Source organism: Perna viridis, chromosome 8 (assembly GCF_037379345.1).
Source record: "Perna viridis isolate PV_CMFRI_1.1 ecotype Kerala chromosome 8, ASM3737934v1, whole genome shotgun sequence".
Taxonomy (NCBI): Eukaryota; Metazoa; Mollusca; class Bivalvia; order Mytilida; family Mytilidae; genus Perna; species Perna viridis.
In genome coordinates, this window is record NC_142452.1 from 1,747,200 (window position 1) to 1,808,147 (window position 60,948).

The window sequence follows — 60,948 nt, forward strand, 5'->3', positions numbered from 1 at the left end:
CTTGTCTGGAGCATTAAAATTTATTTTATCCTCTACCGTAAGTGGGTCTGTTTGACATTGATTTTTCAAATCATAACACACTTCAATATGATAACAGTGCTCTTGTATCAATGCCATGACTTTGCATTTTCAAAACGCTTTTTTATTTTTGATTTTTAGTCCATACTTAATTAAAAAAGTGTTCTTAAAATCTGTCCTAATTCACAGGTCGGGCTAAAATAAATATTAATATTTTCGATTAAACTAACTTAATGTATTATTTGTCAATGTCGTTCTATAAGGTTAGTGCGTTCAGAGAGAGATATATATTTTATTTCTTTAGAATTACTAATCATCAATAAATGTTTGGTCCTATCTTTCTTTTATCGCTTGATTTTTTGCTTTGTGGAATCAAGTTCAAAATTAAATTTATGTGACGTCTTGTTCCTCTTACATAGGACGAAATCCAATATAAGTTTTCATATGTTTTAAAACATATGAAAACATAATTATGTTTAGGACCAAAATTGAAATATATGGTTTGGTGCCTATTAAAACAAATAGAATTTAGAAATTTATCCAAAATTGAAAGAGTATTCAAGGGAACCAAGGTTATAACGGTAATCAAAAGAATGTAATCCAGGTATAAAGACCAGACATGGAAAAAAGACACACACAACAAAGAACATAAAGTAACTAAAATCATACATACAAAGTAACAAAAGTAAATGAGCAACTCGGACTCCACTAAAAACTGGGAGCATGGAACAGGTGCACCGGTAGGGTAAGCGTCTAGAAACACCCGCTGAGTTGCTCATAAAAAGTCAAGTCCGGGGTAGACAAACGAGGAAAGGTAAACTATGACCCGTTGAATAAATCAGTTTTCATGGTGCTGATGGATAGTTCATAACGATCCACGAGTTCATGATGACGACCATAAAACTTCTGTAGTGATGACTTCAATCTTGTAACAACATAACCCTGTTCCAGAAGCCTATTTGAAAACCACACTCTTTTAACAGATCGTATGTAGAAGATTTTGACGTGGTATATTTTAACTTCAAGTAAGTCCCGAGTAGAAATGTAATACAGGGTATGTTTTAACTTCAAGTGTATTCCGAGTAGAGATATGAGACAGAGTATCAAAATAGAAAAAAAAAAGATTCCCCTCCTAAATCCTCAGTTGAGACCATGAACCAGAAAATGACCACAATAGCAGACTACAGATGTAAGAAATCCAACACAGAGTCGTAAAATAGATTTTATTTCAATGAATTAACAGAAATAACCATCTTGTTGTGAAATAATACATATTGTAAACAAAACAAAATACAAAACGAAAAATAATGCAATACCACTTATATCAGTTAAACAGGTTAGATGAAGTATTATCTTTAAACAATCCTAGTTTCGGGGATTTGATACATCTCATCTATCCCAAAGAACTTTAGATAAGGGATATTACAGGCACTTATATCCTGACCTACACTTAGAGATTGATGGTAAAATATTGACCTAATTGTACGACAACTCTGATGACGTTTTATGCAGAATTGTCAACTTACCTTTCATTTGTGGCAACATCCCTTCAGCACCTGAGTATGGAGTGTTCATATCACAACTCATACGTTAGGCCAGAGTTTGTCGTTACTACGCAGATTCTTTGTATAGCGCTAGACTTCTTACAATTAGGCATCTAGAACAGGGTTATGTTGCTACAAGATTAAAGTCATCACTTCAGAAGTTTTATGGTCGTCATCGGGGATCGTTACGGTGTATCCATCTGCACCATGAAAACTGATTTGTTCAATGTGTCATAGTTTTCCTTTCCTCTTTCTTCTAACCCGGACTTGATTCTTTATGACAAGCAGAGGACGCTTACCCTACCGGTGCACCTGGTCTGTGCTCCCAGTTTTTAGTGGAGTCCGATTTGCTCATTCCGTTACTTTGTATATATTATTTTAGTTACTTTATGTTCTTTGTTGTGTTTGTTTTCCATGTCTGGTCTTTGTCCCTGGATCACCTTTTTTATTTTTTTATTGTATGAATCCTGTTTTAATGGCTATTTCAAATTATATTCTTTATAAACCAAAAGCTTACAGGATCAGACAGGTATAATTAAGCGGGTGTGAAAATAACACACGTATGTAAATATAATGTAAATATAAATACAATACTAGAATGATTAACTTCCAAGTAGTGAAAGTAGTCGAACAGTGTGGAAAAAAGGCACCACTGACAAATAGGTAAATTTCTATCAACAATGATAATTTAAATCAAGGCAGGAGTCCTCTACAGTATGGTATTGATAAACAAAGGTGATGTTGATGGCAACAATAGAAATCATTTATTTATAATATGACGTCTCCATATCGTCAACAGTATATGTCGGTACAACACCACCTTTAGCACCTGCGCACTGTCTCTTTTCTTTCGCCGTCTCTTCGAGACAAAACACCCATTAAAAACGCGATGATTTAACGGCTGAGATATTATCTAATACTATACCGATACTGATACTTATTCAGTAGATGGTTTACTTGGATATTTGGTTTATTTCTTAATTAATCGCCCCGTGCAGGTTCGGGTGTTAAAAGAATAGGCCTGCAGCAGCGCTAAGCGTGTCGTAAAAGGCGACTAAATAGTGCTCAGAACCTTAGCCGGGGGTTAGAGCGCTCTGCCCACAGAGCAACTGGGATGTGTGCCCCAGGTGGTTGAATGGGGCACCCCTGGCGTGTTACATGCTGGGGTTGTCAGGCTATAATACGGAAAACCTGACCGCAAACCATAGTGGTGCACCGTGTTGGGAAAGATGCCACGTTTCTCGCACGTTAAAGAACCCTACTGTGGTTTTCTCCCGCAGTAGGAACCATAGGGCTCCGCCACAGGAGGCTAAATTGCCCGACCCTACCCACCTCTCCCTATTTCCAGTGGCAATCAAAATTTGTCGACCCCATTGTCCTTGTGTCCCATCCCTTTTTCATTTCATCATTTCATGTTCATTTTATCATCCATTTCATGTTCATCGTCTGAATATAGCTGCTCGGACGTTAAACCCCAACAAACAAACAAACAAACATATTAATTAATCCAACTTCCATACGGGGGAGTTTAAACAGAACAGTCGTTATTTTGGCTACGCTTAGGGAAACTTTTGTCGCAAATATTACCGTATTTGTCATATTAGAAAAGAAATAATTCCTTCCGGGGGTAGATTTGTTCTCATTTTAATATGGGTTTGGCATGTAAATGCCGTACCCATGTTAAAATGAGAACAAATCTCAGAAGGTTTCCCTGATACGAATGTTACCATGTCAGTCTGAAAGTTTCTCTGATTCGAATGTTACCATGTCAGTCAGGAAATTTCTCTGATCCAGATGCTACCATGTCAGTCAGACAGTTTCTCTGGTCCGAATACTACCACGTCAGTCAAAAAGTTTCTCAGGTCCATATGTAAACATGTCAGTCAGAAGGTTTCTGAGGTTCGATTTTAAATATCTTTTATTTGCCGAATACACCCGTGCAGGTTCGGGTGTTAAAAGAATAGGCCTGCAGCAGCGCTAAGCTTGTCGTAAAAGGCGACTAAATAGTGCTCAGAACCTTAGCCGGGGGCTAGGGCGCTCTGCCCACAGAGTAACTGGGATGTGTGCCCCAGGTGGTTGAATGGGGTACCCCTGGCGTGTTACATGCTGGGGTTGTCAGGCTATAATACGGAAAACCTGACCGCAAACCATAGTGGTGCACCGTGTTGGGAAAGATGCCATGTTCCTCGCACGTTACAGAACCCTACTGTGGTATTCTCCCGGAGTAGGAACCATAGGGCTCCGCCACAGGAGGCTAAATTGCCCGACCCTACCTACCTCTCCCTATTTCCAGTGGCAATCAAAATTTGTCGACCCCATTGTCCTTGTGTCCCATCCCTTTTTCATTTCATCATATTTTCATGTTCATTTTATCCTCAATTTCATGTTCATCGTCTGAATATAGCTGAAATATTGCTGCTCGGACGTTAAACCCCAACAAACAAACAAACAAACAAATATTTGCCGAATAAAGTACAAAATGAATTACACAAGTACATCTTACTTTTGAAGTATTTTCCTTTTAAAAAATATACAATAATCTTACGAGCATGCACATACAGAATAATGATTTTTTTTTATTAGTCATATAAAACAGAAAAAGAAAAAGGAGAAAAATGCCTTTTCCCATCAAGTTTTGCGGTAGATTAGATATATCTTGGGAAAAATAAGTAATCTAGTTACAGTTCTAGTTGCTTCATTTTCTAACTTATTTGAATAAATAATACCACAGTTGTCCCACACTTGCAAGATTGGTCGTCTGTAAACTAGAGCATTCTTGCAAACATTTATATAATCAGTTTTCGCATCACGTTGATATGATCCATAACACTATTAATGATATTGTCAATGCGAGTATTCCATTTGCCATTTTGCCAACCCACTGCAACCCACATCCCCATCCCTGCTTGGTGGATCCGCCACTGCACAGAGCCTTGTGGAACTACAGCTGATATAGCGCAAACGGGGGACAAGGTATTTTTTATTAAAACCCTTTGTTTCTTTTTTTCAGTATAATTTTTAAACCATTTTAAATTATCACCAGTTATGCCGTGTGATTTTAATTTATGCAGTATACCTGTATGTCACACTCTACTAAAAAACGTTTTTAAAAAGACAAAAATAAAAACACATACAGAAAAAAACAAAAAACAAACAAAAAACAAAAAAAAAACGAAGCAACTTGTTTGTTTGTTTGTTTGGTTTTTTTTAATCCAAAAACAACTCTAATAATTGGTGCACTGTTGAATATCCAAGGAAGAACCCGTTCCGTACAAAAGTCTATTTGCAAATAAATGATTTTAGACATGATTATGAATTGTTCTCTCCGACCCACACAGCTAATCAAAGAAATAGGTCTGTAGTTCGAGTGTAAAGCGCCCCCTTTTTTAAAGCACATTTGCGTTCTTCCATCTGGACGGAAACTTGTAATATTGAAGTGATTTATTAGATATTATTTGTAAAGGGATTGATGTTTAGCATCTTATGGCTTAATATATCAGGACCGGATGCCTTTTTCGGGTTTAAAATTTTGATATCATCTATTATTTCGGAACGTTCTATATTTATAATAAATATTTCATTACTTGATTCCCTCCATGTTTTGTAAAGGATTGTTTGCTTCTTCAATGTTTTATTTAGGACAAAAATAGCTTTGGTCGTGTATCTAACATGAAATTTAACTTGTGACATACGCTGCAACAACAAATTTCTTAAAATGAGTAAAACAAGAACATAATTGAATTATCAAGTCCAAACTAACTCAATACATGAAAATGTGACTGAAATGAGTGGTTTTTATTGCACTTTATTAGGTCATGTTCTTATTAACTTGTGCCATATTGTTGGGTAACTTTTTCGTAGAACTAATTTCATCTAAACGTGATCTTAATATTATAACTTGTCAATGACGTTTTTACTCCCACCATTTTATGGACATCGCATTCTTCTTGTAAGCAGTAATGTGGTAGATAGAGAATTTTTTCAAAAACTGACAAAGGGAAAAAACTTTAGCTAAAAAGAGTTCATCGTCAATGTGTTGTTTCAGCGTTCCTAACAAACTCAATGTCCTTAAATCAGGACAATGTGACACGAGGGCTAGTACAGTTGTTGTAGTAATATTTTCACAAGAACGTAGATTCAGTTGTCTAAGGTGCGTATGACAATCTAGTGTCTTTACATGTGATCCTCTAAAGGTCAGGTGGTCAGTATAATCTTCAGAAATGGGATCAAATATTTGCGGATGTTCAGAAGTATGCATGTTCGTGTCTCTTATTCCTGTACAGAATGCTAATATCAAATTTTCTAACCGTTTACATTTCTTTACAACAGATAATGCACCATTTGCAGTTATTTTGAAACAGTTACTAAAACTGGCATGCTTTAAGTTATGGCAGTTTTCTGCTATAGAGAACAAGGATCTGTCTTGTAACTCTGTACACCCATTTAATGACAGGAATGTCAATTGTTTACATGATTTGGTTATTGCAATGACACCGTCATCACAGACATTCTTGCATCCCTTCGTTGAAAGAGATTTGAGATAACTGGAAAACTGAGCGATAGAATCGACCCCTTCGTTTGTGATTTCCTTACAATGATTGGGATTAATATTTCCAAACGAAATTATTTTAATCTGTCTACAATGTCGTGTCACCGCTTTCAAACCTTGATTGGTAATTTCTCTACAAAGTTCTATATTTAGATTAGTAAGTGCAGTACACCTCTGCGCTATAATTGAAAGACCATTATCTGTCAATAAAGGGCAATGAATTGAAAGCTCTGTCAGGTTTGTAGCATCCCTGTACTCGGTAAACGCTTCATCTGATATGTTGTCATTTGAGATGTAAAGAGATGTCAAGTTCGGAAAGTCCTTCAAGATGAGAGATATTGTACGATCTTTTAACGATTGCCATCCTCTGAGTGTAAGTTTTCGTAAATAAGGTTGAGTCCCCAAGAATTCTATTAATTTATCATCAAGATTTTGTGTTCCGTAAAAATAACCAATGTCAACGGAAACCAACTTCAATACTTGCAGTTTGTTCAAACAATGCTCAAAATTAAATCGATTATCACCAATAATTTTTAATCCCTCTAAATTTGGACATCTCCGAATGATATTATTGAAAAATTCTTCTGAGACGATTAAGTTTCCAGAAAATGCCAACGACTTGAGATTATTGAACTGTATTCTCTGGTTAAAACCAAATATATTGATTACATGTCCTGGGGTGATCGTCAAATCAAGAACAAAGTCCTTGACCTCTTGAAGGTGGTCGAAAACATTTACAGCAGAGGAATACTCGACAACTTTCCACAATGAAGGAGTAAAAACAAGCTGCTTCCACAACATGCATACTTTATCAATTGTCCAAACTAATTCCTGGTGTGGAAGGAATCGGAATACATGAAGTAGAAGTTCAGGCGGAATGTCATTTATGTTCATAGTTACAGCTGTAAAGAGATAAAAATGCACAATAAAAAATCCCATTCCGAGGCAAAAACAATTAACTTGTCCAAATTCTATCTCCTGTGTCAGCAATGAAAAAATATGATTGATAATTGCTTCAAATAATTAATTCATATGACTTTAAGTGAATATAATCATTTATAAATTAAAGGTACTGTAATAGATGTGAGACTTTAAGTTTGCAGTCATTTAACATTTTAAGCATATACTTTAATATCTTACTAATACTTACATAAACATAATAAAAAATGATCGTGTAGTGCTTCTGTGAAATAAGGAGTCTGTAAACCCTATAATTCAATATTTGTCCTTTGAAACTACATATAATGGGTGAATGGACTGTGTTATTTTGAATAGGGATTTATAAATAATAATCCAGGTGAGAATGAGTTAACCGATATTTATAGTACACAATAATTCTTTAACCAAAACCATATCATGATATATAAAATACATGTAAATGGTTCATACAGGTAACAGATTAAATAACTTCTCTTGAAAAATAATTTACTATTTATAAATAAAAAAAGTAGCGTTATTTTGGCCTTAAAACTTACCCGGGTCAGGTAATAAAGGAGAGACAACTGCTTTATGCTACAACTATGTACATTGCGCGGCTTGTTTAAATTATCTAAATAAACTTAACAATGTACACGGTCGTAGCATAAAATCACTCATATCAACAAATTAAAGAAACTCAAAGCTAGAAATTATAGACATCAGTACAGAAGTCCACTGTGACATTGTAGCACATAATGAAAACAAACAAAAATTAATTTTTCAGTGTACTGTATACGACAGCAGTGTTTTTGTTACAAGTTTGAACGTGTATAAATTTTAGACACTGTATATGTAGGTTCTGAATTGGAATCAAAGTGATCGAAAACATAGCAACCCTTTTGTATGAAAAAGTTATACCAATTACAGAGGCATAGCATGCAAATCTCGATAAGTACGACAAGGATAACGAACACATACCTTTGAACTTGTTCACAAGTAATTAATTTGCTTTTTTTTACAAAAAAAAAAAAAAAAAAAAAAAAATAGGTACCGCGTAATGTTCCAACAAAAATTATAATTAGTGCTCCTACAGCACCTGCCGTACCCATGCGCTACCCACCCCCCAAACAAGCCCTTGATGAATTTTCCGAAACACTATATCGAAAGCTGATAATGTCCTAACTTGAATGTGATGTTTTCTAGGGTATGCTATGTCTAAATATTTTTCTACATACACAGGTTTGTCTGTAGTCAGAGAGATATTAGTGGTGAAATTGAGGTCATATTTGTCGAAAGGTAATGATGAACATCAAGTGCTCTGGATCATAGTAATTTATCAGTTACTATGGTATAGCAATGATACTTGGGTCAATAAATAAATTTTCAATAATACAACGTGATTTAGGTCGTCTTTGCTTCGATTATAATTTATCCTAGAGATACTGTGGACCGACAATACTCAAATTCACATACCTGTTACTACCTGTGTTTATTGTTCTACTTCCAAAATGTTTTGTTTCATGTTACGAGTTTTTTTGGGTCGACATGGACACGAGAAGAAAGGCAATGATTCCAACGAATCGTGTATATCCTTAAGCATCGTCCCTTGGTGTCCAGTGAGAACTGACAATACTCTGTATCGCAAAAGTCTTTTAATTAAAAAAAGGAGAAGTAAAGAAAAACAAGATTGCTACGGGTAGCCATATGCCCCCTCCCCCAGACAGGCTATTGCAATCGAAGACAGAAACAAAACAAAACAAACAAAAAGTAGCTACAAAGAGATTCACGAGAAAACAAACAGAAAAAAAGACAAAATTGGTTTCGTGAACTTCTTTTCAGTAGTTTGAGATGAGTCGCGTTGACCATAGGAGCTTGGTCCTATTATCAAATATATAACCCCACTAGTTATAACGTTTATAGAGCTGCATGTTTAACAGTGGGAGCAAGCCCCTGTGGACGAAACAATGCCGAGAACACTAAAATAACAGCATACGGTGAAAGAATGCCGAGAACACTAAAATAACAGCATACGGTGAAAGAATGCCTGGAACATTAAAAAGACAGTATATGAAGAACGCAAGAGAATCAAAAACATATACACACAAAAAATAACAGCAAGAACCCGACTGAGGTGTAGGATTAATATGTACGTGCTCCGGAAGTGTGAACAATTCTGTTTCTAGCCTCCTGCTTGTTAAAGTCCGATAAAAGAGAAAGAGAGATGCTTTGGCAAATAAACAGGTATCCTTCCAATCCATTCCTGCCATTTATCTACTTTTTTATGAGGCAGGCTGAATAAAAAAATTTCTTCAACAAAGGGAACTACAGTTGGCACGGTCCTTTAATTTCAAATTTCGCAGTATGGATGATGTGTAATTACTAAATAGCAGTTACCTAGGTCGTGATAATCCACTCTGTATCAAGTTCATCCGTAGTAACTAAAACCTGTATACTTGAACTGGCATATCTCTGAGAGTGGAACAAAAAAGGAAAACTTTTACAGTTTTTTTTTATAGTTACATGAAAAAAACCTTAGTATTCGAACTCAAGGACTGAATAACAATTATTTTTGTGTTTTTTTTTAAATATGACAATGTGTAAAGCATTTATCAAATTAGTACACTGTTTTATTTGGCATGGCATTTACAAACAAAAAATACTTTATCTTCGTATCAATTTATTGTTTAAATGTGTTTTACAATTCTAACAAATGAACTCATTATTTATATAAAATGACAAATCCTGAAATATACCGCTCCATGTACATATCAAAAACATCACTTGTAAAAAGTTAGAAAGTCAATGAGTGTGAAATGTGTAAAGACATCTTTTGTCAATGTCCAACCTTTACAGTCATAGAGGTAGCTAATAAATTAACTTGAGGTGTCACAGAGACAGTCACAGAGCTGAGGGAGCCAATAAACCATGACTTGAGGTGATGGACTATGTTTTACAGTCACAGAGCTGAGGGGGATTCAATTGATTATAAACCATGACTTGTGTTGATGGAGTATGTCTTACAGTCACAGAGCTGAGGGAGCCAATTGATTATAAACCATGCCTTGAGGTGATGTACTATGTCTTACAGTCACAGAGCTGAGGGAGCCAATGAACCATGCCTTGAGGTGATGGACTTTGTCTTATAGTCACAGAGCTGAGGGAGCCAATGAACCATGCCCTGAGGTGATGGACTATGTCTAACAGTCACAGGGCTGAGGGAGCCAATACACCATGACTTGAGGTGATGGACTATGTCTTACAGTCACAGAGCTGAGGGAGCCAATTGATTATAAACCATGCCTTGAGGTGATGTACTATGTCTTACAGTCACAGAGCTGAGGGAGCCAATGAACCATGCCTTGAGGTGATGGACTTTGTCTTACAGTCACAGAGCTGAGGGAGCCAATGAACCATGCCCTGAGGTGATGGACTATGTCTTACAGTCACAGGGCTGAGGGAGCCAATACACCATGACTTGAGGTGATGGACTATGTCTTACAGTCACAGAGCTGAGGGAGCCAATTGATTATAAACCATGCCTTGAGGTGATGTACTATGTCTTACAGTCACAGAGCTGAGGGAGCCAATGAACCATGCCTTGAGGTGATGGACTTTGTCTTACAGTCACAGAGCTGAGGGAGCCAATGAACCATGCCCTGAGGTGATGGACTATGTCTTACAGTCACAGAGCTGAGGGAGCCAATAAACCATGACTTGAGGTGATGGACTATGTCTTACAGTCACAGAGCTGAGGGCGCCAATTGATTATAAACCATGCCTTGAGGTGATGGACTATGTCTTACAGTCACAGAGCTGAGGGAGCCAATAAACCATGACTTGAGGTGACTATGTCTTAAAGTCACAAAAAAAACCAAAATAAAGTTTTGATTGGTAATATAATTTGTAAAGTAATGTTGGTTTATTTAATTTACTTCGCGAGAGGTTTTTGTACTGTATGATATGTTTTGTCATCCTCACCCTTTTTGCCGCAACAATACTAAGTCCAAAAATAAAGTTCACTTTTCATTAGATTGATTTTGATGTCCTAATACATTATAGATGTTAATTACTCTGACGTTAAAGCTTGTTCTCTCTCTCTCTCTCTCTCTCTCTCTCTAGATCTGATCTTATTTTCATTCTTAAAACTACTAACTCCTCCCACAATATTCTCCCATCCTATAACCAAACCTTAATCTAGTAATAACATTTCATATGATGTAAACATGTAGTGTCAGCTTAACTAATTTGTAACGACTATAAAATTATTTATCTTGAATCTAACAGTTAGATAGTAAATAAACAAAAACTACTGGTGGTCAGTGCCATACATCTATGTACCTGTGTTTATAATTGCATGATACTATGGGAAAGTTAATCTGATTTGTGATATTAATTTGACTTAATAATACTGACACCAATACTTTCTAAAAATTGCAAAACTAATACATAACAAAAGAAAGAAAAAAAATCTTTGAAAAGATTTTTTTTAAATACTAAAATTGCAATTATTTTTGAAATATATTTTAGCTTAGCTATGTATGCTGACTAAAAACAAAATGTAACAATAAAACACAATTCATATATTTCAACAACAAAAATTTAAAACAAAACCAATTCAACTAACATTCTTTATTCAGATATCTCCTTCCATTCTCTTAACTCTTTCAATATCTATCATCCACTTTCATACGTCAGTTAATTACATAATGAAATACATACGAAAAATATTCATGCAAAAATAGCATTATACATATAATACATGTATCAAAATTTAAAATAACATTTAAATGCTACTAATGACACATTAAAAAAATAACTTATATGTATCATTATAAATATTTTTTAATTTTTTTCTTTTTATTTATGTACATGAATTAAAAAAAAAAATCAAGCACTCGTACATGTACATGATTTATACATGTAATACACTTGAATCATAAATCAAAATGAATATGAAAACAATTGAAATAATTCTGTACATCAAGTGCATGTACATGTATATATACTAAATCTTTCCATGGCCATATACTAACTATATACGATATAATGCAAACAAATAGTTTAGTTTTATCTTAACTCATATTAATGGATTAAATAGCAATTCTTTTTACACATTATCTATAATGTAACCATTTGCATCAAATATGATGAAAGTAAAAAAAACGAAAACTACTGATGGTAAATGCTATATATCTATGCACCTGTGTTTTAATTGCATGATACTATGGGAAAGTTAATCTGGTTTGTTACATTAATTTGACTTAATAATACTGACAACAGTAATTTCTAAAAATTGCACAACTGCTTGTTTTCAGTCCCTGATTCAAGTCACAACCCCTCAAAAATACTAAAGTTCTTGTTTTATAACAAAATTGTGTACAGATGCTGGACAACAATTTTGATAATGACAAAGACAGCATAATATCATAGCATGACTGCAATTCTTTTTTTCTGCCATGGTATAAAAATCATACTTCCAAAAGAAATATCTAATTAATTGTTATTTTTACTCTATTATTTAAATATGATGATATTATAGTTATCCCTCTTTGAGTGAGATACCACACTTTTACAGGGATAATACTTGCTACAATCATGTAATATTCAAAGTACTTACAAACAATTAACAGGAAAAATCATGATTCTGTTATAAAAAATATATCAAATGTCAATTCAAAATTTTATAAAATCATGTCTTTTATCATTATTTTTTTTCAATTTTGTAGAAACTATTCAACTTAATCTCTATTTTCAACTTCCTATCATCTTTATTTTAACATTTAATTCAGCATGAAGATTTCCCCATAACAACCAAATTATTAAATTGCACATGAATTATGAATAATCACAATGGTTAGATAAAACCGTCTATTGACCTATAATCATTTGTTATATATAAGAAAATTTTTAAAACTGTTCCATTTGTTGCTATCATGGTACAAGTAGGTCATGGATGATTTTAAAGATGGCTGTAGAGTGTTCATGTGATGTTCAAACAACCAGAGGACTATACCCCAGACAATGGCAGCAAACCATGGGAATGTCTCTCCTTGGGGTTTTGGTATATAACCCTTCTCTACCCCTAGCTTAGCAAGACCATATAAAATTCTGGACAACAGGTACAAATTTATCTACAAAAGAATTATACTACTCTAAATGACACTATAAATTCAAGCATGATATTCTACCAATTACATTCAAGCATGATATTCCACCATTATATTAAAGCATGATATTCTACCAATTACATTAAAGCATGATATGCCACCATTATATTAAAGCATGATATTCTACCAATTACATTCAAGCATTATATTCCACCATTATATTCAAGCATGAAATTAAGCCAACTACATTCAAGAATGATATTCTACCATTATATTCAAGCATGACATTAAAGCCAATTACATTCAAGCATTATATTTCATCATTATATTCAAGCATGATATTCTACCAATTACATTAAAGAATGATATTCCACCATTATATTCAAGCATGAAATTAAGCCAATTACATTCAAGCATGATATTCTACCAATTACATTCAAGCATTATATTCCACCATTATATTCAAGCATGAAATTAAGCCAATACCATTCAAGCATGATATTCCACCATTATATTCAAGCATGATATTAAGCCAATTACATTCAAGCATTATATTTCACCATTATATTCAAGCATGATATTCTACCAATTACATTCAAGCATGATATTCCACCATTATATTCAAGTATGATATTAAACCAATTACATTCAAGCATGATGTTCCACCATTATATTCAAGCATGATATTCTACCAATTACATTCAAGCATTATATTCCACCATTATATTCAAGCATGAAATTAAGCCAATTACATTCAAGCATGATATTCCACCATTATATTCAAGCATGATATTAAGCCAATTACATTCAAGCATTATATTTCACCATTATATTCAAGCATGATATTCTACCAATTACATTCAACAATGATATTCTACCAATTACATTCAAGCATGATATTCTATCAATTACATTCAAGCATGATATTCAACCAACTGTATACCAATCACAATATTCTTGTAAATAAAATTGTTGTGGTTCATGGAAATCCTTGTTTTTTTATGGTCTTTAACAAACACCAACAATTACACTTGTAAAAGACGAAAATGAATAGTCACCTTAACAAACTAACTTGTTCTTTAAAGAGTCTAAGATCTGTATAAGTGCAAGATGGGAAACCTCAAATACTGAGGGTAAGATTTAATTGTTCTCTAAACGAGGTTACTAATCTTGCATGAGAAAAGCAGGTGTTTGATTCTATTTCTCACCTCGAATTAGGTTGGAAATGAAATCACCTGCTTTTAACAATTGATCATGACATATGCAGCCAGTGATATGCTAAAACCAGGTATAAAATCTAGGTCACTTCAAAACAGTATATACAAACTGTACATAAGAAATAATCAATCACTAGTTTTTCTCAATAAAACTATTATTTTAAATGAATTTTCAAACACATATTAGATATTGGTTAGATATGATCATTCAATAACTCTATATTATTTACAGGAAAACGTGCTTATTCTCTAAATCTGTTGGAGAGATAAGGAAATCTTGCACAGCTAAAATTAGTAATTTTCTTGTCTCTTTAGTGATAATAAACTTTGATACTGCACCAATAAAAACATATTAAATTAATTAAAATAAAATAATTTAATAATGTAATGTTTTTTTCTGTTTATTACTCTCTAAATCATTCAGTTTCTCGTAAACTGTAATTTGCAGGATGGAATGAAACGTACCTATGTTCAGTACTCTAAACCACTCACTTGTTCATTGACTTTGTTGTACCTTCCAAACACAACATATCCACCAATAAATGCTGCCGCAAATGAGTGCAACTGTATCTTCTCTGACTGTAACCATGACATTAGATTTGTCAGCGATTTATATAGGAAAACAAACATAGCCAAATTCTTTGAATGGGTAAAGGTTGCCTCCCATATTCCTCTAGCCATTTCTTGTACACTGCAAAAAGATTTTATAAAAAAAGAAATCATAAAAAAATATAAAATGTATAACAGTTGCTTGTATAGAAGTTCTGGTTATAAGACACCAACTTATCCTGAAAGGGGTCCTGTTATTCAATGTCAAATAAGATTTTTGTTTTTGTGCACCAAATTTTTATTTTTATTTCAGCAGCAACCAAAATCCATATTTTTATTTAAAAATCTTCCTTGTTCAGTATCATTATTTTTATTTTTTTCAATGAATGAAAAAAATTTGTCCCAAAAATAATTTTGAAAATTTAAAAAAAAAAAATAATATCCAAGGACCCCACCCCCCTCACTTGCTTATAAAAATTTGATTTTAAATTTAATTTTTTTTTTAAATTATTTCATGACAACACCATTATGTCCATGTGAGTATGTGTAGATAATTCTGTTTTATACTTAGTTTGACTATGTTGATTGTTGCTGATGGGGAAAATCAAAGGATACAAACATCTACATACAATTCACTTTACATGCACATTAATGTTTTAGTAAATATAATTTAAGATATATATATATATATACATTATAAAATGCATAACAATGTAGATGTACATGTATATATTGGAAATATTACTAGCATGTGTACAAAAAAGGACAGAATGAGTGAAGTGCTGGAACTTACCTTCCTCTTTTAAATAAAAATGTCATGACCAGTGAATGTGGAAATCTAACTTTGGCACCATAACTAAAACAGAAGTCAAGACAATAATAACAAAATATTCAAAACATGTATCATTCTGTATATTTACTGTGTTTAAAGTCTCTGTATCTGGTAATTAACTAGAACTCATGTAGTAATACTGTCTATACACTTGGACATGTATATATTCTAATCCCTTAAATAAGAGTATCTCTTTTTACAAGTATGCAACAATTATCTGACCTCCTATATCTACATACATTGTACACTATATGATTAAGAAATAAATCATGGAAACTCCATTTATCATAATTTTACCACAGAATGACCATTTATGTGGCATTATTTTACTCCAAGCAACAGCGAGGGGTAAAATATTGGCATAAATGGTCATCCCATGATAAAACAATGATAAAATGGAGTTTCCGTAAGTTATTTTGATTCTAATTGATCAATTATGGTACTTTTTAACATTTTCATGACCTGTTACTGTAAACTTAGACCCGCCATATTTACCCATATCTGGCTGTACACTTTACACAATTTCAGTTGAAATTTTCATTAGGTGAAACTTTGCTTTGTATTTTTATAATGAAGGAAAGGGCGAATTATGAAGAACGATGTTAGATATGGCATTTAATTAGTTGTTTGCATTATAAGGTCACAGTGTTCACACATGGACAAATACAGTACTTCATTCATTGAGGATTGTTATTGTTTTTGTACTTGATGGCAAATGTGGCATATGGCGAGTGCTACCATGTACTTGTTTTTTAGGGAATATAATACATAACTTTTCTAAAACATAACGTTTAATATTATTATTAAATATGAAATTGGATGTTTATTCTTGCTACTGAAATGAATGAAAACAGCTGATACACATCAGAATGTTACGTGTGTTTATTTATATGATTAAGGTGGGCAGTAATTTACATATACACAAGCCACGTCGAGTAAGTCACATGCTGCTCATATAGCAATAAAAAATCAACCACAATTTTGGCTCTTAATAACTGCTTTGTGGGCAGAGTGACCTGAACCCGGCCAGGGTTCTGCATGTTTTTAAGTTGCCCTGTAGGACAAGCTTAGCAATACTGTAGGCCTATTCTTTGACACCTGGGCCCTGCACAAGGGGTAGTACTATATGTAGGACACATTGGTCCTAAACTAGTCCAAATAATTATGCCATTTTGAGAGGCTAATAAAAATGTCTCGGGGAAACATTATGATTATCTGGACTAGTCCTAAGCAAACAAGATTCAAGGCAACCAGACCAACAGTTCTAGCAAACATATGGTTGCATTTCTATGCATTTCTAAGTATGCATTTTTTATTTGCTGTCATGCTACTTTTGCCCCACAAGGAGAATGGACAACTCCAGCAGTGCAAGAGGTTGTCTGGCAAGCTATTTTCTGACTTGGTGCCATCCTAAACATTAGCATCTTACATGTTAAAAGCTACTGCAAATGTGAATAAGCTGAATAACATTATCATAAAATATGTTTAGATTTTTATTTCCACGAAAGAAGTTTAACCCACAGGAAGCCAAGCGACAAAATCCTAAATTTGTTAATACCTAGAAAACATTTGTAATGAAGACAGTTTTCAAAGTTTGAATTACATTTTGTACATCACTCATTTTATACGATATATTTTTGACAAAACGAACTTAAAGATGGTAAGGACCATTTGTTGGTTACTTAAATATTTTTTCGGTTTGCAAATTAAAATCTGTAATTTTATTAAAAGGATGCCCCTATTCAAAATGCTGAAAACCAAATGTGAAGTTCATTTGATCTCCTTTTATAAAGGATTTCCTAGATTGTCGGTTTATCTCATCAGGTAGGTCATTTGTTTTTCTTCAATTTAGTCACATTCTCCCATGATAGGATTAAGAAACTGTATACAATGTTTTAAATGGTAAATATTTTACTATAATTCTGCCAATTTCAAAGAGCGTCGAAACAAGCGGTTTGCAATATGATGCTCAGAAGTAAAAGATTGGGATATGGAGGAACAGGATTCCAACCACTTACATTGTAGGAGTGGAGGCTGGACAAGACTTCTAATGATTTTTGAGTTAGTTATTTGGTAATTGAAATGTGTTCATGGATATTGGGAGGTATGGTTTTCTTCATTGGACAATTTTGTGTTTTCAGCCCTTTTCTTGTGTCATTTGTAAACTTGATCATCTTATGAGATTATTTTAAAGGTTTAACATCTGTTCCTGATTAAACATGACCTTCATCATTGCAGTAAATACAATTTTAAACAGTTCACAAAAAATGGTGATGCATAAGTACTCAAAACATAATTTTGACCTTGCCCTAGTGTGAGTTCAGTCTTTAACAGACATAGATTTGTGTATTGTGTCATAACCATTTATTGTAAATGTGTTTGAACAAATAAATTTTTGTATTTTGTATTTGTATTTACATTGTGGACACCACTGACGAAAATACTATATTTTCAAATTGTTTTTGTACTACATGTATATTAAAATTCTCCTTCAACTTAAAGATTAATGATGTCACAATTTAAAATTACATTGTTTCATTGACATCAAAGGTTATTCAAAGACAAATCTGGGGTCATTCGGAGCAAAATGACAAATGTGAATTCATGAATAAAAACACGCTGAAATTTCCTGCAATTCACCACTTTTATTCTTAAATTTATTTCTAAAATCGTAAAAGCATTTATAAAGGTAGAAGAGAAATATTCGAACATGAAAATAACATTCGCAAAAATAGGTGACGTGAGTAAACTGCTAAGTCACTAGTCAGTGTACATTTATTTACTCGATGATGATAAGTTTAGTATACATTGTACATGTAACTTACACTGCTCCATTCCGAAATCCTTTTACAATAGAAAGCACCGTAGCATATTGTCCTGAAAGGAGCAATCTGTTAATTGCATCTGTTGGAACAGACATGTTGAAGATCTATAGGATATTTCCAATAAAATAATTTTATCTAGGAAAAATCAACTTAGATTTCTGTCCTGATATCGGTTCATGTTTACACAACGCCTTCCTTTTCAATCTTCACCGTGGAGAGTCAATCGATGATCAATTCGTGCCATTACAATTTCGGTCCACTAACCTAGTATCATACGCGCACGAGAGGAAAAAAAGTAGTGATCCAAAATGATGTTGAGAGTAGCACTAGATATTGTCATAATGAACTTAACTATCCTCTGGACTAGTTTTGAAAGTATTAGAACCAGTGTGATTGTACTGAACATTAAGTACAGTCCAATAAGAAAAAAAAATTGTGCTTAAAACCAGACAGAAGCTTATATTTATGATAATTGATTCATGTATTTCTTAGTCACAAATATTTTTTATTGAAAATCCTTCAGTAGGCATCAAAGAAACAGTATTCAAAAGTAAAAGTGCTATTGAAAGTTGTCAATTGAAGATAGTAACACTTAAAATTTGGTTACGTTCTACTTCTGAAAAGTCCGGGAAAATTTCCCGCCAGAAATGTCTAAAAATATTTTCAGATATGAAATGAACATACGAAGATTTGTTTTAAGACGTAACAAATGTTTTTGAACAGTTCCATTGATTATCTAGAGATATGATGAATCACCCCTGCCATGGTTTTTAGACAGAACCATTATGCTTATTTTTTGACTGGGTGTATTATTGCGTTTTAGTCAGTCAAGCAGAAGGGTTTGCTCCAACTTCTATAAATATTGGCAGCGTGAGTATGTTTTTTCGATTTTTTAAACATTGGAATTAACATGTAAATGACAGATATCCAAAACTCACTGTACTACTTAACTTTTCTCTTTAATGACTGTGAGGTTTATCAACTGTCTTTCTACTCGCCTTAATACCCAAAGGTCTATGTGTTCTTCTTGTAGTTAAAAAGCCCTGACTCCATTCTAGACAATTTATAGATATACAAAACCATTGCTAGACAAATAGGTGAAATTACAGACACATTGTCAGAGGAACATTCCGATGATCAACATATGGATACCAAATCATGCAACAAAACATATTCAGGTAAAAAAAATATATTGAAACTACATAACTGTATACTTAACGTACAGAACATAGCATATAATTATAAAATGATTTCTGCAAAACTATAAACTTTTGATAAAATAAAACTCAGTTCCAGACAATTCGGCTAAAAACGCAATGGTTACTGTTCGTCGGAACATACCCGGTACCATATATACAGAGAGAGTACACCCTATTTTAATGTTTTGACTGTCGTTTTCATTCTTTAAAATGATTTTTGTAATTCTCAATTTTCTCACTTCACACTCCAAAGAGTTTTTCATATTGGTTGTCAATTGCGCCTGTCCACCGTCTGGAGATGATGCTCATTAATTGTGATTTCGTGTCGTTATTTGACTTTTTAGTTTAATTTGAAGAAGTGTCATCTGTACCGTGGATTTTATTAATTTTATTGTCGGGGGGGTTTTCAGAGCTACATGTGTGTTTACATTTATTGAAGACCTTTTGGTGATCTCTGTAAGTATTTACTACTTTTGTAAGCCTCTTAGTAGTAGGCATGCACGTTTCAGGTCGTATTTCTCGGGTGGAGCACACAAATGCGCATGCGCATGCGCATGACGTCACATCCGATGGCCGTGGACCGGAAGTGGATTTAGATGGGGGGACCAATAAAGGGAACACGGGGGCCTTGATGCAGGATAGGAGGGTCTTAAAGTTTGGGAGGGGGAAACGACCTCCATAGATATCCTCGTTAAATGTCCTAATTAGTGTCATTATATACTATAAACAGGTAAGTATAAAAAAGGGGGTGTATTATGGCAAAAGTTATCTTTCTTTATTATAATGCTTTTTTTATTTTTTCATTATCGTTAATTGTTTTTAATTATTTTTGTCAATTATTTGTAATTGCATTGTCTTTGTGTAATAATTGAATGGGCACTTTGAATAGATTTTAAATTTTGATTTGAATTTCTTTGTGTTCAATGTATTGCGTAATTTGAATAGATGTCTCACGGATTAGACAGATGTTTGAAACTTTCCATTTTACTGGTGATTTCAATAGCTCATGTATTGATTTTTAACTGTTTTTATTCTGCTTTTTGAATACATTACAGGTGTTAGGACGTGTTGTGCAATGTTTACAACAGGGAAATAATTTTTATCATTGTTGTTTGTTTAATTATGTTTAATATTTTTTGTATTCAGTTTGAAATTTTGGCTAACCACTAATGATTATCCTGAAAATTGTTATATTTACATTTGGAACGTTAATAGCTTTTGAATGGTGTATTTCCTTTCATTTCAGATTTGTATGAACGACCATTTCATCACCTATTACAGACACACTCAACTTTTTAACCATTTTATCCGTGTTATGAGGCTCTAATGGGTAAATTCCTTTTTTTCATATTTTCAATGTTTACATTTCGTGTGGACTAGATTTGATCCATTATGGGGGTGAACTATTCAACTACGGAATAAATTTTTTCTCTCCATATTTTCATTCGTGGTTTGTTTCATTCGCCCTATTTTTGTTTAAGTATTGTATGATGGTTTTTTTATAAGGAACTTTTTATTGCTATAGTATGTTATAAGGTGTTATCGGTTTTGAGCTACCCTTTTGTAAGGAGGTCTTTCTTTAGTATAGTTTTATTAAACAAGATTTTTTCTTTTACATTTTATTTACTATTCATATTCGTATATTCGTCGCGGGGTGTCGTCAAAATCGGGTCCTGCTCAATGGTCTGTTCCATAAAGTTTTTTCTCCATTAAGTAATTTCACGATCCGATCTTCTTATGATTCCGCTTTACTGTGAGTCTTCTTGCCGTCCGAGTATCATTGGCGTCAAGGCTGTGTTTTCACTCTATGTATATAATTTTCACTTCCTTTTGTTCCTTGGTAACATGACTTCTGGTGGTGTTCGTTGTATTTCCCATATAGCTCCTCCTTTTTTATAAGCTATCCTCTCACTATATAAGGGTCTGGAACCGTAGATCAATATGATTCATCTTGTTAAACTTTTGTATGTTTTACGTAATACAGCTACACGATCTTTGTTCCGAACTCCCCTCTATACAGTTTCATTTATAGGCGTCACATCTGTTTTCTGGTTGGCTTTTTTCTTTCCTCCAGCAGGTCTACCACGAGGTCTTTTTGGGACCTCACTTTCTTTTGTCAGTTCATTCTTTGGTTTGCATTGTGCACGTTCTGTCGTAAATTACACGTGTATGGTATCGCGATTGGTGACCTCTTCTAAATGAATCCCTCGACAGGGGACTATCTTGTAAATCTTCATTGCGAGTCGGCCAAGAAGTGACCACACATCCTTTTTCATCTCTATATATACTTTTTTCATCCAAGAACACATCCTGAATTTCCCATGGGAAAATGTTGCTTCTCAATCTCAAGTTGTCGGGAATGCAGTTTCATGTCGATCAATAAATATCCGTGGGGTTTGGCAGTGGCATACTCGTACGATTTCATAAAGTAGTTTGTCTTTTTTGGGAAACATTTGTTTGGCCATGGTCATGGCCTGAGATACGTCTTTGGGATTTTTAAACAGAACCAAGTAATGGGCATTCAGACTGATGGTCCTGTGATACTTGTTTTTGTTGAACAGATTCTGAACCTACAACATGACACTTATATTTTTATGATGAGAATATTTCGTGAAAAGATGCGAGATAGATTCGGTGACTGAATTCATTATATCGTCTAGAATAAGCAAGTGTTTCTCTCTGGGATCCAAGGTGTAAAGGTCGGGGAGCCCTTGTACTAAGTAGACATCATCCATGGTTCCATAAATGGTCTGGTACACGTCATTAGCACCACGTTATCTGATTGGGTCTAGGCATCATCATGTGCTTCACATGTTGAACGAATCGTCGTACAAACACCGTTTTTCCACTTCCGGTGGGTCCTGCTATGACACTGGTAAAGGGATGGGCCCAGGGCATGAAATTGTCGTCCAAGTATCCTTTGGGTACGTCGAAAGCAAGGGGATCGTCTGTCGGATGTATGAAAAAGTTTTCGTTAGCTGTGTCCTTGGGTAAGCTTTCTTGAGTTTCATCCTGGATCGATTGGCGTAGCCCTTTCATCGAAGTATAAGGGTCTTGGCGTAGTACATTCATCAAAGTCTCTTGGTTTTCTTTCCTCAAAGCATATTGGTGTAGTTCTGTCATCAAAGTATCGTAGTCCGAAAAACCAGTTTGCATCGATTCTGTCTTTCTAAGGTTGCCTATTGCTCGACCGTATTGGTCTGTTTGCATGGTTCTCGTAGCGTGATAGACGCAGTGATCCTTGCGATGGTCTAGAATAAAGAGAACACCTGGTTTCACTCCGATGGGATACACCAATTAAAGCTTGGTATCCATGAGTTTTCCTAAAATGAAGTTTCATATTATACCTTCTTGTAAGATCATCTTGCATTCTGGATAGGTCGTGGACATCTTGTAAACGACGACCTTCTTCTTCGATAACTGATAAACAAATGATAACAGTTTTTTTTCTTTTACTTTTAAGACAAAATTAATAAGACAATTTTTTGCAAGTCTTCTCGCTGATATTCCTTCCTTACTCTAACCCCACCTTTTGAGGCTATGTTAGGTTCTTTACTTTCTTTCTTTTGACCCCTTAATATTGACTCTTGACTCTTACCCGACTCTTGACTCCGACTCTTGACTGTAACGACTCTTTACTCCGGCTTTTGACTCGTACCCCCGACTCTAACGACTCTTGACTCTTATTCCCGACTCTAACGATTCTTGATTCTTACCCCCTACTCTAACGACTTCTGACTCTAACGATTCTTGTCTCTACTCTACCGATTCTAATTATCTACAATTTCCCCTTCACTCCTCCTAACCGTAACAATTTCTATCCTTAACTCTAAACTTTTAACCTGACATGAGGTTTAACACTAGATGGTTATTTCTTTAACAATAACATTCATAACACAAAGGTCTAACAGAAGGCTCAACCAATACAAAACCTTCGATAGACACAAGTAAGCCTCCGCAATTCTGAAGATTCAACCCTAACTCTATCATTAACCTTTTTTTTCAACTAACTTTATTCGACCTCAAGTGTATCTCCTTCTTCAACCGTGACTTAATCGATAAACTATTTCTCACATTTATTGGCCATAGTCCTAAACCTAACCTTAGACAAATAGCATGGCTTGACCCTAACCCTAAATATAAACCTAAGCCTAACCCTTTACTTAATCATACCCCTAAGCCTAACCCGAACCTAGATCTAACGTTTAACTCTAACCTTCTTGACACTGGACCTTATCTGAAACTTTTACCCTAAAAGATGAATCATATTGATCTACGGTTCCAGACCCTTATATAGTGAAAGGATAGTTCATAAAAAAAGGAGCTATATGGGAAATACAACGAACACCACCAGAAGTCATGTTACCGAGGAACAAAAGGAAGTGATAATTAAATAGATTGAAGAAAAAAACAGCCTTGACGCCAAGAAGACGGCAAGAAGACTCACAGTAAAGCGGAATCATAAGAAAATCGGATCGTGAAATTACTTAATGGGGAAGAACACTTTATGGAACAGACCATTGAGCAGGACCCGATTTTGACGACACCCCGCGACGAATATACGAATATGAGATAGTAAATAAAATATAAAAAAAAATCTTGTTGTGTAATAAATCTACACTAAAGAAAGACCTTACAAAAAGGGTAGCTCAAAACCGATAGCACCTATTAGCAAACGCATAACAAACATATTTACTATCAGAGCCTCATAACACGGGTCAAAGTTTGAGTGTAAGTAACTTGAAAACATACTATAGCAATAAAAAGTTCCTTATAAAAAACCATCATACAATACTTAAACAAAAATAGGGCGAATGAAACAAACCACGAATGAAAATATGGAGAGAAAAATATATTCCGTAGTTGAATGGTTTACCCCCCTAACGGGTCAAATCTAGTACACGCGACATGTAAACACTTAAATTATGAAAAAGAAATCGGTTTACCCGATAGAGCCTCATAACATGTTCAAGGGATGTACGCGACATGCAAATATACTATAGCAGTAAAAAGTTCAATCTCCTTATAATAACAAAAGAAAAACATTAAAGAAGCACACAAGTATCAAAATTAAACAAAAAAGGGCGTAGGAAACGAAGTACGAATGAAAATATGGAGAGAAAAATATCAACAAACCAATGGTTTACCCCTATAACGGGTCAAATCTAGTACACGCGACATGTAAACAGTGAAAATATGAAAAAAGGAATTTACCCATTAGAGCCCCATAACACGGATAAAATCGATGAAAAAGTTGAGTGGGTCTGTAATAGGTGATGAAATGGTCGACTATACAAATCCGAAATGAAAGGCAGTACACCATTCAAAAGCTATTAACGTTCCAAATGTGAATCTTACAATTTTCAGGATAATCATTAGTGGTTAGCCAAAATTTCAAACTGAATAGAAAAAATATTAAACATAATTAAACAAACAACAATGATAAAAATTATTTCCTTGTTGTAAACATTGCACAATACGTCCTTAAACCTGTAATGTATTCATCAAGCGGAATAAAAACAGTTAAAAATCAATACATGGGCTATTGAAATCACCAGTAAAATGGAAAATTTCAAACATCTGTCTAATCCGTGAGATATCTATTCAAATTACACAATCCATTGAACACAAAGAAGTTCAAATCAAAATTTAAAATCTATTCAAAGTGCCCATTCAATTATTACACAAAGACAATGAAATTACAAATAATTTACAAAAATAATTAAAAACGATTAAAGAAAATGAAAAAAGAAAAAAAAGCAATATAATCAAAGAAAGATAACTCCTGTCATAATACACCCCCTTTTTATGCTTACCTGTTTAAAGTATATAATGACACTAATTAGGACACTTAACGAGGATACCTATGGAGGTCGTTTCCGTCTCCCAAACTTTAAGACCCCCTATCCTGCGTCAAAAGGCCCCCATGTTCCCTTTATTGATCCCCCATCTAATTCCACTTCCGGTCATACCCAAGGTCCACTTCCGATCCCCTTCCTCTACCGGTCCACAGTCACCGGATGTGACGTCATGCGCATGCGCATTTGGGTACTCCAACCGAGAAATACGACCTGAAACGTGCATGCTTACTACTCTTCTTTTTCTATTTTTGTACATTGATAGTAATCAAATCGGCGTTTATATAGTAGTTAACGTCCTTTGACTAAGTCAACGAAGTTGTTGAAAAGAATAACCCAGAGCTATAATGTGTAAATTCTGCTATAATTTCAACTTTTTCAGATGGGTTCCAGTACAGCATTTTGTCAAACTGTACTTTTTAAGCAAAACCAATCATATTTAGGGTAGTCTTAATAAATCGCAACAGTTTGCTGATGGAAACAAAAGTTACCAGGAGTGAAAAAATATCCATCAAGTTCCAAACATCGGTAGAAGTACTCGTACATTACTAGTGAGTACATTACTTGATTATTACATTACTAATGAGTACATTACAAATGAGTACATTACAAATGAGTGCATTATTAGTGCGTCTTCTTTATGTACATATACTATTAAACTTGGTCGTATTGTGCCTGTTTCTCCATATTTTCCCTTTTTTCGCATTGAAACTGCATGATTGTTCGTGAATGATTGTCCAGTTGTTTTTTTTAGTACTAAACGGAAAATTGAATATGCATTTTACACGATTCACAAAGCAATCGGGAGACTTATGTTCACGTAAATCTTTAACAAGCCATGGAACTTACTTGCACAGAAGTCTTACGTAAGCTTTGTGAAACGATGCCCTGTTGATAATAGAAAAATAGTGTTAAGACATTTCGCACAGCTATTTTTCAAAACTGGAGAAAATTAAATTCTGCTATAAATATACTTCAAGTAATCAAAATAAAGAACTGCACATATTTGCATAAGAAAAAAGAAAAATTCGGTCACACTCAGTTTTCTTGAAAAAAAAGTTTACTGGTTTTTCGCTTCAAATACATATGTGTTGGTTGGACAAAAACTAACTAGTGTCAACACGAAAAAAAAACGAACTGACTTATAGTACATACCTATTTTTGTCTTACTATAAATTTCCATAAAACTTCATAAGGAGAATAAGCATATTATTGTCGTTCAAAATGTCCAGAGGCACAACATTTCAGCTAAACTACTTTAGTGTAGGCGTATTCTTGTTTTGGTGTATGTTTGTTGTATGAGAGCAATTCACGATCTGCTGATTTTTATATCTACGCATGTTAGAAAACTATTTCATTATTAGAAATATAGATTTTGTAGTTTTATGGACAGCCGCTTAAACGCCAAACCAGGACCGACACCGGAAAACCAATATAGGGAGTGCATGTGGCGTTTTTTAAACGAAAATATCCATTAACGAAAAATCTGTAATAATATATTGTAAGTTTTGTTTGAATTATGGTTTAATGGTGATTGAGAGAATTTTGCAAATGACATTTTTATCTCTCCTTAAAAATGTTAGTTAATGAACAAGGAAACTATATATGACAAAGAACCTCTGTAAAAGTACATCTGATATCTTGACCTTGGGTTTCCCGATTCTGATCTAAAGCTGACAAAATATTACATCACAAGCCTAGTGTTCATGACAGAAAATCGTTATTGAAAGTCTGAGTCCTAGCGAAATTGTCACGTCACATCCGGAGCAACATAACTTGACATGTACTGCTTTTATGATTTTGCTCAAGTTATGGCATTGTTAAAGCAGCATAGTATATAAACCGGGTTTGTGGATACCAGTTGGTAAATACACCCAGTTATTCATTTACCTACTCTCATTGGTATTATTTGTTGTCGATCCCTGCCAGATAAACAATAACGTAAGGTTGTCATTTATATCTGATTCAACTATCAGGTCTACCTATTATAGAACCTCACAATTCACGTTGAAACTGAGCATTTTGACTATAATCCGATGAAACCATTAAAAAAATTGCATTTAAGGTTATGGGTCATAGTACTCGTCTAATGCAGAGCTCGGTCAAAATACACATCAATGGGCATTTGGGGATCGACCATTCGAAATTAATTGGGAAAACTAGGATATGATTTGAAATAAGAATAGAAGGCAGGATCAGAGTTCAAGGTTAAAAAAAATCCAAGAGGAGCAACTGGACAGACAGGAGCAGTGTTGGGTATATTAACTAAAAATAAAACAATCCAGGATCGAATAGGATATACATCCAGGACAAAAGAGTTCACCTTATGTCCCTTATCCTCTACTAAAGCAAGCACTTACAATTTACCAGAACTAATCAATCAACCACTATACAAAAGGATATTTAAAAACTGGTTAATTCCGGAAATGGTTCTTTTATGGGTGATTGGGTGGACTATTTTTTAATAAGCAAGACTTCTTTGTGCAATACAATTTTTGAACGTGCAATCATAGTCAAATTCAAATTACGCCAAACACTATATTTTATAATTCAATACAGTCATCTTTCTTGTTAGTGGAGACATTTCGAAAAAACCTAAGTAGTTTAATTGTGCACTAGACAAGACTGTTTTTGCTGTGTACCAATAAGAATACGTAGAATAAAGGCAAAATACATGTAATTACACTCCAGCCTCAAACCACCTTGAAGCATATTAGATCAGTACGACTCTATATTCATTTTTTTCAGAGGACGTTTACCCTACTGCTGCACCTGGTCAATGCTCCAAGATTGAATTGGACACCGGGTTGCTCATTTTCTTTTGCTTCTATGTGCGTGTTAGTTTGTTATTTCACGTCATATTTCTTTGTCTAGTCGTTATCCCTGATTATGTTCTTTTTGATTACCGTTCGAATCTCGATTGCCTTGATCCTTAACCATTTACACCAAGTTTTCTTAAATTCTGGTACATAGCTTTAAAAGGTCTTGCATAGTGTTAATTTTTTCGATCATACTTAACTAAAAAAGTGGACCTTAAATCAAACTTCAAGAAATGAAACTATATAATATTTTAATTAATGTAACAAAATGCAATCAATATACTTGTGATCATGCAAAATGTAATAACAACACAACCAACGTTATAAACAATAAAATCACGATCACCGCAATAAATTTAGTCCCCCTGTCTGCAGCCTCCCGTAATGAAGCTTGTTCCTTTTCATTATGTATCAATCGGCCATCGTTGGCGTCTGTGTGTTCCAATTCCGTAGGTTCCTTGAAAACAAAACATGCAATTAGTTATCTTATGGGTTCGCTAAAGGTTTGTACACTGACGCCTACCGCTGTATAGGCTAGTGTACTGAGGATTACAAGTTGGGTTTCTGGAGTTGTAACCAACTGATATTCAATAATACCAATGCCCAGTTCATGCAAAAAATTAGCATGATATCTATAGTAGTTTTGTAGGGCTTGCACAGCTTGCCGTAAGTTTAAAGGTAGTCTTTCTCAATCTCTAAAGTATCGTCCTTACTGAATCTTAGCAATATATCCTGCTCATGCCAAGACCAAAGATGTGTACTGCTTTTTTTCTATACACCCACAAACATCCAGCAAACATGTCTTATGTCCGCCATTGGTCTATGCCGATAGTTGTTTTAATTTCTAATCAGTTACCCTTAGCAGACTGTTCAATAAGTTTACTTCAGAATGTTAATCATTTAGTACAACATTTTAATTTTCTTCTTTTGTCAGCGGTATTGATGGATCTCTTGTCCGCTGTTAGAACAAACTTGTTCAATCTTGAAACTGTATTGATTTGAAATAAAAGCTCTTTATTATTGCCTTTTTGGGTCAAACATTTGATTATCTGACTTATTTCTTGTGACCTTGCTACATAGAGCATACTGTCATCTCAATATTCAAACGGATTAACATAAACATTTGACAAAGTCATAGAAATGGTGGATAAAAAACATATACAGGTACCAACCCAAATATAACTACCAACGACCCAGTGCCATTATAATGGAATGGTAACTTCCTAAACCGATGTTCCTGCTGAGCTCATAGAGGTTGATGGCTTGGAGGTAGAATGAAGTGATTTATGATCATTTTCTATAATTTTTTATACATTATTTTAGTTGTCTTTTTCGATTTTCTTGGCATTGATATTTGAATTTTGAGTATTGTTTTCTCCGGTACACGAAATACTACATGTAATTCTTCTCAGTCTTCTTAATGTTCGAGACCAAGTTAAAACGTTTCACTAAATTAATGTTTGAACCGAATATGTTCATTTATTTTTTGCTGGAATTCATATTACTAGTGGGTTAGATTTTTGTGTGACGTCTTTTTCTTACTTTCAGTTTTAGATCATCGGCTAGGAGGGGCCATCGTGCACCCCTCCCACTCATCAACTTCATAATGATTTTCATGTGTCTTTATACATGTACCTCTTATTTACGAATCAATTTGTCGCCAAAAATATTCTCGGATTCTTTTTTAGTATAAGCCTATCTTTATACCCCAACAGGTAAAACCAGATTTTCTGACTCCATTGTTCGAGCGTCACCCCTGGGACATCCAATATAAATTAACTGAATATACATAGGTATAATCATGCAGCACAATGTTTGAGATCTTCAGTGGGAACAAACAACTGCGTTAACACGGTTATTGAGTGACATGTACCCCTGCCACAACGAAGAAAACGCTTAAATTGACAATTTTGTAAATGTCAAATCTTCTGGAGTATTGGTGTACCAATAAAAAAAATTACTCATATGGATTGTTTTGTTTATTATATAACAATTGATACATCTTGTTTTAATGACTTGTGTCGATTTTCATTATTATAAGAGTAATCAAGGGAACCAAGATTATAACGGTAATCAAAAGAATGTAAAGCAGGGACAAAGACCGGACATGGAAAACAGACATACACAACAAAGAACATAAAGTAACTAAAATTATACGTACAAAGTAACAAAAGCAAATGAGCAACTCGGACTCCACTAAAAACTTAGAGCATGGAACAGGTGCACCGGTAGGGTAAGCGTCCTCTGCTTTTCTAGAAACACCCGCCGAGTTGCTCATAAAAAGTCAAGTCCGGGGTAGACAAACGAGGAAAGGAAAACTATGACCCGTTGAATAAATCAGTATACACAATAACGATCCACTAGTTCATGATGACGACCATAAAACTTCTGCAGTGATGACTTCAACCTTGTAGCAACATAACCCTGTTCCAGTAGCCTATTTGTTAGAGTTCTAGCAAAAACTCAAGAATGAATGAAAAGTCATCACGTTTGTCGTAAAGTTTGGTCAATAGTTTTCCTTTACCATCGATTTCTGAGTGTAGATCAAGATATGAGGCTGACTTCAAAGTGTCTGTAGTATTCTTTATCTCAAATTCTTTGGGGTAGTTGCGATGTTTCAAATCTCCGAAATTAGGATTGTTTAAAGATAATACGTCATTTACATAGCGGAAACAGAGATTAAAGGATCTAGCCAAACGATATTCTTTCCTTCGGATCAGATCAGCTATAAAGTCAGCCTCATAAGAGTGAAGGAATAGGTCAGCACAAAGGAGCACAATTTGTTCCCATTGGAATGCCTACCGTTTGTTGAAAAACACATCCACCATCTGGACAAATATGTTGTCGATTAAAAATTCCAGCAATTTGTTAACATCTTCCTCTGTATAGTTGGAAGATGATTGGGAATTATTTCTTACAAAGTATGAGGAATCTCTACCAAGAACTTTATATTTGTATCTAGGTGTACCACCTTTTTTGGAAAAAACAACGATGTATAATGTTTTTAAGTCGGAATTTTAACTGAGTATGGGAATAAAAGTATACAGTATTTAAAAAAATCATAGGTTTTAATGCTATTATATGCAGATAATAGTCTTGAACTGATCGTCTCCAAAAGATCTTTCGAATCACTGAATGGCTCAAAATGGTATTTCTATTTTTTTCATAAGTAGTCCAATAAATTCGACTCTACAAGTTATTGCATGACGAAAATATCTCAAATTGGGTATCATTTGATAGATAATGCAATTTTCTACATCTAGATTCCAAAAAAGCTTATTTTCATGTAAGATTTTTTTCTAGAACATTGAAAATATTACCTTTTCTACATGATAACAGATTTCAGTATGAAATAAAAAGCTCATTCACACATATCAACACTGTAAACGTACATTTTTGGCATACGTATCTTAAATAACGATATATCCAACATATCTGTTTAGTTTTAGGCGCTTAGTTTTTCTTCTATTTCACACAAGCTTTCAAATGAGTCCAAGTAAAATATATTGGAATTATTAGAACTACTTAAAGGTTAAAAAATTGCCACCCTACTCCTGAAAAAACCACCTCAACATGAACGAGAATGCAAAGTTTTTTTTATATATATAAACACTGTAAAAAGACAAATCTGGTTCTATTGTTACAATTATCGATGTATCCAACCGCCATTTCAAGCCATTAAAACGTAATTTCAAGGTCACAAAAATGACCCTATCTAAAAATGGGATTTTCGGAATTTTGTATTTATGGCATTTATTTTTAAAATAACGATGTATCCAACAAATTTGTTCAGTTTAAGGCGCTTAGTTTTTTCTTCTATTTCCCCCATTTGTTTGTCAATTTGTTAAAATATCGTAGTTTAAACAAGCTTTTATATGAAACAGTACCTTCATATAGTGTCTTAGCTTTCAAATGGGCCCAAACAATATTTATTATTACAACTAAGTTTAAGTGAAAAATTGCTGCCCCTACCCATGAAAAGGCCTTAAATATGTTTTTCAATTATTCACCACTTTAAATGATCACAAGACAGCTAAGATGCTATATGTATTGTATTTGAATGTATAAAAGCCTGTTTGAAATACAACAAGTCCGAAATTTTCCATTTCTAGATAAGGTCATTATTTTGACCCGTATGAACCAATGTAACTTGTCTTTTACAGTGTTTATATGCTAATACAAAGCAGGAATAGGGCGTTAATTTTTCACCTAATTGGAGTTGAAATAGTTCAAATATTTATTACATGGGAAAGTTAAGACACTATATAAAGGTACTGTGTCATAAAGCTCGTTTGAACTACGGGTTTCAACAAATCGACAAAAACGAATGGAATAGAAGAAAATATGAAATTCTGAAACAGTGAAGGTATGTGTGAATGGTTATTTTATCTTATACTGAAGCCTGTTTTCTAAATTCTGACAATGAAAATCGACAAAAGTCCTTAAAGAACCCCAGAAGTATTGTGATAGTAAGAAACAGAAAATTCCAGATTTGTCTTTTTTTACTGTAGCATCAATACTCTAGGGGTTCCGACATTGACAAAAAACATATGTCAATTTCAGCAATTTTATTCGTGGGGGTACATATATTGCATATAACGCAATAACCGTTAGTGCATCCTAGTACCGTTGGAAGCTAGCATATTAGGTCGCCTGATGATGCCTATAAATGTAAATTTACTTCCTTTTTGTAGAAAGAATAGGATTGAAGAATAAAACAACCCAAACATTTTTGTTTTTTGCCTCAACGAGGTATTAAAAGTGGTAAAAAAAAAATGCTTCAATTAATTGTTTGGCGATTCTTGAATGGGAGGTATTAGTAAACGCGAAAATCATATTTGAGTTGATGAGTGGTGGGGGAGCATGAGGGTTATCTCAGCCCAGGAACTATTTTTTATATGTAATATGTTTTGTTCAGTTCGCTACATTGTGTTTCTTGTTTCATGTGTTCACGTGTAGGCCACGTTTTTTGACGTATTTGATTACGTGTATGCCACGTTTTTGGATTTTGACGTATTTGATCACACTGCTAACGTTCCGTTATGGCCGATATTAAGTAAGTCCTGACACAGTGGTGGCCCACATTACACACAATGATAGTAATAATTTTCCAGGTGACACTTACCACTGTGATTTCACATTTCTCCACTTCAGGACTACTACATCTATTTACAAGTTCATATTTACAACCAGTTGCACGTTTAGATTTTGATGAATTTCTAGCTGTTCCATTGCCACTGGGTCCGGGTTGAGGTGATGAGGATCTAGAGGGGGTCCGATGACCATCAGCGGGAGGTTTTTGAATGCTTCCATTACACACAATGGGGTTTGAATTGTTAAGAAAGGGTTTGGAATGTGAGTCTTGCATCGGTATGAATTCTTTAAAGTCCTTTTTTGTGGACTCATTTTTCCGTTTGGTGTAAAGTCCAAACGTCGAAAATGATTTTTGAATACTCTTCGAAAGCAGTTTAGCACGACTTTCACGTTTTGGCGAATTATCTTTGCTAGTTCTACTACTGCTCATAGAGTCCCTTTTTGGTGAACTTTCCTTTGAACATAGTGAAACGTCACCGTTAATCCTTTTCGGTGAAGTTTCTATCGAGGACATCGACAAATCCCCGTTGGCATTGTGGTGAAATATTGTTCCGTGGCCATTTTTCGTTTTGAATGGCTTATCTTCCACTGCACTCGGCGGATAAACTGAGATCACGTCTATTGGCTGCTGTGGTCCAACATCTGTTTCTGGAGCTTCTATTACTTCCGGTAAACTACTAGGCAAACTTGTAGTGGAAACTGGATATTCCAGTGCCAGCTGATAATGCTGTGATGGCAATGAATGTTCTACAAAAATAAAAATGAAAATTGAAATCAGTTGTATGTTTGTTGATGAGCGATGATGTTAACATTACATATTGATGCATGTACATATGAACAGGGTGTAAATGATCCTTCCGATAGAAATTAAAACATACGGTATTTCAAAATCTTTCAAATTCATCCTCTGATCACGTTTTTTTTTCTTTTCATATCAACGCTATTATAGCTCAGAAACACATCAGCAACTAGAAAGTACTTCTCACATAGTAACGCCTTTAAAATGAATTACTTTTTTTAAACGCATCATAGTTTTACTTTATTTAGGTGACAGTACTGTCACAAATTTTGTTACAATCTTGTTTTAGTCCTTAGTAAAACTGCATCACTATGTATGAGTTTTGTTTTTATTTTCACTTCAATACAGTTCACTACACAAAAACCCTATTATCAGTTGCCGAGATGATGTTAATGTTCCCATCAGTTTACGAAATGATGTAAATATTTCCCGTCAGTTGACGAAATGATGCAAATATTCCCGTCAGTTGACGAGATGATGTTAATGTTTCCAATCAGTTGATGAGATGGTGTTAATGTTTCCCATAAATTCAGTAAAACAACGAACCGTACAATCTTCGATACATCACATGATGTATAACCCATGAAAATATCTTAAAACCACAGAGCTTCTTAGTCTACAGAAATCTATCTGACCCAGATACATAATTTACATAACATTTATGTTTATGATTTGGTCTGAAGTGATAAATAATAAAAGTTTTTGGTAATGATAACAGTCCCTTAGATGATGGAACTTTGGATCAGGACATTGATTTTATTAATGCATGTATGCAGAGTCATAAAACACTCTGATGTGTTTAGACATGTAATCATTTTACCTATTATTAAGCAGTTGTCCAATAAAATTGTAATTCAAACTCATCAGAAAGTGGCTTTCTAGAATAACAGTTTTGGTAATATATAAAGGAATTTATTTTTAAAATTAAAAAAAAAAAATGAACAAATAAGTTAACGTGATTTTCTCCCCTTTTTGAGAACGACTCGAAGCCCGTCTCATCGATTCAATCTAAATATATAGAGGTTAATTTTGTGTATCACATTTTAAATTTTACAGATCACAAATTGTTGGTTGTCCTATACTACATCTTCATTTTCAAAATTTGGTTATAAGGAGGACACGAACATAAATTTTAAAAACGAATATCAAAGACATATTTTAATGATTATCCGGTATAAACTTTTGAATTAATTCGTTCATGTGCCTAGAAAACCCAAACTTTAGTTCATGCATTGATTGAACTCTTGTATCAAATGTTGATAGCGCAAATCAAAATAATATTCAAATGATATTTTTATAACAAGTTTCTTGCCGTTTTGAATAAAGTCATAGTATCAGATCACTGACTTTTCTTAAAATGTGTTTAGAAACATCTATTAAGTTAAAATGTGTAAATATTGCGGCTTTAGTCAAGGTCCAGTGCTAATTCAAACTAAGATTAAGGAAATGATGCTTGTATATGTTTAGAAATGATACTATGACCTTGAAAATTTTCCTGCTAAACATTCGTCTTGTTATTATTTGTCTCACACGATTAATATAACAATATGATATGTGGTATGATTGCCAATGAGACAGTCAGCCACCAAAAGCCAAACATCGAACAATTAAACTTCTACAGGTCACCAAACGGTATTCAATGATGGGCAAAACACATACTATAAAACAAGCTGTAAAATGTGAAACTAATCATAAAATACGAAAGTCGACCTCTATAAAAAAAAACGTAAAACGAATAACAATAAACATAAAAACAGTGATGACCACATGACTTCCTTGCCTTCGGATCGGTATATTAAGTATTAGGTAGCATTAAACATCTTTGTGAGGGCAATAAGACAACTATCACAACAAGGAACATTTTTCTTACCGATAAAAAGTTCATATTAATTCATAAAGAATTAAAATAATAGTTTGAAATTTCATTTTTTAATCTTGTAGTATTACTGTTTTATTTTTTACAATTCATCATTAAAAGTCTTCTAGTCTGTTAATTAAAGATGTCTGAGTATTTTGTTAATTAATAGGTCCTAAGTTTTTTTGTTAATTAAAGGTATCTGATTTTTTTTTGTTCATTGAAACATGTCTAAAATAATTCCACTGAACTAATATCATATACTAGAGTCATTTAGAAACAACACACACACACATACACATACATACACATACACACATAACTTGGCGAGAATTAAACTAACAATCATTTTCTTAACCCGCCAACAGAAGCACACATATACACTCTCATTTGTACATTATAAGCAATGCACCTATCGTTTTAGAACATTAAATAATACGATCAAATATAAAAATAAAGTCATTTCTTAAAACAAAAGTTATACAATGTTATTATTTATAAAGTGCAAACATTCCCTAGAGAAATCAAGACAAATAGTATATGTTAATCAGTTAGAATGATTAAGTCTAAATAAATACAAAAATAATTGTACACATTTATCAGGTACAAGCTTGTACGAAGAAACACGTGCAGTTCTATATACAACAGAATAATATAGGTGTCGCACATATAAATTCTTTCAAAATAGAGCAATATAAGGCTTTATCATACTGTAACACATTTTGGCATATTCAATAAAATAGAAATTAAAATTTAGTCCAATTCCAAGCAAAAGAACAACCCGATGCCAATTAAAAAGTAAACAACCATAAACTGTACAAAAGGGAATTTAAACATTGTGTCTTGAACAATTTATTTAGGCAAGGTACCTTATTGAATATCTGCACATTTTACTTACATTTTAATATCCTATCAATGTCCAAATCGTGTAGTGGTTATAACAGACAGAGAAAGTATAGGATTTTATTTTTTTTTAATATTTGTGATATTAAAAGCAGTTCAGTAAGAATACAGGATATGTTACAGATAGATAAAACATAAAATTCAGTACCGAATACAAGATAGAATATCACAGCCATTCCCGAATACAAGATAGAATATTACAGTCAATCCCGCATGTGAGATAAAATATCACAGTCAACCCGGAATACAAGATATAGTATCACAGTCAATCCCGAATATGAGATAAAATATCACAGTCAATCCTTTATATAAGTACTGTCAGCCCCGGATACTAAATGAAATATCACAGTCAATCCTTTATATAAGTACTGTCAGTCCCGAATACTAAATGAAATATCACAGTCAATCCTTTATATAAGTACTGTCAGTCCCGGAAATGAAATATCACAGTCAATCCTAATATAAGTACTGTCAGTCCCGGATACTAAATGAAATATCACAGTCAATCCTTTATGTAAGTACTGTCAGTCCCGGATACTAAATGAAATATCACAGTCAATCCTTTATATAAGTACTGTCAGTCCCGGATACTAAATGAAATATCACATTCCACTCCGAATAAACATAAATAATCAATCCCGATTATAAGATAACATTTCAAATCATAAACACAATCAGTGCCGAAAAAAAAGGATAAAATATCACAGTCACTTCCGAATACAAAATAGAATATTACAAGCAATCTATCCGAACATGAGATAAACTTTGATAAACATATAAATTGTAACATACAATTTTAAAATAATCGTACCCTACATTAACTACCATTACGATATAAAACCGTAAATCCGGCCAACATCGTGTCATTCGAAAATCCATGACTTCAACATAAACAAATGTAATGGGAAAAGTATACAATTTTCGGGACTTTAACTTAAGTTAACTACTAAAGAGTTGCAAAAAGATTTGTGGATATGTATACACACAGGGTTTCACTTGATGGAAATTCCACAATTTTCCAGACGAATAGATTGAATGTGTTAGTTAAGAACTAAGCGGATTAAGTCTAACGAAGTACAAAATATAAAAGAAAAAAAATCAACAAAAATCTTTGCGTGTACATTTTTATTTTCAATATGACTTAGCCAGTTAAAAATATATAAAATAATAGATAAAACTTGTAGTTAATTGATAAAGGTATAATTGTGTAGGGATTTTAGGGGTCGGCTGAGTTATAGGTCCTCGGCTGGTCCCATTGGTCTTCGGCGTTGCCTCAGACCAATAAGACAAGCCTTGGTCCTATTTAAGAACTAATATGAAAACCACCACGTAATAAAACCATAGACTAGGAAGCTTAAACAGCAAAAACTTTTAACCCCTATACTATAGTATCTGCTTTTAAACAAATAAACAACAAAATAAAATAAAAAAAAAACATTTTAACATATTTACATATATTTAAACATTTTGCATTATAAAATTACTGCAATATTAAGTGACGTAAACTAATATAATGAAAAAATAAAAGACACTTTGTTAATTTATATCCATTATCTTTATTTTTACCTTTAGTAAAGATAATGGGTCATGTTTAGAAATAAATTATACTCTCAGAACTGTTTAACCACCAAGAGCTGTAGTCTATTCGCAGTTTTTTATGGTTGGGAACACAAGAAAAAAAGATGACCATGTCTGCTCATAAATGACGGCTCGACACAAGCAATCGAAGACTATACTAAACGATTAGTAGACTACAGATCTGACAGATATACAATAGGGTGATGATGATCTGTCAGAGATAAATTTCCCAGGAGTTATATAAGATATATAGTAGACAGACAGAGAACGGCTCTGCATTTCTTCCATGTACCGAGAAATGTGTTGAAAAGCTGGACATTTATCGACAAAATAATGAAATGTGGCCAAGAAGTTTTTGGCATACGTTCATATTCGTGTTATACAGTTATATGTGAATATTTTTGTGATGTCTCAACAGTTGAAAGGTTTGGCAATGTTCGGATTAATTACAAAGTACTCAATACTACTTCTTTTCATAAAAATCTTTCTTATATTGATAAACATTGACATTTATTTTCAATTTCGTACTACCGATTGTTACAGACTGTATTTGTAGGGGTAGGAATCTGCAATACTTTACTTTGCCATTCCTTTTGTAACTTATACATACATGTAAAGATTTAAATTACAGGAGTTGAAGGTTTAAAAAAAGCTTGCCGTCTTTGTAGCTTCTTATTTTTATGTTTGAAGTTTATCAGTGAAAATCTTTTTCTTCTGTTTCCAATATAGATTTGCAATTTTGTTTTCTGGATGTTGAATATCATTTTCGTAATGTTTGCTATATGTATACAATTATTTATATTATATAAATGTAAAGTTAGCTGATTGAGCTATATCATATGAAGGTAGTGTCAATTTGAAGCTTTAGTGTTGTGTTAATCTATTATGTACAATGCCTGATTTTTTATGTAAAGTTCAGATTTTGAACTTGACCCTAATGCTGGACATTTAAATCTTATTCATTCTATATTTTCTTAAGCTTGGCATTATAGCTGCACATTCGATAATCTATTCTGGATATACCCTGTTGTCTTTGTTTACAACCATACCAAGTATCAATTATAAGCTTATTATGTTGAGAATCAATAGTTGAAAGTATGACGACAGTAGACATTTAAGAGATCGACTTATTTTCGGCGGGAAAAATTGTCAGGATGATGAAACGTTAAGCATCTTTAAATGAATAAGCCAGAAGGAATTCCGAAGTATCGGATAATCTTGAAAAGCAAACAGCTGGTGGTCTTTTTCGTTAACATCCCCAGTCCGAAAAAATGTTATCCAATAAAAAATTATCTGACCAAAAGTGTTATCCAACGAAAAATTAGGGTCGTTGATTTTATCTAATCGCTGCACGCTATTGACGACTTCCGTTTTCCGTGACAGGTCAAAAGCGGTCAATTTTAGTTCAAAGATTTATTTTCCGCGGGAAAAGTTGTAAGGGGCCTTTCTGAATGGATAAGTCAGAAGGAATTCCGAAGTACCGGAAGACCCCGAAAAGCAAACACCGTGTTCTCTTTTTACGTTACCTTCGCAAGTCCGATGAAGCGTTATCCAATGAAAAATTACCTTACCAAAAGTGTTGTCCAATGAACATTTAGGATTAATGATTTTTATCAAATCACTATATATTATTGCCAACTTCCGTCTTTCGTGACAAGTCAGAAGCAATCAATTTTACATCTCGTCTCGATAGGAAGACGGAAAAAATGCTAGACCTTATACGTTAACTTTTTATTCCTTTTTAATTCAAGGTTTATACGAGGAGATATTTAAGTACTATAATTATGTATTTAACAGAAAATGGCGTATAGAAATACTCATCGAATACATCAGTGTATAAATCCACCAGTATGATTTAAGTTTATACTCGTGTAATTAGTCAATGGCATATCTATTATATACGTGACGGTTGGCAAATTATCAAAAATTAAACTAACACACACAAATCGTACAGAATGATAAACATTAAAAAGAACTAAACAGTAAAGGAGTAAGTCAAGACAAGAGGCAAACTTGATGCATAAATTTTTTTCGTTTGATTCTCTATTTAGAATAGTGATTTATAAAAACTTTTTTTAAGTGTAAAAAAATGGGGAATCGTTAATCAGGCACAAAATTTGCACACAAAAAACAAGAAAATATACAGATTACAGAGAGTGAAAACAAGAATATCTATGACCAAGATAACTGAGGGTACAATGAAGAAGACAAAAACATACATAAGAAAAGAAACATCATGTTCCCGTTTTGCAAGATTTAAATTACACATAATCAAAATTCTCCTAATGCTGCTACTTAAATGAACTGATAACATCCCTTAAGATGGCCTCCGATGTATATAGGATGCTTTCATCTGTGTTTAAGACGCATTCCTCTATGTACAATGTTGATACTTTAGAGTTTAATGGCTACTACCCATGCCAAAAGAAACCTCTATAATAAGCAATGATCCACTATACTTTAGAAAGTTTAATATCTGCAATCCATGGCACAAAAAATCGTTCCTATGTAAAGGGTTATCAAGGGAACAAAGATTCGAGCAAAAAATAAAAGAACATTCTAAAAACAAAGACAAGACAGGGAAAATATATTCACACAACAAAGAACATGAAATGACCGACATAATTCGTACAAAGACACAGAAGTAAATGTGCAACCCTAACTCCACTACAAACTGGGACCTGATGCAAAAGAAGGGGTTAAGCATGCCTTTCATCTGATCATAAAATATAACGTCTAAGATATGTGAAAGAAGAAAGGAAACCAAGAAATCATTAGATAGCCGTCAGCCAAAAATAGGCCAAACTAAGACAACCATTATAGTTCATAATTCATTCATGAGAATTTTCATCCTATATTGAAAAAAAACTTTCGCCCTGGACCCCAATAAAAATGAACAAATTTTGTATAAAAACACCAATTTTAGTTATAAACATGATCCTTCAAATAATTATTGTTTCTGAAAGTTAATATTATCACTAATTTAATCATTGCTGTAAAGAATATACTCGTTTCAGGCATTGAAGGAGTAATCTAACCTATACTTAGAAATCGATGGTAAAGGAAAACTTTACGACAAACGTGATGACTTTTCATTCAGAATTGTCAACTTTCCTTTCATCTGTGGCAACATTCTTTCGGCACCTGCGTATGGAGTGTTCATATCACAACTCATACGTTATGCCAGAGCTTGCCGAAACTACGCAGACTTTATGTATCGCGCTAGAACTCTAACAAATAGGCTTCTGGAACAGGGTTATGTTGCTACAAGATTGAAGTCATCACTACAGAAGTTTTATGGTCGTCATCATGAACCCGTGGATCATTATGGTGTATCCATCTGCACCATGATAACTGATTTATTCAGTGGATCATAGTTTTCCTTTCCTCGTTTGTCTACCCCGGACTTGACTTTTTATGAGCAACTCGGCGGGTGTTTCTAGAAAAGCAGAGGACGCTTACACTACCGATGCACCTGGTCCATGCTCCCAGTTTTTAGTGGAGTCCGAGTTGCTCATTTGCTTTTGTTACTATGTATGTAGGATTTTAGTTACTTTATGTTCTTTGTTGTGTATGTCTGTTTTCCATGTTTGGTCTTTGTCCCTTGATTACATTCTTTTGATTACACTATAACCTTGGTTCCCTTGATTACTTTTTAAGTCGGGATTTTAACTGAGTATGGGAAATAGAAGTATACAGTGTTGAAAAATCATAGGGTTTAATGCTATTATATTCAGATAATAGTCTTGAACTAATTGTTTCCAAAAGATCTTTCGAATTTTTCAGGATCCACATTGAATTAATACCACTACTGGAGTAACAAGTGTGGTAAAGGAATTTTTTTTTAAAACAATTTTTAGGTTGATACAATTCTTAGCCAATTAACCTAAACCATTGTAAAACTATGGCATCCAAATATGCGTTTGTAATATTTGAGTTATTACAAGTAGTTCCTAGCAATTATATATCAACTTGGTATAATAAAAGCAATTACCAGTATATTAATCAGTCTAAAGAAGAGGATTGACCACTAATTACTAAATTATTATCTTCCATATAAATTATAATTTCTTTATTTCTCTTTTAAAAATCGATTTGTGTGTAAATAATGTTAGACTCTATTAAAGTAGAAACCAATGTTTATACTCAATTTTGGTAAAACAGAAATCGTTTCTCTGTAATTCAAATTCATCAGAAATCATAGTCCTTGTATCTCTGAAAAGTTAAAAAAAATAGAAGTTGGTAATATGTTTAATTTAAAATGGTACCAAGATAGATACAATACTAGTATATGTGTTATAGGTTTTTCAGTGTCTTTTTCGATTTATATGTGTTTTCTTTACAAACATGCACTGACAACGCTTTATATGATAAAACTATTTAGGTGTTCTCCTTTAGGCAATAAGGATCAACGCCTAAGATTTCAACGATTTTACAACAGGAGAATTTTTTATTTTCCCCACAAAATCTTTAGATAGTATTCAGTCCTATCTTTCAATATTCTTGTATATAATTTAGCTAATTACTGTTTTGCCTGCAGTTTATCTCATTTATCTTACCATTCAAAAATTGTTTATAACAAGATGAATGGCAATAACAAAATTAGGAACAGATAAAACTCTAGGCAATAGAAAAAAGAATAGTCAAGAAAAAAGTCCGTATAACAAATGGAAATATCAAGGGAAATATTGGAAAGTTGGAAAAAGCAATGGTCCTGACTTGGTACAGTCATTTCCGATAAAATAACAGTGAGTTCAACTTGGTTTTATAGTTTGCTTAACCTCCCGATTCCATTACGGTTGATTTTTCTGGTATATTACAATGTAAACGGGCAATATAAAATTGCTATCGGTCAAAATTGGTTACATGAATTGTCAAAATAATGCAGAAAATATGAACAATAAAATAAGAGAATATAAACTTAATACAATTACAAAACAAGTTCATCAAAGAAGACACCAACATCAAAACAAGTCCTGAACTTTGTGGGGAAGTCGAGTCAAGTTCAAGATGGAAATATTAAGATACAAGTAAAATACAGAAAATAAATTTGTCGACACTATGAAAATCGACTATCTTTAATCTGTTTGTCAAAAACCGAATATTTTTCAAAAATGTTACTCCTTGTATCGCGTATACAACTTACATTAGATTTCTATATTTACTTCGGATTTTATTTTGTATTTTTTTTTAACCTTTAAAAAAGTTCTTGTAACAAAAAGAACACGAGTTTGCCAAAAATCTTTATAATTGGGTAAAAAAATATTTTACTTTAAGGTTCTATGCTAATGTTGCTGTATCATTTTATAGCAAGGTTCACATTAGTTGAGGTTTCGATACCTCTGTAAACAAATAAAACAATTATGCTGAATTGTAAAATGCCCAGATTTTGTTTAAACTATAATAGCAGTAATGGTAATGGCAATGTATGAAATATAAGGAGAATGGGTATGGTGAATATGCGCAAAGAGACAACAACCATACCGGGATGAAAAATGTCAGCACAAGGACAAATGGTCTTCAATGAACGAGGAAGAAACCTCCACACTACTGGGCAGGCTGCAGCTGGCCCCAAAACAATATTACACACATATACAGGCGTGCTCACGTCCCTCCCCTTTTTAGAACTGTAAAAAAATTTACACAATTAAACATACCCAGAAAAAGGGCCGAGTAATATCAATCCCAATTTTTCCCATGTGGAGTTGAGAACCACATCATAAGTCATACAATATGGACATAACCCATGTCATGTTAAAAATTCCTTTTATAAATAGTGTATTAATTTGTATGGAAAGACTCTACGAGCAAATCAATGTAACTACCAAAATTGGTATCTTTGATAAGGTATATTTTGTCCCCGAGGGTATCATCAACCCAGTAATACAATTTTTAAAATTAATGTTTTTAACAAGAGGAATGAAAGAAAAACTGGCTCGGACGTCGCCCAGTATAAAAAGGTCCGAACCTGACAGCAGATCGGACACTCTGTTGTCTTGTAAGTATGTGGTGTCCCCAGATGGGAATCTTAGCACACTCACATCTGGTATGGAAAGTACCCCGACCAATTCAACTAAAAGTACCCAATCACACGTTCAGTCTGCAGACCATCTATTCCAGTACAAAAATTCTGACTATTTTAAAATTATCAAACCATGTTCCATCACTTTAAACGATATATTTGACTACAACGATGACGAACCACATTGTACCATATCAAAATGTGGTATAAAAAATTGCAAAACATGCAACATTCTTATAACCGACCCTTACTTCTCCAGTTCCCTTACAAACAAAACCTTCCATACAAGAAGTCACGATGACTTAAGTTGCAAATCAACAAACTTAATATATGGATTAGAATGCAACTTATTAGGTTTAATATATGTCGGAGAAACGCAAGAACGATTAAATAAAAGAATGTAGTCATCGTTCGGGAATTAACACCACCAAATTCCCGACAATTTATAAACACTTTAATCAACAAGATTATTCAATCCTCTCCATGAAAGTTCGTATTTTAGAAAAAAATCACCATCCTACGAACAGTCCCGTTCTAAGTAAAAACTATCGTAGGGAAAGAGAAGAGTTCTGGATACGCAGACTAGGTACTGCAATACCTTACGGATGCAATGACAACATCAAAAGTATAGGAAACCTTTCAAGCCAATAAAACAATAACATAAATGTGATGAATTTATTTGACAAAATTCCAAGACGGAAAAGGAGTCATGGCCACCGCCACTATACGTCACCTAAGTTATATGATGTCTCCATAGATGGTCTCCTTCCTTTCATACAAAAACCTCTTGGACTTCATCACATTAGAACCAAACTTTATTCTATACCTCTCACTCTACTACACTCCCTTTACAAAACAAGTCTTGACACTCCTGTTTCTGACCCCACTTCATCATTATACAGACTTGTTGCCATCATTTTGGATATTGGTTTCCACAGACTCTTTAAACCAGTTTGTGTGAAAAGTCAAGATGAAGAAAAACGATCATTTCTTCCACTACCGTTTGTCAACAAAGGTATAGATGCAATTAATTTGGCTAACGTCGTCCATCACAAAAACGTTACCAACAAAATTCCCCCATATTTCAAAGACAAATCCATACCAATTATTTCATATTCCTATACTTCACCCATCGCATCCAAAATTTTCAATTATAAAAGGCTATTGCAGAACCTCGAGATTGAGGACTTCAAGGCTAAAGCACCTGACTGTTCTTGCAAAACCTCTCCATTCAAATATGGTCATTCTGGTCACGTCGTAACGGAAGATTTAACCATTATCGAAAACGAATCTCTGCGTAATATCCTTTCTAAAGGTCCCAAGTACCGTGAACCACGCTCCATAAATTGGAATTATAACTTTAGAGTTCTTATGGATGCCGTCGAGGACTATGCAAGAAAATGGATAAAACGAGAACAAGAAGACATTGATTCTCTGTCAGAGTGGTTGAAGGCCGTGAGGTCTTTAATTTTGAAACGAATGAAAGTTTTAAGTAGGTCAATGAGTGCCAAGGCTACATCAGTTTTCAAAGACAACGATGTAGCAAAAACATTGTCTTCTATACATGACAAATATGTTGTCGTACCAGCAGACAAAGCCCAAAACAACATTGTTTTTGTTTGCAAAACGTTTTATATCCAATGTTTATTATCAGAGGTAGACGTAGAAAATAATAGCAGTGATAAGACCTACACTGCTACCACTCTTTCCAAAGAAGAGATTGTGGAAAACCATAAATCTGTGCTATCCTCTTTTGGTCTCTCTACCAAGGAAGATGATTGTGAATTACCGTCTATGTACTGGATTCCTAAATTTCACAAGAATCCATACAAACAACGTTTCATAGCTGGATCTGCAAAATGTACCACCAAAGCTGTTTCATAACTTTTATCTTCTATACTCACAACTGTCAAAGAGGGTCTACAGTCCTACCACAGCACTTGTACCTCCCGTAGTGGTATTAATTCAATGTGGATCCTGAAAAATTCAAATGATCTTTTGGAGACGATCAGTTCAAGACTATTATCTGAATATAATAGCATTAAAATCTATGATTTTTCAACACTGTATACTTCTATTCCCCATACTCAGTTCAAAATCCCGACTGAAAAACATTATACATCGTTGTTTTTCCAAAAAAGATGGTACACCTAGATACAAATATATAGTTCTTGGTAGAGATTCCTCATACTTTGTAAGAAATAATTCAAAATCATCTTCAAAATATACAGAGGAAGATGTTTACAAAATGCTGGAATTTGTAATCGACAACATATTTGTCCAGTGTGGTGGACGTGTTTTTCAACAAACGGTCGGCATTCCAATGGGAACAAATTACGCTCCTTTACTCGCTCACCAATTTCTTCACTCTTATGAGGCTGACTTTATAGCTGATCTGATCAGAAAGAAAGAATATTGTTTGGCTAGATCCTTCAATCTCAGTTTCCGTTATATAGATGACGTTTTATCTTTAAACAATCCTAATTTCGGGGATTTGATACATCGCATCTACCCAAAAGAACTTGAGATAAAAGATACTACAGACACTGTGAAGTCAGCCTCATATCTTGACCTACACTTAGAAATCGATGGTAAAGGAAAACTATTGACCAAACTTTACGAAAAACGAGATGACTTTTCATTCAGAATTGTCAACTTTCCTTTCATCTGTGGCAACATCCCTTCGGCTCCTGCGTATGGAGTGTTCATATCACAACTCATACGTTATGCCAGAGTTTGCCGAAACTACGCAGACTTTTTGTATCGCGCTAGAACTCTAACAAATAGGATTCTAGAACAGAGTTATGTTGCTACAAGATTGAAGTCATCACTACAAAAGTTTTATGGTCGTCATCATGAACTCGTGGATCGTTATGGTGTATCCATCTGCACCATGAAAACTGATTTATTCAACGGGTCATAGTTTTCCTTTCCTCGTTTGTCTACCCCGGACTTGACTTTTTATAAGCAACTCGGCGGGTGTTTCTAGAAAAGCAGAGGACGCTTACCCTACCGGTGCACCTGGTCCATGCTCCCAGTTTTTAGTGGAGTCCGAGTTGCTCATTTACTTTTGTTACTTTGTATGTATGATTTTAGTTACTTTATGTTCTTTGTTGTGTATGTCTGTTTTCCATGTCTGGTCTTTGTCCCTGGATTACATTCTTCTGATTACCGCTATAACCTTGGTTCCCTTGATTACTCTTTAACGATTTAACACAGTATCATAACTAAATCTTCTACGAGATAGTCTATTCAACAGTTTATTGAACTTATTGAGTGAGTATTGAGTTTTCTGTGCTGTATGGATAATATTACCATAAGGTATAAGGTGGGAGGTACGACCATTTGTTGATTGGTGTATGTATGTGTTATGTGCGTCAATACACATTCTTCATACAACCTAGAATTGGATAACGATCTTATGTGTCACTGTTGGTTTAAAACAAGTCCAACTAATTTTTTTAGTAAAATACGTTAAAAGTTGAAAATCATTGTAATGAAATATTTTTTTAAGTCCAATTCAATCCCAATTCTCCCTATGTGAAGTTGAGAACCAAGATACATCATATTTCATACAATTACAGGACACAACCCATGTCCTGTAGAGCATTACATTTAAATATAGTGTGTTAGTTTCTATGCAAAGACCAACAGCAAATCAATGTATATACCAAATAATGATATCTAGGCCTTTACACAATAGGAAGAATCCGTTGCATTTATTTCATTTGCTTTATGAGTTAAAAACTCATTAATATTACTAAACCTAAAACCTATACTTTCACGTTTAAGGTGATGCTAATCGACACACAATCTTTGTTGGGGCACTTTTAGGTAAGTTACTTTATATACAATGTGTTTAGACACTTCATACAATTTTACATATATGACAGATTCCACTTATAAATATGGATATCGACTGTTCCACACGTAGCATCAAAGGAAACTGACAGAAATGTTTACTTAATAATTAAAGCTAGAATAAAGCTCTACATTGAAATATTGACACGATTTTTTTAAGTACTAAATAGACTGAATAAACATGTGAAAAGGGGGGTTGTTTACGGGTTGTTCTATTTTCGATATTGAATTTTGTTTGACGGAAAGTTTGGTTCGTAATGAGGGCCTGGAAAGTCACTAAGAATATTTCTTTGTTTTGATTTTTTTCTTAATGTTCAGTTATATTTTAAAGGAGGTATTGGATACTGTTTATAAATGCCTTTCAAGCAATAACGCTCTTATAATAATTGTGGCAGAGTAATGAAGGATACCAAGATTTGAGCATAATTTAAATAAGTAACATATATATAGCACAGAAAAAAGCTCAAGGCAATAATAATACTCCACTTTGGCTGTTAACATATGTATTAAGATAATGTCTTGTCAGTTACCATAATTTGGTTGACTCAAAGTCTAACTAAAGTTCAAATAAGAAACAACTAGGAAAAGTAGGACTTTATAACATATAGAGACACAGCTAGAGAAAAAGTGACCGACAATAAATGTTAAAGTTCTTGTGTTAATACGATTAACTTACGTAGTACGGATTATCAGCCAATCAATGTTTCGTTTCAATTCAACTTTTGTAAATTATTTTTTCATGTATTTGGAGTATAATTTCACATCAACAGGACTTTTTCTCATCATAGTCTGTAACAATATTTTCTTTGTTTAAATTGTAGCAGAAGAGATAAACAACATCTGTCATTTTGGAACATGACTATTTTCAGAACAATCCTTTAGAGACGCCAGATATTTTTGTTGCAAAGTCGTCAATATTGTGATAAACAGGAAATCAAAAAACTCTTGTCAATCAATGTTAGTCTGTATTAATCTAATCCCAGACATCCAACACTCAACCAAATTGGAAAAATATAAATTGTGTATCGAGGGAATGTCACCGAGGCTAGAACATCAAACGTCTCACTTTGTAATTGATCTAAGTACCTTAAGATTGTTCACTTTCTGATTGTGTGTGGTTTGAAGTCTTGAACTATTTTAATCACAGAAACAAAGTATATTTCATAAGTTATTCATTTTGTCAATTGTTTTGAAACATTAAATGTTAAGCAAGAAGACACTACTAAAACAAAGTGTCCGCTACGCTACGTTGGAATTAAGCTTCCAACAATGAATGTGTAAGACGATGCCTAAAGTATAGACTATTCCTCGAATTTTAAAACAATTATCTCTCAGTACCAAAGCGTACACATGAAACCAGATTTATTTTACCTACGTTAACCAGGATGGCGTATTTAGATATGGTTTAGCCCACGTATGAAGGATTTGGGTCCCCTGTCATTTTGTACCGAGGCCATCTTACCAACACGAAATCTTGAAGTTATTGAAGCGTTTGTTGAATGACAATCCCTTATCTGCCCCTACAAAAAGTTGAACAAAATTTATTGTATTTTTTATATAAAGCAGTCACGATACTGACTATTAGTCCTATCAAATCGCATATACATTAATATTTAAACGAATTTCAAAAACCAGAGTCATAGTCCAGTTTCATAAATTAAAATTCTTAATACAAAGAATTACAAGAAAACTATAACTTGATGTGCTCTAATGGTTAGGGGACGACCATTAGATTGTGGGGGCTGGCAGTTTTTGGAAATAATTTTCTGGCCATGAAAAGTTGAAAATAAGTATTCTAGACTACATTTCCTAGAAATGGTCCAGATACACCATACAGTGAAATGGAAATACATAATTAATCTTGCCTCTATGTGATTGAAAATGAATTTTCTCACTTTAAACTTTCATGAATAAATATTCTGACCCCATAAAATTAGCCCGTCCCCTCAGAATGTAATAGAAGTCCCCTTAAACCTTAATGACCGTTGTAGTATAACTTTATAGAAACTTATCAATGTATTAAAAAAATTCACTGCACTTTAGGGCAAAATCAAGATAATTAGATTTCCCTGGCTAGACGAGCGTAAGAAGGCTTCATATTAGCTCCCATTCAAAAATAGATACTGACCGACTAAGATTTTATAAGTTATTGCACTTCGTTTGCCTTTCATGATATCTGTTCACATGTAACTGAGGTCAAAGAAAACATCTAATGACAAATGGTATATTAAGAGCCAATTCACAATTGGGGGACGATTCGGCAATGAAAATTATTTTTCCTGTCAATTAGGATGGATGAGCTTGGAATAAAGAGTTATAACTATGTATGATTCCAAAAAGGCAATCATTAGGAAGACTTGACCTAATCCTCGTTTGACAAAAGCATCGCAAAAACTTTTAAACATATCAATTTTCGTGCTCAAGGCTATATGAATAGATAGGAAGGAAAATGTCTATCAAACTTTAACAAAGGCCATGAAGTATAAACTAAATGTTTAACGACATAAAACTGATGAAGATTATAATGAGTTATAATACCTATATAATGAATCTTCGTTATGAATAGACGCATCTATAATTCATGATATTGCGTCCGATGATTATCATTAGATAAGTAAAAACACACAAAAAAAATAATAAAACAGAAATAGCAACGAAAAACATAATGCAGAAACTGATAAAGAAAAAATGAAGTTCTGAAATTAATGATATGGAAAAATCTCTAGAAATCATCCCAGTGTAAACACAGTGTCTGAGCTCAGCTATCAATTAAAATGTTTAAACATATAAATTACAACAAACAACTTAACACCATTGCTCCTTCAGTAAAACCCTTTTTCTGTCATGTTTCTTCAATTTATTAATGCTATTATGATAAAAAGGTCAAAATTTACTTTACGTAAATTTAAACACATAGTAAGAAGCTGCTAACAGTGTGTAAACACTACCATTATCGGTCCAGTTGATTCCGGACCAGCCCATTATATCTAACCGTATGACAGGTAAATGCTCCTTTAAGTATCAAAATTCACAAGAACAACAAAAAGCCAATACGAAACCATAATGTTATATAATTTTCCAAATAACTATCGTTATATGTATCATCAGTTATTACATGTCATATTTCATATGATAAGAAGGTATGATATTCATCATTTTAGGTTACCAGGACCTGCTTGTCAGTACAAAGTGCATGCACTGATTTCCACAAGGTAAACACACAAAGGGAAGACTTATGATGCTCCACAAGGTAAACACACAAAGGGAAGACTTATGATGTATCTGATTATACCATATATATATATAGTAACTATATATTTTACTACCTGTACTTTAGCATCGACAAAATCACTGGGAAACTCAGATACATAAATGTAATGTCCTCAATATGTCGACTGAAGGCTTGTGAGACTGATATATGTTACATGTTATTGAAGAAATCAGACTACTGATAGTGGGTACAATAACTTATATAGATAAATGAATATAGAAGCTTTCTCTCTCCTACCCTCGTTTTCAGTGGAGTTACCAGTCTTTCTGTTTACTTTTATAATTAATTTGTGTTGTGCAATATTTGTTTTTGCTGTGTTACCCTACCGTTCTTCTTGCTTGTACATTTGATTGAACTATTTATTTACTGTTCAGTTGTCTCATTGTAGCATGTTCGCATCAATTGGATGAGGTTGCAGGTTCGATCCCCACCGAGTCATACTAAAGCCTAAAACTGATTGTCTGCCAACATATAGACAATAGAGTAACAATTGGTTAGCTCGGAGACAGGATGGTGTGGGGTGAGGTGCGTACTTCTGTGAGTAAGCACATTGGAAATCCATGTGTAGGACTACTACATAGCACGTTACGTATGATTGATAAAAGTAACCGAAATACCCGTTATAGAAAATTAAGCCACATTCAATCAATCATTCAATCAAGCTGTATAAATCAAAGTGAAAAAATAAACTTTGACATATTTTTAGTGGTTAAAATAGGTGCAACAGCTGCTTCATCGTATGGGAAAGGGTACAGATAAAATAAGTTCCAATTTTAAGTGAAGTTTTGAAGGCAAATATCTAAATGTAAGTGAATCTTTTAAGATTGGAACTTCTATGACACTTTACATTATTTTTATATCATCCAACATAAAATTTCTACTGGATGACCTTCATTGCATTGACGCATGAGTTAAAGGTGATTTGTTGACGATTTACTTTAACTTTTTATTGAAATTATTGAAAGTTATTGAAAGAGATTCATCTCTAAGACAATGGTTAAAAGACAAAGCTAGGGCGTGTAAAATGTTGTCTAAATAAGAAAATATTCTTAAAACATTCATGTCATAAAAGTGATAGAGTTGGAAGTCGAATTGAACTTTGACCTAAGAATCATTGGAGGTCTGGTTTCAGTTTAACAGGAAGTGATTTGCTGTTCAAATTTGGAAGTTTAAAATATTGAACAACTCGGCCCTTAGAGAATTCGTCACATAGTCTAGAGATTATGAAGATAATATTACTAGCTGCTTTATACGTGTATTTAGACATCCCTGTTATGATCTTTACCTCCTCGCTCTGTATTATTAAAATACCATCATAAAAAAGAAACCTTCAGCCAACAACTTTGTATTTTGCTGCGGAATCGACAAACAGAAATTAAATTTTCATGAAAAAAATACAAAAAGTTAAGATATTTTAAGTTTATATATAAGCAATCAAATTTACAATTATTCATCGCAATATAAATAACCCATTCAGACTAAAAAAGTCTTCGGTCAAGAATGACAACAAAGTACAATAATGATGCATACTTGTAATCATTGATTTAAGAGATAGACGACAGTCAATTGGAAAATTACATTCCCTCTAATGAAAATACATGATCCAGCAAATTATATCAGCTCACTAGATGTTGCTATTACAGATGATAATATTTAATGTCTTATACATATAAGGCAATGTCTAGAACGAGTATGCATTGCATTTTAATTTCTTTATAAAAATATTTTTGAAAAATATATATGAATTATATATAATGTATATCCATAACTGAAGTAAATAGAAACAATATTTATTCCAGGGTACAACACCCTGACCAACACAAATACCGGTATTAATGGAATAAAAGAGGCTTCTAATTATTGGCTATTCTATTCTTTTTTAAGTATAAAAAAGTCCCTCTTGATGCTATTTTGAATACGCCCTACTCCTTGTTACAGTCTAGACGGTGCTTCTTCGTTTTTACTTGCGTGAGTCCTACACCACGTTATATTCTAAAGGGTAAACTCTTGTTGCTGTTTTATGTGAATCCTATATATTCTATGTACAAATATAGACAATGACTCCTTTTTGCTGTTTTATGTGGATGCTTCTCTGTGTTGGTGTCTAAACGATTCCTTGTGTTGAGGTTTAGTGTGAATCAACTTTGTGTGTATATGTCAAAGAGACAACAACCCCACCGGGATGAAAACGTCAGCCCAATGCCATCCACTGGTCTTCAATGAACGACGAAGAAACCCTTATAACACAGGGCAGGCTGCATCTGGTCCCAAAGCATCATTTTACACACGTACAGCGAAAGAGTTGCCCCTCTATACTCAAGTGGTGAAGTAAAGTCTGTCTGTCGTATATTTTTGTCTTGAATATATTATCTAATTGTTGCATCCTCATTGACAATTTTGTATCCATCATGTTTATTTAGGATATAATCTACATTTGTTTATAATATAATCGCTAGGCTTTAAACCTAGTTATTCACTTTATTTTTTACATTTAAGACATAGTGTCATATACATGTATAGGGAATCTGAACTTTTCTCTTTTCATTAAGCAATTCGGTCAGTTATCGTCTCGGTATGAATAGTCTTGCAGAAGTCAGAAATGATCCAATGTTCTAATTTGAAAGTTATAAATGTCACAAATTTCCTATTTAACTTTCTAAGACTGAGATGCATTACGCCAAACTTTATCGACCTTTATACGATTATCCCAATTACCCTAAATAGTATAAGAATAGAAGATATGGTATGAGATACTCATCCACCTATAAACCATACAATAAAACAACGGAGTACCACAGAATTCCCATCTTTTTCAAATTACCATAAGATTCTTTGTGAATCTTAAAACATATATTTGGGTTTAAAATCAGGATACGTATTAAATATCAATAACACTGGTATCATCTAATTTGGTCAAGTACATTATACACGACATTAAGTTCCAAGTAAACAGTTTAATACAACTCTAAAAAGAGGCAATAGAAAGAATGAAAATGGAGTTAGCCAAAACAAGTTCCATATTACAAGGTTGTTGCTGTCTAATGGAAAGTCTTTGAATAATCTGGAGACGCTGATGACGTGGACTAAACCATGGAAATACGAAATACTTTGGTTAAAGGGAATTCCTGTGTGTTTTCTGGTCAAAGAGCATTTTCGTGCTTTATAGCTCCCATAATTTTTTGACAAAATTAGTGCGAGGTCAAACTTTTAAAGATGGGTTTTATATGCATACTTGTATTTTCATTAGTTATGTCTCCATCTAAAGGTAAAACGATGTCTCTGCAAAAATCAATATTTTAAAACTTTATAGAATCTTGATGTATATAAGACAGTCCCTCATTTTAGGGACTATATGATGTTTTTTTTTTCTTAATAAAACAAAAGACGAAGACAAATACCATGCATGAAATTCCCACCTACAAAAAAGATCTTGATTAAGAAGGAAGCCATGCATTGGATTATATGAAACTTTCGTGTATATTGACTTTAGGACAGACTTGTGTTCTTACTAATTAGGACCCAAATGTGGATACCTAACCTAATCATTGAGTCCATATTGGCTTCTTACCCTATCATGCAAGTTTTTTTTGTTTTTTGTTTTGTTTTGTTTTGTTTTGTTTTTGTTTTTTGTTTGGTTTTTTAGTCCTAGTTGCATATTTTATGTGTTGTTTTGTTTATTTCATGTTCTTTGTTATGTCTCTGTTTTTTCTGTCTGGTCCTTCGATGATTATATTCTTTTGATTTTTGCTCGAACCTTGGCTCCTTTGATTACTCTTACAAGTGAGCTTTAGACCAAGGTTATGCGAATGCATGGATGTAAGGTGGCACTTCAAAACGAAGTAATCCCTTCAATCAGCTTTGACATGAACTGTTGGAGTTTCAGAAGTCACTACTTCTACCAGATTTTTTTTCAATGTTGGTGTATTAGATATCAGCACTTCCAATATTTTTTAGATGAATAGGTTTTTTTTTAAGTCAATCCTATAAGATTTGGCATTAACAGTTGCTATTATAATGTTACCGCTTCTATCAGTTCTGACATGACAGGTTGCTATTTTAGAAGTCATCCCTTCCACCAGCTTTGATGTGAACTGTAGGAGTGTCAGAAGTCACTACTTCAACCAGTTTTAACTTGAAAGGTTGGTATTTTAGAAGTAGCCACTTCCAGCAGCTTTGAGATGAAAAGTTGGGTTTTATTTAGAAATCAATCCTACAAGGTTTGACACGAACGGCTGCTATTTTCAAAGTTACCATTTCTATCAGCTTTGACATAAACGGTTTCTATATTTTAAAATGACCTCTTCTGTCAGCTTTGACATGAAATGTTGTTATTTTAGAGTCACCACAACCAGCTTGACATGAACAGTTGCTATTTCCTATTTCCGAAGTCATTCCTTCAACCAGCTTTGAAATGAACGGTTACTATTTCCGAAGTCATTCCTTCTACCCGCTTTGACATAAACGGTTGCTATTATAGAATTCATCCCTTCTACCAGCTTTAACATGATCGAGTTTGTTTAAGATGTCACTCCTTCGTGTGGTCTTATCTCGGTTGACGTTTTGATAGAACTGGTGGTATATAGTAATTCTTGCTTTCAAACGGAAAATATAAGGCACAGAACATCATAACTGTCATTCGAACATTGAAACAACACCAAATCATGGGCGTTTTGGCATTATGACATTTGTTAAAAAAAATCAGTGGCTAAGAGTAAAATTTCGAGCTCAAATATGAGTAGAATCTTACATACATTTGTCTTTGAAATCAAGTGTAAAATGATATATTGTGAGGCAAAAACTGCTATTGCTACAGTTATAACGTTTATAAGTTTATAAACTTAACTTGTTAAGCTAACGCAAAACGTATTTTACAATTTATAAAACATTATTTTTTGTGGTTAAGCAGCATTGTTTTAAAAAGAACTTCAGCATTGGTATTACTTGATAAAAACTAAACAAAGAATAAAAATACAACCCATGTTCTTGTGTTTTGAATCATAGTTTTCAAGCAGGAAAGAACGAAGGCGAAAATTAGTTCAACATTGATAAACTACACATTTGAATAAAAAGTATTAATACATAATAGACTCTGTCTTTGAAAATGGTAACAGTGACAGCCTTGATATTCCTAAAGCTACACATCCACTGATAAGTTAATAGATAAAACTGGTATTTTTTGGTAAAAACAACATGAAATCTGACAGTTTTGTCTATGAGTTTAAAAAATGTGACTACGCCTATAAAGCAGGGGATTAAAAACGTTAAAGAGAAGATGTACAACATCAGGTTTAGAAATACACCATCCTTTCATAACCAAAATATATGAATTGTCGTAAAAGTTTAGACGTGTCATAATTGTACTAATTTACCTTTGTGTTAATGACAAAAATAAAATATTTCATATGAATAAATGAGAATTGATTTCTCTATAGTTGTTAGTTTAATTACTCCCCAGAGTAAAAGATGAGCCCAGGTAATAGTGATTGATAAATTATTTACATGAATTCAGAGTATGTTTTGTTTATTATATTGTCACGTGTTGTTACCAACGTCATGTTTTACAATGTCATTCTTCACGAAACGACGCTCGATGTTTGTCGGCGATTCGTCATCAGTAATGACATCATATTAAGTTTACAACAGTGACGTTTAAGTTATTGGGGGATAAAGTTTTAACTAATAAATGAACTATTGAAATAATATTCGAATGCTTTGTTTTCATCATTTCGATAATTGTTTGGAAATGTCGAGTTGAAAGATGACCAATTCTCAAGTCATTTACTCAACGAATGGGACTACGACTACTTTTGGTTTTTTTATGTTTCTCTTTTCGCAAGTTGTCGTTCTGTTTTATCAATGAACAAAAAGTTGCTTCATTTCCGACTGTTTCAAAACTGTATTCAAGCTTTGTTAACTATTTGAGTGTATTATCATCAACCTTCATGTTTACTATAGTACTACCAATAACTTGACAATTCCTTTCTACAAGTGGATCTAATGATTAAATATACTGTTGGTAATGATCTGAACATACAATGAATGACATACATCAGAAATATACACACTAACTAATCAATGTGTAACAATAGAACGCATTATTGATTGCCAATTTTACCTTGAGTCGCTACTCCTTCCATTCCGCTAGGTTTCCTCTCTTTTTCTCAGGTCAATAATCCATGCCATTTTTTCACTTGCTCTATAAACAACATTTATTCCAATAAATTAATCGTTAATTATTTGTTTTAAACGTATTAAGAATCGAAAGTATTAATTACGTTCCTTTGCTTGATCCATCGTGTAATATCAACATTTATATGTTTATGTTGTAAATGTTGCATTCAACCATTTGCTTGGTATGACTATATCAAGTTTAAAATATGATTATTTAACTTCATGTTACATCGCTCAACTCCATTATACCAAGGTATAATACAATAACACAGAATCTTGTCAACACAGGTAACTTTCAATAATTCTGATATTTCCTTTGAAATACACCAACATCATAGTGTAAAACATTTGCTATTCCAATACATGATGTTTAATCCCTTCACAGTATAAAGTATACTCCGTCTTAATATAGGTAGTTAGATTTGTCAGTCTCGGTACCAAAGAACAGGGGAGATAATCAAAATGTCGAATGCCAGTAGCTTATTGATTGTTCATCGGGTTTTCTTGCTAAATCAATATCGGGATGTTTACTTCTCTATAAACTAGGAGATAAAGAAATGCAATATTTTGATACAGATGATGGCGCCCAAATAAAACTATTACTGTTAAGGATGGAACAAGGCTGTTTTCGTCTCTCTGATACTGTTCCCTGGGATAGATTACAATCGTCTAGAAATGAAAACCGGAAATTAGACTTCATGAATAGATTACGTCAATTGGGCAACACTTACAAAGTACAAGAAGAATTTTTCTCGAAGATTATCCATTCCTCCTCAATCATAAATCTCGTTAATAAATTGTATTGAGCGCTGGTCGATTAGTGACATTGATAAAATGTATTACTTGTAGTAACTATGTGTCGTTACTGGCTGTTGGGGCTTTAATTAACTATCTAGTTAACTTGCCATTAGAGCACATTACACTATATCATTTAGGACTAAGGCCCTTGGTTTTACTTGAATTCCTTGGTGAACACAGCCGAGAAGTCTGGGCTAGTGAATGTGCTGAGTCTTAAATGCAAAAACCTGTTCACCATGCTTTCTCAGTGACATACTGTACGATTGATATTCATCCAGAATATGAAATGTTTATTGAACATGTAAATAATCAAAATATGAATATTTCGTGATCAAGTCTAGAAAATATTGCCAAGCTGTGCTTTGTTAAGGAACTGTTTAATCTAAAATGAGATACGCCCCGTGCAGGTCCGGGTGTTAAAAGAATAGGCCTGCATCAGCGCTAAGCTTGTCGTAAAAGGCGACTAAATAGTGCTTAGAACCCTAGCCGGGGGCTAGGGCGCTCTGCCCACAGAGCAACTGGGATGTGTTCCCCAGGTGGTTGAATGGGGTACCCCTGGCGTGTTACATGCTGGGGTTGTCAGGCTATAATACGGAAAACCTGTCCGCAAACCATAGTGGTGCCCCGTGTTGGGAAAGATGCCATTTTCCTCGCACGTTAAAGAACCCTACTGTGGTATTCTCCCGGAGTAGGAACCATAGGGCTCCGCCACAGGAGGCTAAATTGCCCGACTCTACCCACCTCTCCCTATTTCCAGTGGCAATCTAAATTTGTCGACCCCATTGTCCTTGTGTCCCATCCCTCTTTCATTTCATCATCATTTCATGTTCATTTATCAATTTCATGTTCATCGTCTGAATATAGCTGAAATATTGCTGCTTGGACGTTAAACCCCAACAAAGAAAGAAAACAAACCAAATGAGATATAAAAACCTGTCTAATAAGGTCAGTTCTCCCATTAAAATTACTTTCAAAGCAGCATAATTCATGAAATATCAACCACTATATTTCTTCAAAAGTAGACGTTTATTCGACTGCCAGCTGGTAAAACTAGTATGGTAATAGATAGGTCACTATCTTTATTACTTCATTGTCTGTTAATCTATTTCGAAATCATAAAAATATGAATCGGAAACCCACTCCGATGTATTATTTAAAGTAATACTTAGTTTGGCTTTATAGATGGTAAGAATGACTTTACAAGAAATTCTGGACTTTTACGTTTCACAAAATAATTGTCTCGTGTCCCAAAAATTATTTTAGACTTTCCGAATTGTCGCAAATTACACTCGATTACTAAATTGTCAAGATTGAATCTCGTTGGCTCAAGTTCGTTTTCTTCAGCGTTTAAGTATTTTAAATTATTCTCAGTGGGAAATGTATTTCGGAAAAGTGCACGGACGTTGATTAACAATGAAAAGAACTTAAAAATTCAATGTGAAAGGTTAAACATTTTTAAACGAATTTTTTTTAAGTAATCCAGGAACAAAGACCAGACATGGAAAACAGACATACACAACAAAGAACATAAAGCAACTAAAACAATACATACAAAGTAACAAAAAAAAATAGCAACTCGGACTCACTAAAAACTGGGAGCATGAACCAGGTGCACCGGTAGAGTAAATTACGTTTAAAATCTTGAGCACATTGTATGTAATTCTTTGGTATAATATCATTCAAGTGTGTGTGTTGGGGGGTCTATATTTACAGTTTATAGAAACAATACACGTGTACATGAACTGTAATTCTAGTTGTATATGATGTAAACATATATCGTATTAAGACATGCTAGTTTGTGCAGAGATTAATTTCACCTTTACGGCATGGTTAACCACGCTTAGTAGGAACTAAGCTAACATAAGCACTAGATTCTGTCTCATAAAATGCGGACGAACCATGCTAATATGCACAGGTTACATCCGGTTAATTACCAACAGACAATGTTTGTGATCAGAGCTGGAATATCAAGCCAATGTACTCGGTAGAGACAAATTTGTTCAACGATCTTCACAGGTTAATAGAAAGAAAGAAAAAGAAAGAGAGGTGCAAAACATTGATTCAGAAAGGTTACCGGTCAAATAATGATTATATTATGCATGTACGTATGTACGTATGTCTGTCTGTCTGTTTCTTTCTTTTGGAGCTTTCCTTATAAAGA

At 33.7% G+C, this 60,948-nt stretch overlaps 3 protein-coding genes across 3 annotated transcripts; all 3 read right to left on the bottom strand.

Moving 5' to 3' along the window:
- Positions 1–5,336: 5,336 nt before the first annotated feature.
- On the bottom strand, positions 5,337–7,420 carry LOC148608890 (uncharacterized). The gene is made up of 2 exons (XM_088540498.1): positions 7,262–7,420; positions 5,337–7,013 (listed from the first exon to the last, which is right to left on the bottom strand). Exon 2 carries the CDS (start codon positions 7,003–7,005, stop codon positions 5,476–5,478), a length of 1,530 nt encoding a protein of 509 aa, XP_088396624.1. The 5' UTR covers positions 7,006–7,013; positions 7,262–7,420; the 3' UTR covers positions 5,337–5,475.
- Positions 7,421–9,689: 2,269 nt separating this feature from the next.
- LOC148608891 (peroxisomal membrane protein 4-like) lies at positions 9,690–18,766 on the bottom strand. Its single transcript, XM_088540499.1, has 4 exons — positions 18,560–18,766; positions 15,696–15,758; positions 14,846–15,044; positions 9,690–13,160 (listed from the first exon to the last, which is right to left on the bottom strand). Exons 1-4 carry the CDS (start codon positions 18,652–18,654, stop codon positions 12,912–12,914), a joined length of 606 nt encoding a protein of 201 aa, XP_088396625.1. The 5' UTR covers positions 18,655–18,766; the 3' UTR covers positions 9,690–12,911.
- Positions 18,767–28,669: 9,903 nt separating this feature from the next.
- LOC148608892 (uncharacterized) lies at positions 28,670–58,694 on the bottom strand. Its single transcript, XM_088540644.1, has 3 exons — positions 57,934–58,694; positions 33,561–34,276; positions 28,670–28,892 (listed from the first exon to the last, which is right to left on the bottom strand). The coding sequence occupies exons 1-3, from the start codon at positions 57,953–57,955 to the stop codon at positions 28,725–28,727; spliced, it is 906 nt and encodes a 301-aa protein (XP_088396770.1). The 5' UTR covers positions 57,956–58,694; the 3' UTR covers positions 28,670–28,724.
- Between the last annotated feature and the right edge of the window lie 2,254 nt (positions 58,695–60,948).

Excerpts from the sequence above, each read along its gene's own strand:
- LOC148608890 (XM_088540498.1), bottom strand. The coding sequence starts at position 7,005 with ATGAACATAAATGACATTCCGCCTGAACTTCTACTTCATGTATTCCGA.
- LOC148608891 (XM_088540499.1), bottom strand. The coding sequence starts at position 18,654 with ATGTCTGTTCCAACAGATGCAATTAACAGATTGCTCCTTTCAGGACAA. Across the intron at positions 15,759-18,559 it reads GGATTTCGGAATGGAGCAGT|TTATGGTGCCAAAGTTAGAT; the intron begins GTAAGTTACATG and ends CTTCTGTTTTAG. Across the intron at positions 15,045-15,695 it reads TTTTTATTTAAAAGAGGAAG|TGTACAAGAAATGGCTAGAG; the intron begins GTAAGTTCCAGC and ends ATCTTTTTGCAG.
- LOC148608892 (XM_088540644.1), bottom strand. The coding sequence starts at position 57,955 with ATGGAAGGAGTAGCGACTCAAG. Across the intron at positions 34,277-57,933 it reads GGAAGGAGTAGCGACTCAAG|AACATTCATTGCCATCACAG; the intron begins GTAAAATTGGCA and ends TTATTTTTGTAG. Across the intron at positions 28,893-33,560 it reads AGAAATGTGAAATCACAGTG|GAACCTACGGAATTGGAACA; the intron begins GTAAGTGTCACC and ends TTTGTTTTCAAG.